Consider the following 60,049-nt stretch of genomic DNA (forward strand, 5'->3'; position numbering starts at 1 on the left):
TCTGAACTCTTTTTTTTTTTTGCCAGTCTTGGGCTTGAGCTCAGGGCCTGAGCACTGTCCTTGGACTTTCTCAAGGCTAGAGCTCTACCACTTGAGCCTCAGCACCACTTCCAGCTTTTTTCTATGTATGTGGTACCAAGGAATCGAACCCGGGTCTTCATGCATGCTAGGCAAGCACTTTAACCACTAGGCCAAACTCCCAGGCCAACAGTCTGAACTCTTATTTCCAATTCTCATATACAAAAATGGGAAGTGGGGCATGGCTTAAGGGTAGATTGAGGGGCTGGGACTTTGGCCTAGTGATAGAGTACTTGCCTAGCATGCACAGAGACCTAGGTTCAATTCCTCAGTCTCACATACATAGAAAAAGTCAGAAGTGGTGCTGTGACTCAAGTGACAGACCATTAGCCTTGAGAAAGCCCAAGGACAGCGCCTAGGCCGAGTTCAAGCCCCATGACCCACCAAAAAAAATAAAATGTGTCCAAGGACAGTGCCCAGGTCTTGAGTTCAAGTCCCAGGACTGTCACAAATAAATAAATTTAAAAAACCCATTTACTATAAGCATCATGTTTCTCAAAGTGTGACTATCTTGGAACAGCAGCAGAATTTAAAGTTTGAGAACCACTAGATTAAAGGACTCAGTGAATATATTCTGTAACATACCACAGAGCCAGTATTTTAGACTATGAAGCCCATGCAATCTCTGTGGCTTTGAAGTGGTAGCAAAGAGTAGCCAGAAACAAATGAATGAGCATATTAGCTTTGGTCTAATGTGGACTTTAGAGAATCAGATAACTGTTTAGAATGTAAGGTAGATGCCAGACAAAATAATTTCCTTATTTTTGAGAAAGAAAATGTCTCGTGTTGGGTACAGTGGCTCACGCCTGTAATCCTACAGATCTCAGGAGGCTGAGATCTGAGGATCAAGGTTTAAAGCCAGCTCCGGCACAAAAGGACCTGAGACTCTTACCTTCAATTAACATCTAGAAAATGGCAAGTGGGGCTTATCTCAAGGGTAGGGTGGTAGCCTTGAGCTGAAGAGCTGAGGGACAGTGCCCAGGCCCCCAGGCGGAGTTCAAGCCCCATGACCCATAAAAAGAAAGGAAGAAAGAAAGACAGAAAGAAAGAGAGAAAGAAAGAAAGAAAGAAAGAGAGAAAGAAAGAAAGAAAGAAAATGTCTCTCCTGTTACCTTTCCTCTCTTATCAGACTTTGTTAAATAAGAATTCCAGGAGGCCATTGTTTTACACAAACCTATTATAGTATATCCCAACAAATCAAGCTAAAGAAACAAACAAACTCAGTCTCAGGAGTCATTCTCTGCACAAGTCAGATTCACTATTCTGAAATCAAATGGCTAATCTAACTGACTTTCCCAGAAATTAGGATTAGGGAGATAACAGATAAGTTTCCCCAAAGTGCCAGCTTCCATTGTTATAATAATGAAGTTCTCTAGTCTTAATCTATAGACAAAAATATACACCTGATGTAGTTAGCTATTAACTAGTCAACTATTTTCCTATTCTGGTGTCCATACCCCTGCCTTAGAAGGAAGAGAACTTTAAAATGACTGATCAGCATTTTTTGTTTCATTTCTACTTTATTCAGTACTTTTCAGTCTGTAACTAACTTCCACTGCCCAGTCCACTGAGAAAGTCTTTCTATTTTATGGAATGAAGTGTCACTCAATTCTTGAAAATAAAACCAGTTAAGATTTAATTTTTTTTTGCCAGTCCTGAGGCTTGAACTCAGGGCCTAAGCTCTGTCCTTAGGCTTTTTCAAGGCTAGCACTCTACCACTTGAGCCACAGCACCACTTCCAGCTTTTTCTATGTATATAGTTCAGAGGAATTGAACCCCGGTCTTCGTTCATGCTAGGCAAGCCCTCTACCACTAGGCCAAACTCCTGGGCCCTCATATAAGATAGTTAAGCAGAGTTGTAATTTGTCTTCTAGCTATCTAAAAAAAAAAGTATTAGAAAGGTGGTCTACAGAGGGGTTACAGTTATGTAAGTCAGTTAGAGTATGTTTCTTTTTGGCAGTGTCACCCCTTCCCTGACTCTCCCAATTTTTCCCTCCAATCCCCCAAAAGCATATTTCTGTTCTTCTTCCTCTTCCTCTTCTTTTTCTGTCTTAGGGCTTGAACTCTGGGCCTTGGACACTGTCTCTGAGCTCTTTAGCTCAAGTCTAGAACTCTACACTTTTGAGCACCGCAACACTTTGGGTTTCTGGTGATTAATTAAAGATAAGAGTCTCATGGACTTTAGTGCTGGCTTTGAACCACGATCCTCAGCTCTCAGACTCCTTAGTAGCTAGGATTACAGGCATGAGCACCAGCACCTAGCCAATGGCAACTTTTTTTTTTTTTTTTTTGTGGTTCATAGTGCTTGAACTCCAGGCCTGGCTACTGTCCCTGAGCTCTTCAGCTCAAGGCCACCACCCTACCCCTGGAGCCACAGCCCACTTCCTGTTTTTTAGTGATTAATTGGAGATAAGCATCTCACCATCTTTAGTGGCCTGGCTGGCTTTGAACTATGATCCTCAGTTCTCAGCCCCCTGAGTGACTAGAATTACAGGTGTGAGCCACAGCCCCTGGCTCTTCCTTATTCTTCTTCTGTTGCCTTTGTAACTTTAAATGTAAGAAACAAATACATAAATTTTTTGGGGGGGAGTGTGGTTTACTGGAGTTTGAACTAATGGTCTTACCCTGTGAGCTACAACTCTAACCTTTTTGCTTTTAGTTATTTTCTAAATAGGATTTTAGCTGGCTCATGCCGGTAATCCTAGATAGTCAGGAGGCTGAGATCTGAGGATCAAGGTTCAAAGTCAGCCCTGACACAAAAGGACCTGAGACTCTTATTTGCAGTTAACCTCTAGAAAATAGAAAGTGGAGCTTGGCTCAAGGATATGGTGGTAGCCTTGAGTTGAAGAGCTCAGGGACAATGCCCAGACCAGGGATAGGGTGATAGCCATGAGGTAAAGAGCTGAGGGACAGCACCCCGGCCAAGTTCAAGCCCTAAAACCCACAAAATAAATAAATAAATAGATAAATAGAATCTTAGACTTCTTAGCTGGCTGGCCTCAGACTGCCATCTTCCTATTTTTAGCTGGACTATGGATATATACAGCTATATACAACTATAACCAGCTTGCAATTTTTAAAAATATAAAGTTTTTGTTTGTTTTTGCTTTTTGTTGTTGTTGTTGTTGTTGTTGTTAGGGCAAGGGTCACTGTAGTAGAAAATATAGACACCGGCCCATAATGTTTTGGGGTTTCTTTACACAGAAGATTGCATTGGGACCTGGAGTTTGACCTAGTGGTAAAGTACTTGCCTAGCATGCACAAAGACCCAGGTTGGATTCCTTGGTACCACATACATAGAAAAAAGCTGGAAGTGGTGCTGAGGCTCAAGTGGTAGAGCTCTAGCCTTGAGAAAGCCCAAGGACAATGCTCAGGCCCAGAGCTCAAGCACAGAACTGAAAAAAAAAGATAGTAAAACCAATTGTCATTAAGGGAAGGCTTTTTGACTGAGTCTAATCAGAAAGATCAAAGAAAAATAACTTTCTCAATTTCGTGTTAATATTTACCACAGTCCAATGAAATATTCCTCAGACAGGCAGAGATGACAAGTAATGATCATGAGTTAACTTGTAGAAACCGTGTAAGAAAATTGAGACATTCGTGTGTGCGTGTGTGTGCGTGTGTGTGTGTGTGTGTGTGTAGTAGTAGTAATTGTAATTCTTTCTCTTTATGACCAATAAGCTAGCCCTTCTTTGCTTTCTTGTCTTTGAAGATAGCTAGACTGAGAGAGCAGGCTCTTGAATCTACCTCTATTACAGTCTTTTTTTTTTTTTTTGCCGTTCCTGGGCTTGAACTCAGGGCCTGAGCACTGTCCTTGGGTTTTCTCAAGGCTAGAGCTCTACCACCTGAGCTACTGCACCACTTCTGGCTTTTTCTGTGTATGTGGTGCTGAGGAATTGAACCTGGGTTCGTGCATGCTAGGCAAGCACTCTACCACTAGGCCAAACTGCCGGCCCCCTCAATTACAGTCTTTAAAGAAAGACAAGATCAAGCCGGCTAGTTGGCTTACATCTGTAATCCTAGCTACTCAGGAAGCTGAGATCTGAGGATCTTGGTTCAAAAGCCTGTCCAGGTACTACAAAGCCCATGAGACGGATATCTCCAATTAACAACCAGAAAACTGAAAGTGGCACTGTGGCTCAAGTGGTAAGGTTAAGTAGCCTTGAGCTGAAGAGCTTAGGGACAGTGCCCAGGCCCAGAGTTCAAGTCCCATGACTGACAAAAAAAAAGGTAAGATCATGAGTCAGGGAGAGGTATGGACACAGGTTCATGAGGGAGGGAGAAATGTTGATCTAGAAGATGAGATCTGGCAGTGTGGGGAGGAGGGTCATGACAAACCAAGACTTAAGTCACATGCCATCATCTGCAGATATAAGTTTATGAATCTGGGTTCACATACACTTTATAAGTATCTTAAGCATATTTAATCGTTCTTCTAAGTGAATCAGTCTCAAGCCACTTGATTACATTTTATAGTTACCCCCCCCCCCCCGGTAATGATGGAGATTTGTTGTTTTATTATGTATCGTCTTAATTTACAGAGTCCAGCCCCATGTCTTAAGAGAGTAAACTAAAGACATTAGGCTTCAGCATCCTTTGGAGAACCAGCATCTAGTTCACAGTCCTTTCCATTGGTTATTAGAAGAACAGATAAGAGAGAGAGAGAGTAGATCTTGAGTTCTTAGCCAGCCTGGGATACATAGTAGGATCTTTAGATCTTTTCTTAAGAAAAGATCGGATGGGGCAAGGAGTTCAGCCTAGTGGTAGAGTGCTTGCCCAGCATGAACGAAGATCCAGGTTCGATTCCTCAGGATCACATACATAGAAAAAAGCTGAAAGTGGTGCTGTGGCTCAAGTGCTAGAGCCCTAGGCTTGAGGAAAGCCCAAGGATAGCATTCAGGTCCTGAGTTCAAGCCCCAGGACTGGCCAAAAAAAGAAAAAAGAAAAGAGAGGATGGAAGGAGATAATTTATTTGCTCACTTCAAGGGTAAAGGGGGAGATATTGCTTCTACAGGGCTGGACCCAGTGCCATGTGGAGGATTCAGTCTTTCTGTATCTCTTGGCTTTGCTTTCCTCTGTTGGTATCTTTCTTAGGTGGCAGAGATGGTTGCCCATTGCTAGACTTGATAATATCCTTTCCCTCCTCTCAGGAGAATGAGTTTCAATCATTGCTAATCCACAGAGCCAGTTCTGTTTGGGTCTCATGTCTGCCCTGGAAGCAATCACAGTGGCCAGGTTGACAGAAGACTCTAATTAGAACCCCAGGAAGGGTGGAGTCAGTCTGTCTAGATCTGCACAGGCTGAGAGTGGGGAAACAGAACTTCCCATGGAAATGAGACTGCAAGTACTGGACCATGATGGAAGGGATCTGGAGAGCAGGTGGAAACACTAGATGTCTTCCTCAGGTAGACTTGAAGCAGGTAGATTCCTCCTTTCTAGTACTGCTTTAGAAGCAAATATATCTTGACAGTGGGAAGGAAACAAGAGACCTTCGTTTCTAAGTTCTTTTTACTCAGTTCTAATAGACAGAGTAAGTCTCAGGAGATGGTGTCCTCAACATAAGATATCCCACCGTGGGACAAAGGGTTTCTGGATCCTGTGAAGCACAGCCTGTGTGTTCTTTGTATCCTAGCATATGCTTATCAAAGAGCTAAAGAGCATCAATCCCACACCATTTAATTTTCTTTCTTTCTCCCTCTCTTCCTTCCTTTTTTTTTTTTTTGCCAGTGTTGGGCTTAAGCTCAGGGCCACATGAGCCACAGCACCACTTCCAGCTTTTTCTATGTATGCAGTACCAAGGAACTGAACCTGGGTCTTTGTGCATGCTAGACAAGCACTCTACCACGAGGCCAAATTCCAGGCCCCACAATTTAATTTCTACTGGTATCTGATCCATCAAGTCCACATGATTTTCCTTTCTGGATTTTTTTTTGGTCAGTCCTGGGTTTGAGCTCCAGGCCTCAACACTGTTCTTGGGTTTTTCCTCAAGGCTAGAGCTCTACCACGTGAGCCACAGTACCACTTCCAGCTTTTTCTATGTATGCAATACTAAGGAACTGAACCTGGGTCTTTGTGCATGCTAGGCAAGCACTCTACCACTAGGCCAAACTCCGGACCCCATTCCTTCTGGATTTTTTTTTTCCCAGTACTGGGTTGAACTCAGGGCCTGAGCACTGTCCTTGGGCTTTTTCAAGGCTAGAGCTCTACCATTTGAGCCACAGCACCACATGGGCCTTTTCTATATAAATGGTACTGAGGAATTGTACCCAGGTCTTCATGATTGCTAGGCAAGCACTCTACCACTAGACCAAACTCCCACTTCTGGATTTAAAAAAAAAACAACACTGTTATCTCCAACACTTTAATTTATTAGTTCTAGAGCTTGAACTCAGGATCCATGTACTGTCCTGAGCTCTATCATTTGAGCCATAGCACCACTTCTGGATTTTTTTTTTAAGTGCTCAGGCTGGCTTTGAACCATGATCCTCAGATCTCATCCCCCCGAGTAGGCATAAGCCACCATACCCAGCTTTCTGTATATGCAGTACTGAAGAATTGAACCCAGGCTTCCTTTGTGCATGCTAGGTAAGCATTCTACCACTAGGCTACACTCCTGGCCCTCATAAACATTTTAGGCAAGTTTGTTACATCCCACAAAACCTGCAGATGAAGACTGAGGTATTGCTCAGTGGTAGAGCAATAATTCATTCCCTAGAATGCATTATTTATTTAATCATTCATTTAGTTATGCAATGCTGAATGAATGAATAAATAAAATTTAAAAGTCTGGGCCAGGAGTGTGGTCTAGTGGTAGAGTGCTTGCCTAGCATACATGAAACCCTGGGTTTGATTCCTTGGTACCACATACACAGAAAAAGTTGGAAATGGTGCTGTCACTCAAGTGGTAGAGTACTAGCCTTGAGAAAGCTCAAAGACAATCAGCGTCCAGCTTGAGTTCAAGCCCCAGGACTTGCAAAAAAAAAATAAAATCTATGGGTTAAGTTGGAAATTTAAAATTTGTGATGCCAGTATGGCCTAGTAGTAATGTGCTTGACTAGCATGCAGAAAGCCCTGGATTCAAGTCCTTGGTGCGTGTGGATGCACAGAAAAAGCCCAAAGAAGCACTGTGGCTCAAGTGGCAGAGTACTACTAGCCTTGAGCAATAGTGTCCAAAGACAGTGTTTAAGCCCTAAGTTTAAGACCCAAGACTGGAAAAAAAATAAAATAAAATTTGTGATTCTGAATCCTCCAAGTTTGTTAGTAGGATAAATTCTTCCATTTAGTATCCTCTTTAATGGCTTCCAATGAAATTTTTTCTAAGTTTATTCACTATGAGCTTGTGTGAATTTTTTTTTTGCCAGTCCTGGTGCTTGAACTCAGGGCCTGGGCACTGTCCTTGGACCCTTTTTGCTCAAGGCTAGTGCTCTGCCACTTGAGCTATAGTGCCAGCTTTTTCTGTATATGTGGTACCAAAGAATCGAACCCAGAGCTTCATGAATGCTACGTGAGCACTCTACCACTAGGCTACGCTCCTGGCCTATTGTGTGATATTTTGAAAATTCATTTTGAGATGCTTTTTATTTTTTGTTGTTATTGCAAGTCATTTTTTCTTTGCTGTTGCTGACATTTAGAAATGCAATTGATACATATAAATTTTCTCTGCAATGACGTCATCATTTCTCTTATTAATTCTAAAAACTTACTCCTAGATTCTTCTGGGTTATTTGTGGAAACAATTGTTTTGCTTACAAATGACAACTTTATCTTTTTCCTTGAGACCCGTGTAATGTAGGTTAACTTAAAAATGATGTAAAAGGCATCCGTTGTTGGTGGCTCATGCCTGTAATCCTAGCTACTCAAGAGGCTTCAATTTGAGGATCATTGTTCAAAGCCAGCTCAGGTATGAACATCTCTGAGACTCTTAGCTCCAAAACCACCCAGAAAATCACTCACAGTTGTGCCTCAAACTGGTAGAGCTCAAGCTTGAGAGAAAGAGCTCAGGGACAGCCCCCCAGCCTGGTGTTCAAGCTCCATGACCATCCAAGAAAAAATTATATTAAAATCTTTGTGCTCTTATTTCTTCCTTTATTCTCTTGGTACTTGTAAGAAAGTTGATCTAATGTTTAGTGGAGTGGTGAGACCTGGCAGGTTTTTTTGTTACTGGGCTCTCCTTCCACAAATGGGTCAGTTTGTAACAACATATATCAAGCCAGGAATGGTGGACCAGTCTGCAATCCAGCATTTGGGATGCTGAAAAAGGACCTCAAGTTCCAGGTAAGTCTGGGCTGCATAAGGAGACACTGTTTCAACAAACAAACAAACAAATAAAACAGAAAGTCAACAACAAAAGAGCACTCTGAAAAAAAAAATAACAAACCTAAATGAATCATGCCACAGAACAGGTTTGTACCTGACTGTTTTCTACTTGATTGTACATTACTGGAGAAATTAAGTCATTTTTGAAGCTGAAGCAGGACTGAGAATTTTGAGATCAGCTTGGAAACCAAGACCAGACTCTCAATAAGCAGAACAAACAAAACTCCCACAAATGACTGCTGCCTCAAACTTGGAGAATTATCAGGGCAGACTTGAAGGTAGAGTGGGCCTATGCAAGAAGGGGAGTCAGAGATAATCTTAGCTGCTCCGAAGATATAAGGAGAGGCAATATGAATGGACAAGGAAGAAGGTCTCGATAACCCTGGAAAAATATTATTGCATCAGTGCTGTTTGATGATAGATTACTTGGGTATCTCAATAGATATTTGAGATAAGGAGCTTCTGAGCACTGGAAGTATTCAAAGGATATATATATATATATATATATATATATATATATATATATATGTCAGTCCTGGGGCTTGAACTCAGGGCCTGGGCACTGTCCTTGGATGCTAGTGCTTTGCCACTTGAACCACAGTGCCACTTCCAGCTTTTTCTGAGTATGTGGTACTGAGGAATGGAACTCAGGGCTTCATGCTAGATAAGCACTCTACCACTAGGCTATGCTCCTGGCCCCTTATATTCTACTTTTAAGGCTGCAGCAAAGGCAAAAGTTGGAGTTTTGCATATGCTAACAATATTCATAAATACCTATCAGGTCTGATTGAAAATAAAAGAGAATGAAAACACACATTAGATGGGAGGGAAAAACTGGGAAAGAGTAAGGAAAGGGGTGATATTGTCCCAAAAGACATGTATTCATTACTTGACTCATGTAACTGTAACCCCTCTGTGCTTTGCCTTTAAAATAGCAATTAAAACAGAAAATATAAAATAAAAAACACATTACAATTCATTTCTTCTGAATAAATACCCAGCAATCATAAAATGAAATGAAATCATCTGCTATTCTCTATTCCCAAAGCCCAAAAGTTTGCATTGATTTTTGAGATTTCTAGGCATATATCCTATACTTTTATAATACTTTCAAATATTTTCAGAAGTAGACCAACTGGTCCAGGCACTCATCAATTTGAAATCCAGTTTTTTAAATATAAAAAAGCAAACTTAATTAATAGAATTAACTGCTTCTTGGATAACCTAAGGAAATTTGAATGAACTTTTGAAGACCCTTTAAGATGGGGGAGTAAGGCTGGGATTGTGGCTTAGGTGCAGAGTGCTGACTTAGCATGCATGAAGCCTGGGTTCGATTCCTCAAGTGATAAGAGTGCTAGCCAGCTTTGAGAAGAAAAAAAAAAAAAAAAAAAAAAAAAGCTCAGGGTCAGTGCCCAAACCCTGAGTTCAAGCCAGCCCCAGGACTGGCAAAAACAACAAACGAACAGATGGGAAATTCATAATTTTACTTTTTTTTCTCTTTCATTCAGCCAGGCTCTTTCTCTCTAGAAAACCTCGTTTATTGGCAGATAAAAATACATCTAGAGGGCCGGGAGTTTGGCCTAGTGATAGAGTACTTGCCTAGCATGCACGAAGACCTGGGTTCAATTCCTCGGTACCACATACATAGAAAAAAGCCAGAAGTGGTGCTGAGGCTCAAGTGGTAGAGATCTAGCCTTGAGAAAGTCCAAGGACAGGGCTCAAGGACAGGGCTCAGGCCCTGAGCTCAAGCCCAGGACTGGCAAAAAAAAAAAAAAAATACATCTAGAGAGTCTCCCAGAAGCTGCGCCACCAGCCTCGTGGCCAAGAATCGCGCCTGGTTTCCTTGTGCAGCAGTAAGACACGTCTCCCTCCACCAGTTCATCGGGGATCAAAGTCCTTTTCCATTCTTACATGGTTTTGTCTCTCCGAGAAAAATCTAGAATTCTGAGTTGACTCCAGACTGAGGTGAATCCTTGAGGGCAGCTCTGGAGCGACGATGAGTCGGTGTCTATTTCACAGCCCCAACGGAGCTGCCTGGCCCCTCTCCTCTCCGTGCGCCTCGAGAATACTCCAGCCGAGCCAAGAAATCCGTTACCAGGCTGCAGTGTCCCCAAGGCGGCAGGGGGAGGTTGGCGAGGGGTGGGGGGAACCTCTCTGTGTTGATTCCAGGGCCTCGTAGACTAGGTGCGCCGCCCCAGGTTGCAGGCAGGTGAGGAGGCCGGTTTTGTGAGCTGCGGATGCCGGGAAACCGCTGGCCGGGCGCGCCCCGGAGCGCCCCGCAGCTGGCACACTTCTGACCACCCTCCTCGCCGGACGGGCGCCCGCGGCCATCCGGCTGTGTGGACTGCCAAGAGCGCACTGCCACAGGGCCCTGGAGGGGCAGTGAGGCCCCCCAACACGAGTACAAGGTGCACTTGGAAACTAGCACCTTTCTTTTTCTTTTCTTTCTTTCATATATATATATTTAAACCAACTTTGTCCCTCATCGTCTCCACACTCCCTTCCAGAATAAAGATAGAGGGAAAAGTAAAACAAAAAAGAAAGGTTTCCATTCATCTCCCCGGTTGAGCCGTGGAGAGGGCGTTACCTACCTTCAATGATTGGCTTTCTGGAAAGAAAGGTATTTCCCAGCCCCATGATTTTGGGGCTGGGATGGCTATCCAGAGACAGCTATAACGGGAAAGGGTGAGGACGGGAGACTTGCTTTGAAGCTCTGTGTGCGTAATCGACACCTGGCTTTCGTTTCCATTGTGTGGTTTATTTGTGGGGGGTGAGGGAGCTGTTGAGGCGCAGGGTCTTGGAGTGGACGGCTGCTTTGGGGGAGCACACCGTTTTTCTGCTCCTGCAGGTGCGGACCTTTACGAAGTATCCTCCTTGTGTTGACTGAGGGGCTTTGTGGCAGACTGCTGGTCCATTTAAAACTCCCAATTTCCCCCTTTACCACGCAGCGTCTCCCTCCGCCTCCCACTCCCGACCATCGAGACTTCAGCAAGCCCTGGATACAATCCACAAAGCCATTTTTGTTTGTTTGTTTGTTTTACATCAAAGACAAATCCACTGGTGTATGTTGGTGGGGGAGAGAGGGAAACAGCTTGTGAGAGACCCTGATTTATGGGAGGGGGTTGGTGCCCGGGAAAGCGGATCTAGAATTTTACTTTAAAAGATATTCGTTTGTTGAAGTGCACGCTGATGGGGAAAGGAGGCAGGGGGGTTGATTTTTTTTTAAGTTCTTCCTTTTTTTTTTTTTTTGAAAAAGAGGAGTGGGGACGAATCAGACGTTAAATTCTTTTGCAAACATTCATGCCTAAGGAAGGGCTGGAACAGGCAGCCCCGGCCGCCGGAACCGGTCGGACAGGTAGCGAGCTTGTTGACACCGTTATGTTGCAGGGCGCATGCTCGCTCCCAAGTTTCCTGGTGCCTTTTCTATTTCACCTTATGAAACTTTTTCCCCGGCGTGGTATCACCCGCGATTTAAGGCATAGGTGTCGCCGAGCCTGGAGGCTGGGAGTCGCCGGGAGTGAGAAAGGTGGGGGAGGAAGGAGGGGGGGAAAGAGAGGCCCGGGCAACACAGCGGCAAGAGGGGTGGAGGAAGAGGGCCGGCGAGGCGGGAAGGTGGGCTCCGGACGCCGGGAGCCGGGGACCCAGCCGCCGCCGCCCCTAGCCGAAAGCCGCCAGAGCCAGGGGAGGGTCCGCCCTCCAGAGAGGGGCTCCTCACCATGCCCAAAGTCTTCCTGGTGAAGAGGAGGAACCCCGGAGGCTCGGTCCGCAGTTGGGATGAGCTCCCGGATGAGAAAAGGGCAGACACCTACATCCCAGGTGAGCGCGGCGCGGGGGCCGGGCCCGGGAACCCGGCGCCCGGGCTGGGGGCCGGGGTGGCCGGGTTTGCTCAGTCTTTGGGCCAGAGTTGGGCTCCCCACCTTCCTCCCTCTTTCGGTTGCGGACTTTAAAAGAGAGAGGGGGGGCTTCCTTCCCCTAAGGAGGAAAGATGATGCAAACGAGCCTGAGAAGCCCGGGCGACGCCGAGATCCCTTCCCCCTAGTCGGAGCCTCTATTTGCCCGGCGGCGCGGGACCGTTGGCTGCAGCGCGGGCCAAGGTGTCCCAGGAAGCGGGTTGAAGGACAATAAGGGTTCACCCAGGGAAGTGCGGAGAGCTCCGCCACCTTCCCGCCCCCCCTCCGCCCCGAGCTAGGTGGGGAGAGGTCAGACCCCCCCCCCGCCAGGGGCGCACAGGGAAACTTGGCACTCGGGGGACCTCCTCCACCCCGCGTGGCCCTCGGTTCCTCGTGGGCATCGGTGTTGGGGAGTGGGTGGGTGAGGATCGGCTCCCCAGCACCCCCAGCTAGGTTGTGGGGGGCGGCGGGGGAGATTTACTCGCCTGCCCCCGCGACGTTGCCCACTTGGCCAGGTGCCCAGGTCCCGGGGTGGGGCGGGGCGGGGGTGGCACCACCCGCTGGTCAAAACTGCCTCCGGCTCCGGGACCTGACATCGCTCGTGTGGGTGTCGGGGTGCGACCTCTTCCTCCCCCCCTCCCCACAGTGGGCTTGGGCTGCCTGCTCCGCGATCCCCCCGAGGACTGTCGTAGCGACGGCGGCAGCAGCGGTGGCGGCGGCGGCGGCGGAGGCAGCGGCGGCAGCAGCTCCGGGGAACCGGGGAGCGGCGAGAGCAGCTTGTCACCGCGCGCCCCGGACTGTGACACCCCCGAACCCCACCAGGCCGAGAGCCCAGATGGACATCTGGCGCCGAAGCAGCAGCGCCCGGTTGCCAGGTCAAAAATCAAGGTAGGGTGTCGACTCTGCCCTCGCCGCCACCTGCGCCACGCCCTGGCGTCGAGCTCCCGGGGGCTCGGCGCCCCTCCCTGCCGCGCCCGCCCGCCCGCGCACCCCGGGCACCCCGCGCCCTAACCCGGCGGGTCGCGGCTCTCGGGCACCGGCACCTGCCCCTACCCCTGTCCCTGCCCCCCTGGGCGGCGGCCAGGGTTCCTGGGTGCGCCCGGTCACGGGTGCCGCGGCTCCAGGAGGCTGGCTCCCGACGCGGATGCCGGACGCCTAGGTGTCTCCGATTGGTGCTGGAAACTGCCGAGGCCTAGCATGGTTACTTCCCTTCTGCCAGTTTTGTGGCTCAAAAACTGGCCGAGGAGGGGCGAGGGGGGGGGGAGAGAGAGATTGAGAGAGAGAGAGAGAGAGAGAGAGAAAGAGAGAGAGAGAGAGAGAGAGAGGCAGTTTACACCCTCCGGAAAAGCCAGTGGGCATCTTGGCACACAGTAGGCCTCTTGTGACCACAGCTATACTCGGTGTCGCGCGCGTGCGCGAGTTAGACACGGACTATTCTTTAGTTGATGAAATGGATGGGGTCGCAATGATTGGTTCACTTTTATATTTAGCACTCGTAACCCTGTTAGGGTTCAGTGTCGCGCCTCTGCCCCCCCCCCCCATTGAGAATAATGGCCCAGCGCCTTAGCTGGATGTCCATCTGTGCTTTCTTAGGTAGAACTTCCAAGATCACCTGTCCAAAGTATCTGCTACCCCCCCCCCCCAATTAAGAAATCTCATTCCACTGACTCAGCCAGATAAGAGGTAGGGATGACATTTTATTAAGAACATAATCTCGGTTCCTCTTGGCTTAGTTATTGTGCCACCTGGTATAAAGTGCTCCCGGCTGCTAGGGACCTCTAGAAAGTCCTAGCGCCCTGGCTGAGGAGGGGCTGGGGTAGGAGAACTTAGGTCTTAGTTTAGTGAGGCGAAAGCCGCCGTTACTTTCCGGTAGGGAGTACACTTGACTGCCTGGAGGTATTGGGAGAGAAGTGGGGGGAAAGTTTGGCTCTACGGGTGGGCTGGGTTGCATTTGGTTTTGAATTGAGATTTAAAACTAGGGCTGGATTCCGTGGAAGAGATTTCTTTAAAGGCTTTGTTAGATGGTGTAAATTCGAAGCCAAGTGGCGCCAGGTAATTCTGGGCTAGGTGGGGTTAAGTGAGAGGGAAGTTTGCCTGAGGCTGGTAGACGGCCCTGGGGAAAATTCTGGGGTAGTGTCCCAATTGCATATTTATCACCAGATTAGAAAGACAATTGTGATGTTGTTTTGGGAGCTGCCAAAGCCCGTTACTCCGTCTGCCTCCCCTCCCCCCCAACTCTCCCCTAGTTTACAACCCCCCATCCCTCTACAGAGAGACCAGAACAATTCCTTCACCAGCATTTTGGGAGATCTTTCTTGTCCCAGGAAACAGCCAACACGATTTGGAACCCTGGATTAAAGGAATAAATTCACCTGTGTGCTGGGGGAGGGGATTTGGTGCCTCTTGCTTGCTTGCGGACCGTTAGCAAGCAGCCTGTTTATTCCTTCCCTCGGAGCATTTATTTACCGACCACATTCAGTTTCCTATTGTCCCCCTCCCCCAAGTGGGGGCATCTTAATACCAATATACTCCAAACGTTAGCTGTGGTGTTGGTGGTTTTCAAATGGCAATTTTCAAATTAATGGATCTTAGGGCATTGATGTGATTTAGCTCCGAAGTTTTCTTTACAAAGAGTGCTTTAGCTTGTTGGTTGGTTTGTTTTGATGCTGGTTGGAATCCAGGCCCCACTTTTTTGGTTGCTAATCAGAGATAAGCATTTTTGTGTGCCCTGCCTGGCTTTAAACCATAATCCTCACATCTCGGCCTCCTGAGTAGCTAGGATTGCAGGCATGAGGCACTGGTGCCCAGCAAGAATTAGTTTCTTAACGATTATGAAGAAAGCCACCAACCCAGAGTTGTAAACATACTAGTTACTAGTTAAGCCCTCTACCACTGAGCTACATATCCATCTAGCCCTAGTCTTTGTTTTAATAACTCAGGAGTTTGGCCTAGTGGTTAAAGTGCTTGCCTAGCATGCACGAAGACCCGGGTTCGATTCCTCGGTACTACATACATAGAAAAAAGCCGGAAGTGGTGCTGAGGCTCAAGTGGTAGAGCTCTAGCCTTGAGAAAGTCCAAGGACAGTGCTCAGGCCCTGAGCTCAAGCCCAGGACTGGCCAAAAAAAAAAAAAAAAAAGAAATAGCTCTTAGAACCAGAGGAAAGACAGATTTGAGACAGTTATATGTACTGTAGAGAGAAATAAACCGTCTATATTATTGGGTGCCTATTGTGTGCAAGGTAGCTGGGTGATTAAAAAAAAAAAAAGAGCCCCCTATTCTGGTGTAAGAAACACTAGGCTCCGCTAACATCTAGTGGTTAAGCAAATTAGCCCTGGGTTTCTCAGTTTTTAGCTATGTGACCTTGAGCAAGTCATTCACCCTCTGGGCCTTTGTTCTTATCTGTAAAATGGAGATAATAATGGTTTTACTTAGTAGATAAGTAGAGGATAAGTGAGTTAGGGGAAAATTTTTTTTTAATTGAAAAAATGAGTTAGAGGTAGGATATGGTATGTGTCCCTTAACTAGATATTATTTATGTAATGGGGAGATACAAATAATGCCAAAACTGTGAAGCTAGCTTGCCTGCCTGCCTGCCTGCCTGCCTTCCTTCCTTCCTTCCTTCCTTCCTTCCTTCCTTCCTTCCTTCCTTCCATCCTTCCTCTGTCCCTCCCTCCTTCCCTCCTTCCCTTCTTCCCTCTCCTCCTCCTCCTCCTTCTTCTCCAGGTCTAGGGCTTGAACTCACACTGTCCCTAAGCTCCTTTTTGGTCAAGGTTGGCATTCTACCATTTGAGCTACAGCCCCACTTCTGGCCTTTTCTGTGGTACTGAGAAATCGAACCCAGGGCTTCATGCCTGGTAGGCAAGCACTCTACCACTAAGTCACATTCCAGCCCCCAGAAGAATTCTTGATATGGATTTGAAAGCTGTGGAAGTGGGATGAGTATGGTTAGGCTTTAGGGTGGTATGAGCTGAGTCCTGCAGCTTGAGAAAGGATCAGGGCCCAAATTGGAGGACAAGGTGGCATGGTCAAGGGACCAAACCAAGAAATTCAAGTGCTCACATAGGCAGAAAAACAGCTCTAGAAGGTTTTTGGAGTAGAAAACCTCTGTGAGGACCATCTTACCAGTCATAATCATAGATAAGTTATCTCCTCAAAGCTCAGTTCACTGACCTGTAATGTAGAGCCATAATTGAATCACTCTGAAGGGAGCTGTATAGGTTAAGCAAGATAATGAATACCACATGTGCACGCAAAAGTTGTCAGGCAGGAAGTCAGCTGACAGTTACTTACAGCAAGTTTTAGTAATGTCCAACATTGGATATTACTACAGTAGGGACCTGGGATTGGCCCAGCTGATTGTGTTGATGTGGGGACTGAATCTGGAAAGAAGTTCTGGCGTTAGGAAATGTCCATCCTAGCCTAGCTGCCTTTTGACTGTGGGCCTGGGGGAAGGTTGTGAAATTCTCTTTAACTCATAGATAATTATCTATGAGGTACCTGCAAGGGCTCTGTAATTTTCTGTAGGGTGACACCCCCACATATACATCTCAGATACATCTGGGTCCCCTCTAGGGATCCATATTGCCAGGTCTCCAGATGTGAAATAGAGAAACCAGGGATATACATACCCACCACTTTTGTCCTTCAGAGTCTTATTATACAAAGTTTGGACTCATTCATTCCTGAATCAGTGTGGCTGGTAGGGCACAGGTACAAGTAGGGATTACCAAGTGAATTTGTCCTCTTTTCTCATCCCATTCTGTCTTTCTTTATCCTATTCCATGATTCCTTCTCAACCTTTTTCCTGGCTCTTTGGTATATATCCTCCAGGGAAGACAGATACATGAAATTTTCTCTCGCAACACTTCACTTCCTCTTCTCTCTCCCACCCCCACCCCCGTCACCCCCATTTAGGACTTTATGTGCTTCCTTAGATTTTCCATGGAAGGCTGGCGCTCTACCACGTGAGCCTCTCCTCCATGACTGATGTTTGTTGGCTAATTGGAGATAAGAGTCTCTTGGATTTTCTGCTTAAGTCTGACTTTAAATCATGATTCTCAGATCTCAGCCTCCTGATTAGCTAAGATTCAGGTTTAAGTTTCTAATGTCACTGGCTTCCTTATCGCTTTTAATTATGGAGAACTTCAAAAGCAGAATAGTATGCTATATGTCTGACACCCATAGCCAGTCCTGCCCACTCCTCCCACAATGTGGCTTCGAAGCTTATCATAGCGTCATACTATAGTCATGTACCTCATAACCACAGACCACTATACATCTGTGGGCCCAGAAGATTACAGTGCCTGCTGACTTCTTAACAATCCATGATGTTTGCATAACCGCCTAATGGGGCATTTCTCAGAATGCATTTGTCATTAAGCAATGGCTGACTGTGTATCAATTACAAGTAGTTCAGAATGTGCCCTTAATGGACAATGACTGTAAGACTCTCTCCCCCTTCCCCACCCCCCACAGTCCTGGGGCTTGAATGCAGCTTGAACACTGTCCTAGGGCTTTCTCAAGGCTAGAGCTCTACCACTTGAACCACAGCACCACTTTCAGCTTTTTCTATGTATGTAGTACCCAGGAATTGAACCCAGGTCTTAGTGCATGCTAGGGCAAGCACTCTACCTCTGGGCCAAACTCCCAGTCCCTCTTTTTTCTTTTTGCTGGAACGTTTTTGGGATTGAACTCTGGCTCTTTTTGCTCCCCAAGCACTTTAACACTTGAGCCCCTCTTCACCCTTCAACTAAGTTATCTGTCCTGAGTCTGAAAGAAACTTTTTGCCAGTTCTAGGGCTTGAACTCAGGGCCTAAACATTATCCCTGAGCTCCATGTTGCTTAAGACTAGGATTCTACAACTGGAGCTATAGCACCACTTCTGTTTATGATACCAGGAATCAAACCCAAGACTTCATACATGCTAGGCAAGCATTCTACCACTAAGCCACATTCCCAGCCTCCTTCCATTTTTATTATGTCCTTATATGCTTATTGTTGAAGAATAGGGTTCAGTTCCTTGTATGCATTTTTTTTTTACTTCATTGTATGAGCATTGTCAGTCTCTGTGTTTGCTCTAAATGGGTCAAGTTGGAACTGCATGATACAGTGGTATCATATAGTATATATATATATATATAATCATATATCCTATAGTTCTAGTCACATGTATGTGTTTGTGTATATCTGTATGTATATTTGTGTGTGTGTGTGTGTGTGCGCACACGCGCGCGCGTGTGCTAGTTCTGGGACACTGTTCTTAAGTTTTTGTTCAATGCTAGCCCTTACAACTTAAGCCACAGCTCTACTTCTGGCTTTTTTGGTACTTAACTTGAGATAAGAGTTTCATAGACTTTCCTGTCAGGCCTGGCTTCCAACTGTGTGATCCTTACATCTCAGCCTCCGAAGTAGCTAAGGATTACAGGTATGAATCACCAGCACCCAGCTGTATGTGGCTTGTGTGTATGTGTGTGTAAGGTATTAGGGTTTAAACTCAGAGCCTAGAACTTTCACTTGAGCCACATCTTCACTTTTGGCTCTTTTCCGGTTAACTGGAAATAGAGACAGCAATTCTTTTGCCCAGGCTGGCTTCAAGCTTCAATCCTTAGATCTGAGCCTCCTGAGTGGTTAGGATTATAGGTATGAGCCACCAGTACCTAGCTGGCTTTGTTTTATTTTATTTTGCCAGTCATGAGGCTTGAATTCAGGGCCTAAGCTCTGTCCCCAAGCCTCTTTGTGCTCAATGCTAGCTCTCTACCACTTGAGCCATAGCACCTCTTCTAGCTTTTTCTGAGTGGTTTATTGGAGATAAGAGTCTCATGAACTTTTCTGCCCATGCTGGTTTAGAACTGCAATCCTCAGAGCTCAGTCTCCTGAGTAACTAGGATTATAGGCGTGAACCACTGTCACCCAGCTTCTAGCTTTCTTTTAGAAGTTTGATAGGTAAGTGATCTAAGCCCGTTTGGGACTTGGTCACAGAGCAGCTGAGCTCCTTGCTGGTCTAGATGCTCCTGGCATTTTCAGCCACCCAGATACAGTGATTAGTTTGTTTTGTTTTGTCTTTCTTTTTGCTTCAGAAGCCTGTGTTTCAGAGAACTTTGGGGGTTGAGGGAAAGAGGACATTGCTTTTAAAAAAATAAAAAATGAAAGCTGAGATCCTACAAAGTCCAGGACAGTAGAAAAACGCCAAGTTGTGGGTCTTGGAGGGTTGTATATCATTCTTTGTCTTTCCTGTCCTGAAGTCATTTCTTGATAGATGTCTTCTACCACCCTTATAGTGGTTACACCATTTCATTAATAAGCCTTTTGCAAAGTGTTAATTTTGAACTAAAGGTAAGCCTATTAAACTTTTTCAGAAAGTGCTATGGTATAAATACTGCCTCTGGCATGTCTGGAGTGGTACCCTATAATTAAATGCACTAATAAGTCCTGCATCAAAATACATGAATGAACATTGGCACCACATGGAATAAAGCCTGAGTATTGTCACATCAGAATAGGTCAGATCTCACTGCTCAGGGCAATAGGCTGGTTGCTAAAAGTTCTGAGTTTTCAGAGTTACAGGTGAAGAACAGGACCTGGTGGCTCACACCAAAGATTCGTTCTCATTTTCTTCCATCAAATTGAGAAACAATGAGATCTTTGCTAATTACCTTGTATTTAGGATCACAGAATTTTGGAGTTGACTTGGCTGTAATAGCATTTGAGTGCCAGGTTTTCTTCTTTAACTCTTTAATTTATATCCAAGAAGCAAATATCATTATCTATATTTTGGAGGTGATGAAATTCAGGCTTAGAGATGGCAAATAACTTGCTGACATCCTCAGATCATAAGTGGTAGAGCAGGATGTACTGAGTTGAGGAAGATGGAACACAGGCTTTGCTCCTTCCTAGCTTCTTATTCTGTGGGAAAGACCATGTAACACTGTTAAATACTTTTACATGTGGGAAATTTGTCACATGAAGATGTATGTTAAATATCACTTCGTATCACACAAATTACCAGGATTACGTTATTATTCAGTTCTTCATCGTTTCTTGTTTCTCCGCAGTCTGGGGTGGGGGGTACTGAATCATTTCTTATTACAGTCTGTGTGTTTGGTACTGGGTCTAAACTCAAATCCTTGCACTTGCTAGGCTGACACTCTATTACAACTCTAGCCCTTTTACCCTGGTTATTTTATTGTATTGCCAGTCCTGAGCCTTGAGCTCAGGGCCTGAGCACTGTCCTTGGGCTTTCTCAAGGCTAGAACTCTAACTCTTGAGCCACAACACCACTTCTGGCTTTTTTCTATGTATGTGGCACTGAGGAATCGAACCCTGGCCTTTATGCATGCTAGGCAAACACTCTACCACTAGGCCAAATTCCCTTCCCCTACTCTGGTTATTATTTATTTATTTATTTATTTATTTTCATTTTTTATTTTTGCCAGTCCTGGGCTTGGGCTCAGGGCCTGAGCACTGTCCCTGGATTTTCTCAAGGCTAGGGCTCTACCACTTGAGCCACAGCACCACTTCTGGCTTTTTGCTACGTATATGGTACCAAGGAAACGAACCTGGGTCTTCATGCATGCTAGGCAAGCACTCTTACCACTAGGCCAAACTCTTGGCCCTAGACCATGATTCTTCTGCTTACATTTTCCACAGTAAATGTAAATTTACTGACATGGACATACCAGCAGGCCAAGCTAGTCCTTCCTTCCTTCCTTCCTTCCTTCCTTCCTTCCTTCCTTTCTTCCTCCTCTCTCCTTCCCTCTCTGTCTGTCTGTCTGTCTCTCTTTCTCCCACCTGCCTCTCCTCTGTCATCTCTGCCTGTCTGTCTCTCTCTGTCTCTTTCTGTCATGTGGCTTGAACTCAGGGCCTTGAACCCTGAGCTTTTTTAAATCTCAAAGCTACCACTCTACCACTTTGAGTCACAGTTCCACTTTTGGTTCTCTGGTGGTTAATTAGAGGTAAGAGTCTCACAGACTTTTAGTGCCTGGGCTGGCTTTGAACTGCAAACCTCAGATCTTAGCCTCCTGAGTAATTGGATTACTGGTGTGAGCCACTATTGCCTGGCTCAAAGTTAGCCTTGTCTCTTGAGATGTGGGTCTGACACACTTTTCTGGACTTGCCTGTGATGTGATTTTTCTGGATTTCAGCCTCTGCCTATGTTGGATGAGAGGCACACATGCCACTTTACCTAGCTAGTGGTTGAGATGGTGAACTTTTTGTCCAGGCCAGCCTCAAACTGCAAGCCTCCCTCACTCCTCAGACCAAGTAGCTAGATTATAGGTGTGAACCACCAGCACCTGGCTCTATGGTCATTTTGTAACTAACAAGACTAAGGTATATCTTTGATCTGAGTTTTAGGCTTAAGATGTGGTTTTGGTCTATTATTGTTGAGCTGAGTGAAAAAGTTATTGGTTAACTGGTTAACTCTTGAACTTATAGAAGTTCAAACATAATAAACCTAATAAAAATGTGTGACATGTGACCTGGAGGGGAGGGGAACTGATTCTCTGGTTCATGGGACATCCTTACAAGAATCAGATATGTTTCCTGTATCACGCAGGCTAGCTGGGAGAGAATGTTTAGAAATATGGCAGATTTGGCCTGTCTCCTCTCCCCCCTCCTTCTGTCTCCTGAGAGTCAACTCTATCCCTCTACCATGGACCCCAGTCACAGCCTAGCATCACTTCTCAATGCAGAGAGCATGGATCTGCTTCAAAATCTGTACTGCAGACATCCCGATCCTCGCTGGCATTCTAACTACCCCTGGGGGTGGCATGGGGACTCTACAGTCAGATGGAAGAGGAGAGCCAATTATCTAGGTGTGAACAGTTACAGGCAGCTTTATTTCGAGACAACTTGGGCCTTAGGGGAAGCAGTGGCCTGTGGGTGGGGGACAGTGGGGGAGGGTATTTGGGTATTTGAAGCTAGGTGAGTGTGCAGCCTGGGAAATATTGATTTTATGCTAATTATGTTTATTTCGAAAGTATGTATTTTAGCTTCCAGCTTTGTTTTCCCTTTTCTTTACTTTCCTTTTTTTTTTTTCTAGTCCTGGGCTTGGTCACTGTCCTTGGGTTTTCTCGAGGCTAGAGCTCTACCATTTGAGCCACAGCACCACTTCTAGCTTTTTTCTATGTATGTGGTACTGAGGAATCAAACCCTGTTCTTCATGCATGCTAGGCAAGCACTCTACCAGTAGGCCAACCTCCCGGCCATCTTCTCTTTTTTTTTAAAGTGAAGAGGAGAGTCTCCTCCTGCCAAGGCTGGCTTTGAAGCTCAATCCTCACATTTCAGCCTCCTGAAGAGAGGATTAGAGGCATGAATCACAGTAGACACCAGGCTAAGATGAGGTCTGGATAATTTGGGTTGGTCTCAAACTGTGAATCCTCTTTCTGTCTCCCTTACCTGTAGGTGATAAGTATAAGCCACTATACCAGGCCACTGCTTTGATTTGTTTTGGGGAGGGAGGGAGGGAGGGAGGGAAGGGTTTTTTTGGGGGGGGGTCATGGGACTTGAACTCTGAGCTAAAGTATTGTACCCCTGAACTACACCCCCAGCCATGAGACTTTCTACAGACAGAATCTTGGCAGAGCGATTGGTTTAGTCATTTTAGTTCTTTGAAATAGTCTGTCTGCCTAGATTGGTCTCAAACTCAGGATCTTCCTGCCTCAGCTGCCTGAGTTCTGGGATTACAGGCATGTACCTCCACAGCTGGCTTGGAACTATCTTCCAAAGAACCTGCTTTGAAATTTAAAAACATTAGATCTCAGATATCTCATTACATGGATAGTAGACTCAGTTTTTGCCTATAGGGCAACAAACATGGTTGAGAGAACACTGATGGGAGACAAGATGGAGAGATGAATTTGGTGGTGGTTTGGCAGATGATAGTTCTGAAATCCTGACACAATGACTTCCCAAATTGCTTATTTTCTCCCACAAGTTGTGCTCAGGACCCGGGACATGGCCCAGCTGGGCAGTTCTGCTCTGAGTGGTATTGGCTGGAGGTACTCACTGTTGTGGCAGCCCTGGGTTGAACTAGAAGGCCCACAGAAGCTTTAGCCACACCTGGCACCCCAGCTCTCCATGTGGCAGCAGGCTATGGAGAGAAAGCAGCAGAAAAGGGGTCTCCCAAGACCTATGGCAGTGCACCCAAGAGGTGCTCTAAGAGGCCTTACGCCTGTCCAGTTTCAGCCTGAGAGGGAACAATCTCCCTCTCTGGATGGAGGAGCGTCCATGGGTGCAGGTGGGGATTGCTTTTGGCTGACTTTGGGAATTGTCTACAATGGAATCCCCTCTCCTCTGACCTCAGCCAATCCAGCTGATTTCATGGTCCAAAATAACTGCTGAGGCTCCAGTCAGCAGGAACCACTCCTCTCCCTCTTAAAGGAAAGTTCTGTTTCATTCGTTATGAAGTAGTCATATGGCTATGTCTTCTTATACCTTTATGTGAGCAGCTGGAAATCAGCAGGAGGTTGATAGCAGAAGCACTTACCCGGTGTTCCCAAGCCTTCCCCAATGCCAATTTGGAGGGCCCAGAAGCCATAACTGGGCCAAAGCTAGAGACACAGGAAAGTGGATCTCCTAAAATCTCACTGGCCACTTTCTGCTCCCAGTTCACTACAGGCACTTGTGGCGACTCCGTGATTCACAGCTGTGACCTGTGCGGCAAGAACTTCCGCCTACAGCGCATGCTCAACCGGCACCTCAAATGCCACAACCAGGTGAAGAGGCACTTGTGCACCTTCTGCGGCAAGGGCTTCAACGACACCTTTGACCTGAAGAGGCATGTCCGCACCCACACAGGTGAGCTCTGTGAGATGTGGGCTTTGCTCCTGGGCATGTGCTTACTGGATGAGAGCTTCTTGCTTCCTCTCCTCCTTGGTGGGATTCCTTTCCTCCCTTGGAGCAAGATCACATTCATTTCTGGAGAGGAAAAAGGTGCCACAGGACTGGGCACCTGGGGCCAGCCCAGCTGAGTTCACCTCTTGAATATGTCACCTGCATCTGTGTTCTTCAGGCCAACAAGCTACCTCTCTTAGCCTGTGTTAGTTTCTTGCAAAATAAGGATAAAAATAAGATACTCCCTCTTCCTCCTCCTCCTGCCCCTCCTCCCTCTCCCCGCCTCCTCCTTTCTTCTTTCTTCTTCTGCCATGATTAGGTGTTATCCCTTAGCTTTTTCACCCAGGGCCACTCTACCCCTTGAGCCACAAATCCACTTACTTCTTTTTTCTGGTTAAGTGCAGTTAAGAGTCTCGTGACTTTCCTGCCTGAGTCCCTCAGATCTCAGTCTCCATAGTAGCTGAGATTACAGGCGTGAGCCATTAGTGCTCAGTTGATAAGAGGTTTCAAAGCTCAACTCAGCAAGCTGGGAACTTTGGGGGAAATCTACCATAAAGCAGCAGCTTGGGCCCAGCTGTCCAGTGTGCTTTGTGGTACATTTTATGGTTCTTATGAAGTCAGCTTGTTTCAGTAGAAACAGGCTCAGAATATTTGTCACCTGATCCTCCTGCTGGAGTGTGTTTCATCCTTTGTGCCATCCTCAGTTTCCCAATTTTGTTGTGCCCCCACACCCCTTTCTATAGAGTCCTGAGATATAACCCAGGTACTTGGGCATGAGGCACCCTTAGCATGTTTCTTGCATGCAGTGTAGATCTCGATCCTCCCCTGAGAGTCTAGAAGATAACCCTTTGTCCTCACTCCCAGCCCAACGGATGGGTCACAAGCCTCATTAGTCTTTCCTTGGGAACTTCTGGCCTCTAGGCATCTCTGGACCTGCGGCCCCAGACCTGGGCCCTGGAGTATTCTACTTTTCTATTAAGAACTAAAATCTCTCACTCTTGGGTAGAATGAGACTTACATTCCCCTTCTTGAGGGTTTTATTTCAGACCCTCCCTTCTATTCCCACCCAGCAGTTCAAGCAGCTGTGCCACTGGAGCTCCTACTGTTCCATGTCATTTAAATACACCCCCTCCTATTCTACTCCCCCCCCACATACCAGCCTCAGATTTATTCTATATGACCCTGGTCCCTCATGACCTTTTGGAATTTAGTTCCCCTCACATTTTGGTGGGATTGGGAAAATGCTTATTCCTCTCTCAAGGTGGGGCTCCTAGCTCCTCACCTCTACACAGTGACTTTCTTAGGTCCTTTGTACTCCATTTTCTTTTTTGCCAGAGCTGGGGCTTGGATTCAGCCTGGGTATTGTCCCTGAGCTCCTTTTGCTTAAGGCTAGCACTCTACTACTGAGCCCTCGTGCCACTTCCAGCTTTTTCTGTGTATGTGGGTCTGAGACTTCAAACCTAGGGCTTTATGCATGCTAGGCAAGTACTCTACCACTAAGCCACATTCCCAGCCCCTGTACTCCATTTTCTTTTTCGAGTTCTTATCATGCTTGGTTGTTCTCCTGGGCTTGGGAAAGGTGTTCCTATTTTAGAAAGTGTTCTAGGATACTGAAGTTCTCTCCTTATTCCTCTCTCATTCCCTCTCTCTTTTCTCTCTCTCCCTTTCTCCCTCCCTCTGCCTCTTCTTCCTCTTTTGCTGGTACTAGGGCTTGGACTTAGGGGGTATTGGGTTTGCCAAGCTGGCTTGCTTGGCTGATTCTATCATGTGAGCCATACCTCCAGCTGGAGATGGAGTCTCAAGGACTTTGCTGGTTAGTGCTGGCTTTAAACTTTGACCTTCAACATAGCCTCCCTGAGTATCTGCGATGACAGGCGTCAACCACCAGTGAGTGCCTGGCTTCATTTTTAAGTATTTTTCAAAAGTGAACTTAAATCCAGGCAGGGGCATGATATCACAAGAGTCTAGATGTATAAGTTTAGCAACTTTTAAAAACGTGGACATATCCATGAAGCTAGCACTCAGGACAAGAACGGGGATTGTAGCAGCTCAGAAGTCACCACCTCCTTCCTCTAAGGAAAGCTACCACCATGCCTTCTAACAGCTTAAATTATTGTCTGTTTTTTTTTTTTTTTTAATAAATGGAATCTGATAGTATGTACCCCTTGGGGTTTGGTTATAAGCTGTTTTTTTTTTTCATCACTTGGAAAACAATTAGTTGAAGTTTGATCTCTGCAAGCTAGGCTGACCATTAGATTGTGGTGGGGAGAGTCTTATAGGGGCATAGAGTGTGTTCTGTAGATGGTGACAGAATGGTTGCAAGCTGGGCCTGTAGGCCACTTGCCCCAGGGACAGGAGGACAGCAGGGACCACTCAGTGAGTTGTCAGCTGCCTGGAGAGTTCTCAGCTCTTTACCTCTGTCTCAAAACATCCCTGGGGTCATGATCTGGTTCTTCAAAGCTTTCCTCATTAGCTCATTAGACTGTGCGGTCAGCAAACCTTGGCTTCTAGGACAAAGTGCTGGGAGTTGGGGGGGTGGAGGGCTCTTGGTACCTTCAGCTGGAGTGCAGAATTAATGGAGTTGCCTTACTTGTGAGTTATAAGAGGAATTTATGTGTTGAGCCAATCAAGAACTCACATCTATCCTTCTGAACATCACATTCATTTGTAACAATAAAATCAAGATTAAAAAATATAACTAAAAAAGCATGAAAAAAAAAACCAACAACACAAAAACCCACAAACCCTGGCATCTAGTCAGACACTGGTGGTTCACACCTGTAATAGTAGCTACTCATCTCAGAAGGTATCAGTCTGAAGCCAGCCCAGGCAGAAAAGTCCATGAGCTTCTTATTTCCAATTAACAAGCAAAAAAAAAAAAAAAAAAAAAAAAAAAAGCCACAGCTGTATCTCGAGTGGTAGAGAGCCAGCCTTGAGCATAAAAGCTAAGAGACAACTCCTAGGCACTGGGAGTTCAAGCCTCTCTACTGGGACAAAACAACAAGAACTCACATCTAGACCAGGCATGACGTCTTGTGCCTGAAATCTTAACTATGCAGGTCTTCTGTAAGCACTTTACCTCTGGGCTCAAGGAGGTCTCAGCTGTCAGGGAAATGTGACTCAGTCATCTGCCTGTCACCAGGGGAAGCAGTAGAGATGCCAGACAGGAGAAAATGTGGTAGACACCAGTGGGTGTCCTGGAGATGGCCTTACAGCTGGGCCTTGATGGTTGAACAATGTTTGTAGGGGGATTGAAGGGGGAGGGCATTGCACACATCTGGACAGCGATGGGGAAGGTGATCCCAGGAGGCATGGATGGAACGAACTGGGTGGGGGCAAGAGGTGAGAAAGGAAAGAAGGTTAGTAAGAGCGTGGTGATAAGAAGCAGGTCATCACTGTGGGTCATCAACGATCCTGCTGGGGACCCTTTGAGCAATGTGCCCCAAGTTGCTTTAGGGGCAAAGAAGTTGGGCTATTGACCCATCAACCTCTATCTCTCTGTTTGGTGGTCCATCCAGAGACTTCAACTAGACAGTCCCGCCACTTCCCCTTTGTAGGGCTATTACATTTTCTGGGGAGCGTCACCAGGAAGAGGGGTGCTAGAACTAACCACGATACTCCGTGGTTGATGCCCAATGGTTGGTGGTGGGAGATGACAGTGTTAGCAGGGTTTATCCCAGAGGGAAGGGGACTTAACCAGTGAGGAGAGTGGCTCATCAGAAACTCTGAGACCTCTCAGAGGGTATCATAGTCCCTGCTTATGGCAGCAGCCATATTCTGCATGCCAAACCCTCAGCCATGATCCTCTCATGGCAAACAACTCCCACGATCCATGGCTATTATTCCTCCCATTTTATGGATGAGGAACACAACCATGGCAGGTTGGTCCTGAAGTTAGTTTAAGGTCTCTTAGGTTCTACAGGGTTCCAGTCTCTGCTTTCTTTACCATCTAGAGCGTCTGGCATTCTCTCTCTGAAGCAGAGGCCTCACCAGCTATCCCCATGAAAAGTTTCTAGACTCCTGCTTGCTTCTGGAGGAAGATGAATGAGCAGGAAATCCCAATCTAGCCTAAAATGGCACACACCAGTCTGGGGTTTAACAGGTTACAGAAGAGCCTGTGAGAATTGTGTACTGAGTGTGTGTGTGTGTGTGTGTGTGTGTGTGTGTGTGTGTGTGTGTGTGTGTTTGCTACTGTTATGTCCCTGAGCTTTTTTTGCTCAAAGCTGGTACTCTATACTTTGAACCATACTTGCACTTATAGTTTTGTTTTTATCTTTGTACTGGTCCTGGAGTTTGAACTCACTGCTTGGGCACTGTTCCTGAGATTCTTTTGCTCAAAGCTAGTGCTCTATCACTTGAGCCACACCTCTACTTTCAGCTTTTTGTGGTTAATTGGAGATAAGAGTCTCTGGGACTTTTCCTACTCAGACCTGCTTTGAACCTCAATCCTCAGCTTTCAGCCTCCTGTTTACAGGACTACAGGTGTGAGACTGACTACTTCTAGCTGTTTTACTGGTTAACGGCGATAGAGTCCCATGGACTTTCCTGCCCTGGCTGGCTTTGAACTGTAATATTCAGATTTAGCTCAGGAGAGATTGGAGGCATAAGTCATTGGGGCCCGATTAACCATAGCACTTGTAAGGAGTCTCTGTGCTGGGACTATTTAAGCTGATGAATAAATATGCAGCCTGAAGGATGCTTCCACTACTGGCCTTGAACTCTGTGCTTGGTGATTACTAGAGAGGCACAGTACAACTGAGTGTGTCTCCAGGCCTGTTTTTCACTGGTTACTTTTAGAATTGGATCTTACTTCCCCCAGGGCATAAGCCTGACCCTCCATTCCCCTACCTGTTGGCTTCCCATTGCTGCTTGGATGACATGTGTGTGCCATCAGGTTCAGTTTTCCTCTGTGGCAATGGAGTCTTGTGGACTTTTATGCCCTGGCTGGACTGGTACTATAGTTCATGATAGGCATGAACTCCTGAACTGTGCTATGAGTTGAGAAGGGGGTCTTGAGAAATTTTTGCCCAAGCTACACAGGTACCATGGTCCTCCTGTTCTCACCCAGCTTGATGCTTTTTGCAAAGGCCCTCCTATAGTTATACTGGGGGAAAGGCAAATATGGAGGCTTCTCCAAGTGGAAGACCCAGAGCAGCACCAGCCAGGACAGCAGTCATTGGCTGTGTGTGGCTACCAAGCAGCAAAAATGGGGCTGGTTAGGGCCAGGAATTTGGCCTAGTGGTAGAGTGCTTGCCTAGCATGCATGAAGACCTGGGCTTGATTCCTTGGTACCACATACATAGAAAAAGCCAGAAGTAGAGCTGGGGCTCAAGTGGTAGAGCTCTAGTCTTGAGGAAAGCCCAAGGATAGTGCTCGGGCCCCCAGCTCAAGCCCAGCACTATTAAAAGGGCGAGGGGTGGGGAGCCTGGTTGGAACTGAGGCCATAGTTAAGACTAGAGTTTGAAAACTTAATGACAACAAAAAGAAAAGAAAAGGGGAAAACATCCCAATTTTTAACATACCTGGAATGTGTTAGCTGTATTAAGTTAAAGGATATCATTTAAAAAAAAAAAGCCATCATTGTCAGGTGCTGGTGATTCACACCTGTAATCCTCACTACTCAGGAGACTGAGACCTGAAGATCAAGGTTCAAAGCCAGCCAGCCATGAAACTCTTATCTTTAATTAACCATTAGAAAATACGAAGTGGTACTGTGGTTCATGGTAGAACCCTAGCCTTGACCTGAATAGCTCAGTGACAGTGTGCCCAGGCCCAGAGTTCAAGCCCCATGACAGACAAAAACAAAATAAGAACAACAAAAAGCTAGCATTAAAACTAGCTTTACCTATTTCTATGGGATTTAATGAGACTACTAGAAAAGTTGGTTGTTTCATGTTTTAAGACTGTGTAGGCAAGACTGGACTTGCACTCTAGATTGTCTTGTCTTAACTGCCCAATCCGAGTACTGGGATTAGAGTGGTACACCACTGCACTGGTCTGCTACTAGAACTTTTTTTAAAATTTATTTATTTTTGTGGGTCCTGGGGCTTGAACTCAGCCTGGGCACTGTCCCTGAGCTGTTTAGCTCAAGGCTATCACCCTACCCCTGGGCCTGGGCTTTGTCCCTGAGCTCTTCAGCTCAAGACTACCACCCTACCCTTGAGCCAAGCCCCACTTCCTGTTTTCTGGAGGTTAATTGGAGATAAGAGTCTCAGGTCCTTTTGTACCTGGGCTGACTTTGAACCTTGATCCTCAGATCTCAGCCTTCTGAGTAGCTAGGACTATAGATATGAGTCACCTTGCCTGGCAAAATTTTAAATATTTAAATTATAAATGTCTTATATTTTAATTTCTAATAGATAGCAGTAACATAATCAACATCTATAGGTAGCTACTTAAATATTTGTTTTTATTTGTTCTGGTACTGGGACTTGAACTCTAAGCCTTAAGTTTTCTTTTTCTTTCTTTCTTTTCTTCCTTCCTTCCTCTTCTTTTTTTTTTTTTTTTTTTTTGCCAGTCCTGGGGCTTGAACTTGGGTCTTCTGTGCATGCTAGCTAAGCATTCTACCACTAGGCCAAAGTCCTGGCCCTCTTTTTTTTTTTTTTCCTCTTTAAATTAAATTTTATTTTCAGGGTGATGAACAGAGGGTTACAGTTGCATGCATAAAGTAGTGAGTACATTTCTCCTCGACTATTGTTACCCCCTGCCCACATTTTTCTCCTACTTTCTCTCTCCCCTTGAGTTTTCACTTGAGTTTTTTCTACTCTTACCATTTGAGCCACACCTTTTCTTCCAGATTAAAAAATATATATATTGTTATTATAAAAGTGATGTACTGAGGGTTTGTAGTTACATTAGTCAGATAAAGAGTACATTTCTTTTGGGGCAATGGCACCCCTTCTCTCATTTTCTCCAACTTTTTCTCGCTTCCAGCTTTTTGCTAGTAGTTAATTGAGGTAAGAGTCTCTGGATTTGTCTGCCTGGGCTGGCTTTAAACCATGATTCTCAGATCTCAGTCTGAGTAACTAGGGTTACAGGCAAAAGCCATCAATATCTGGCTGTATTTAAAAATGTTTATCATAACTCTTGCTGTTAAAGTGATTAGCAAATCACATTATGGAAATGACATGCTTATTTTCCCTGCTTTGACTTACTTTCTGGTAGAGACATGCTTGTAAGGAATACTGGATCAGAAAGAGGATACTGGGGCCTCCATACAGGTTAGCAGGTAGCTAAAAGGAAGTGTCTAGTTCTAGGTATGCCGGGTTAGGGACTGGAGGAAGAGGTCATCTCCAGCATGCAGTACAGAGAAAAAACGTTTGGGGTTCAGCCTCACTGGTTCTGAAAAGTCTCACCAAATTAAATGGAATTTGCTCTGGCCTTTGGCCAAGTTGAATGTTACAGTTTTGCTACTCCCCTTAGTGTTACATTTAGGCCAGTAACAAAGATAGAGGTACTTAACACAAATGCAGCAGACAGGCAGCTGAGTATGGCATGTGTTTGCTTGCAGCTCAAGTAGATCAGGCTATGACAGGACTTTCCACTGGAGAATGGTGGCCACAAGGTTGATGAGGTAGGCAAAGATGGGGTTGAAGAATCAGCGTTAATCCATCTCCCCCCACCCCATGCTATCCCTCATTTGTGGTCTTCCTTTGCCTTGAATTCCCCAGAGGACAAGGCCTAGCTAAGGAAACACTCCAAATACAAAAGAAACTGCTTGAAAAGAAAAAACAAAGCAGAGACGGAAAATGTCTTACACCAATATCCAAACAGATGAAAGAAGAGGTTAGGACTCCTTTTTAGGATATGACTTTATCAGGAGAAAAGTAAACCAGAAGTGTGGGGGGGAGGGGAGAAGTGTGAGTCAAATGATCTGATTGAAGAGATTGGAAGGAAAAAATCTAAGTAGTGCAGAAAAAGCTCTGTAACCTTTTTGTGACAATATTTTAGAAGCCTGGCATGCTGACATATGCCTTAAATCCCAGCAGGAGGATCATCAGCTATGAGCGCCAGGCCAGCCTGGCATACATACAGAGTGAAACAACTTGCTGTATGTTAAAAAAAAAAAAATCCAGCCCTGGCTCATGCCTGTAAACCAAGTTACTCAGGAGGCTGAGAGAGCTGAGTATCAAGGTTCAAAGGCAGTCCTGGCAGGAAGCTCTTTTCTCCAATTAGCTAGCAAAAAGCTGGAAGTAGAGTTGTAGTTTAAGTGGTAGAATGCTAGCCTTGAGCAATAAAATCTAAGGAAATACAGAAGGCTCGGGGTCAGTGGCACGTGCGTGTGCGTGTGTGTGTGTGTGTGTGTGTGTGTGTGTACACATACATTCACATTTATTTAAGTGGCTGTTTTCAATCTACATCATCCTAGATTCAGTTCCCTGTAAGCATAACTTACTTTCTTTCTTTCTTTCTTTCTTTCTTCCTTCCTTCCTTCCTTCCTACCTTTTTTTTGGGGGGGGGGTCATGGGGCTTAAACTCCAGGCCTGGATGCTGTCCCTGAGCTCTTCAGCTCAAGGCTACCACCCCTTGAGCCACAGCCCCACTTCCCATTTTCTAGTGGTTAATTGGAGGTGAAAGAGTCTCATGATCTTTAATGCCCGGACTGGCTCTGAACCACGGATCCTCAGATCTCAGCCTCCTGAGTAGCTGGGGTTACAGGTGTGAGCCACTGTGCCTGGCTTAGAAACAGTTTCTTATCAAAGGATTTGTGGCAAGAGGCTCTTAACAGGAGCCTGGAAAGAAGTGAGGAAAGTAAATTGGAGGGTCTAGGCAGGAGTAGAGTTTCAAGCCCATTTCTGAGGGACTCTGGATTGTGAATGACACTTGAAGAGCAGAGAGATTTGAGTCATCTACAGGCTAGTAAGGGAACTTTTGGGTTCATTTCAGTCAGAAATGGCTGACAATTATATGCTCACTGAGCATCTGGGAAGTCGGCTGCCTCTGCCCAGTCCTTGGAGAGTGGGCCAGCCAGGAGCTATCTTAGCTGCCAATACACAGTCAAGGATGTCTGACCCAGGAAAGTGGTCTCAACATCCACTACACACATTGCAGATGGAATTGCTGTAATCCAGTGCAGTGAAAGAGATCACTGAGGCCAAAAATTATGCTTTTTGACCCACCTCAGAAAAGAGAAGGAATGAGCTGAAAAAATAAAATACACCCACCCCCCCCCACACACAAATCAACAGTTCTCACCCTGTGAAAAGCATCATAGACCTGTTGGTTTTATATGGAATATTATTTTGGATTGATTTACTTGTTTGGGGTTGAACTAGATTGGATGCTTCTAAAGAATAACTGTACTGTGTGGTAGTTTCAGAACTTGGGGGGCTGAGGCAGGAGGATGATGAGTTGAGGGCTATAAGGGAGGGAGGGGGGAAGAAGAAAGGAGTGAAGAAAAAGAGAGGAAGGGAGGGAGGGAAGTGGGGGGAAAGGAAGGAAGCAAAGAATAAATGGCAGGCAGGCAGGCTGGCTGGCTGGTTGTTGATACAGATGATTTGCTTTTGGTAGAAGGAAGGTGTGTGTTTCAGATCTTTGTGCCAAATGTACACATCCTCACTAGTCAAAATATGGTCTAGTAATCTTGGGATATTGGAAGTGGAGATTCCTGAATGCTCTGGGTTATTAGTCTAATTGAAATATGACATCTATTGTCAGTATTTCCTTTTTCTTATTTGTAAAATGGACACTTATTCTGTGAAAAGGACTTCAAATACCAGAACAAGCTATAGAGAAAGTATAAGCCACCAGAAGGGTTGAAAAGGGCATGCACATGGGGGTGGGGAAAATCCAGGCTCTGTTTTGGGGGAGGCAAGATTTCCAATGAAATAATAGATTAACAGCTAAAAGAGGGGAGTACATAAAAGGAACCTGCCATTCCTATGCAAGCCACTGAGTTCTGTGGAGAAGCTGAGGAGTTCAGATTGGAGGTCAGAGGTAAAGAGGAGAGAGGGTATTGGGCAAAATTGCAATGTGGGCTCCAGCCATAGGACAAGACCCCTCTTGCCTTATCTGCCATCAGGGGCTACATTGAGAGGGACCAGAAGGCAAACAAATCCCATCTTGATTAAAGTAGAGGAAGGAGACAATGGTGACTTTGTTTGAAGCCTAAAGAGAAGGTTTGACTGGACTGGGAAAAAAATGCAGATCTGGAGATGTTGGGAGCAGGGCCAGGGTCCACATGGGAAAAAGGATCAAGCCTTCCCTGCCCCCAGCACTGTCTCCTGAAGTTCCATTGCTCAAAGATGATGCTATCTAGCAAGTATACTTTTTATTTTTATCTTGCTCCCCCACCCCCCCAAGTAATATATTTATATGGAGAAAATTGAAAAAACAAACAAATCCTTCAAAACCAAACCTCATTTTCCTGCTGAGCCTCCCTCTCCCTGTTCCATTTCAGAAAGGTCACCACCATTTTTGTTTGCTCAGTTCTTAATAATTTCTTCACGTAAGGCATATTTTATCATAGTCATTGTTTGTCTGCATGGGAGACACACCTAACTCTTGGAGAATTGTCATCATAGATTTGTCTTTTTCTTTTCTTTTCTTTTTTTTTTTTTTTGCCAGTCCTGGGGCTTAAACTCAGGGCCTGGGCACTGTCCTTGGACATGGTTTGAGCCACTTCCGGCCTTTTCTGTTTATGCGGTACTGAGGAATTGAATCCAGGACTTCATGCATGCTAGGCAAGCATTCTACTACTAAGCCACATTTTGAGCCCTGAATTTTCTTATGTATGTGTGTGTGACTTCCTATAGCAGGATTACAGTATTATGTTTTGTTTTTTGTTTCTTGTTTTTATTGGGCATTGCTAAATTGCCTTCTGTGGAGGCTGTTCCGAATGTCCACTCCCACAAGAAGCCTGTAAAAGTTTCTCATCAAAGTTCATATTGGGATCAAGTCCAAGAAGGAAGCACTTGAGTTATAGCAAGGAAAACTGGCAGAAAGTTCCAGTAATGAAGAATTTCCTAGGAGATGTAGGATATGAAGCCTAATTTGGTTTGCTTTTTGTTTTTTTGCTTTGGGGCTTGAACTCAGGTCCTGGGTGCTGGCCCTGAGCTCTTTTTTTTGGGGGGGGGAGTCATAGGGCATGGACTCTGGGCCCTGAGCTCTTCAGCTCAAGGCTACCACCCTACCACTTGAGCCACAGTGCCACTTCTGGTTTTCTGGTGATTAATTGGAGATAAGAGTCTCATGGACTTTTTAGTGCCTGCACTGGCTTTGAACCTCCATCTTTAGATCTCAGCTTCCTAAGTAGCTTAGAATACAGGTATGAGCCACTGCACCAGTTATGTCCCTGAGCTCTTTTGCTCAAGGCTAGCTCTCTACCACTTGAGCCACAACACCACGTCCCATTTTGGGTGGTTAATTGGAGATAAGAGTCTCATGGACTTTCCTGCCTGGTCTAGCTTTGAACTGTGAGCCTCAGATCTCAGCCTCCTGAGTAGTTAGTATTATAGGCATGAGCCACCAGTGTTTGATAGTAAAGGATATTTAAAAGCAAATACCAAATACTTACAGGTGCACTGAACAGTTTGTGAATGGAGAAGTTTCTATTATGTTAAACTGGAATTGAAAGCACTGAAGTTGGGCCCTAATGAATTTTTAGGATTTTCTGGGTCTCAGTTAATTCTCAGAGCAGCAATGAGTTGCTTTAAGTATTTTCCCCCAAGTTCTGGGTGAGGAAGCTGAGCTGGGAAGGGCTTAAGTGGGCTGACTATGTGGGCTTAGTTAATGAGTGGCAGATATGTGACGCCCGTCCTTGGACTTTGGTCCTGACATAGGTGTCTGAGATTAATGCTGTCTGACTTACAGATGGCAGGTTTCAGTTTACAAAATCTGATTTAGATGAGAACAAAAAGGACCCCCAGCTAGAATGGGTGAGGTGTCAGTGTTTGAGAGTCATGGCATCAATCTTCTTTTCCCAAAGCTCCTGTCTGTCCATCTCCCTGAGTGCCTGGAGGGTAGTAGTACTCCAGGTGGGAGGGGCGGGTTCCCAGGGCCAAACAGGGACACCCTGAAGCTTTGGTGTGGCAGTGTTGACCCACACCAAGGCGTTTACAGAGGAGTAAGGAGAAAGACAGGAGCACTGGGACGAGGAGCAAGCTTACAAGTCAGAAGTGCCCCAAACTAGAGAGAGTTTGCTTGCTTGCTTGCTTGCCTCCTTTCTTTCTTTTTTCTTTGACCCTGAGCTCTTCAGCTCAAGGATAGCACTTTACCCCTGGATTCGCAGCACCACTTCTGGTTTCCTAGTGTTTATTTGGAGATAAGAGTCTCATGGACTTTAGTGTCCTGGCTGAGGATTGAACCACAATCCTCAGATCTCAGTCCCCTAAGTAGCTAGGATTACAAGTGTGAGCCACCACACTCAGTTTATCTTCCTGTTTTTTTGCTATTTTTTTGTTTCCTAGTGTGGCCTAGAACCATTTTCTTTTTTGCTCTCTACCTTCCCCAGTAGCTGGGATTGTAGGTATGAACCACTCTATCTGGCTAATAACCTGCTCTTCCTGGGTCCTGTGGCACATATGTATAATTCTAGCACCTGGGAGGCTGAGACAGGAGAATCACGAGTTTAAGACCAGTGTGAACTACATAGTAAGTTTGGAGCCAACCTGTACTACATAGAGAGACCTTATCTCACTATACTAAATATCAATAACCTCAAAAAACCAACCTACTCCTGAGATACCCAATTCACTACTTGGAAAGCTGTATGCATCCCTTCAAGGGGGAGGAGATCCATAAATTCATAATATTGACTACCCTCCACCAAGCCTAACCACTACTTTTCAACCATTCAGTACTGCCATCATGGGACCAGCTTCTAGCACAGGCACCATAGGAGTTCCTGGGTTTTGCATCTTATATGCTCCTGGTTTGTGTGGGTACTGTTAGCACATGAGTCACATGAGGTAGGTACCGGGTACCAGGATTTGGGTATAACCAACCACACCAGAAAACACCATGGCATTGAAGGCATTGAAGCCATAACACCAAGGTGGGAAAAATCTCTAGGAATATTGTTCTTCCCTTCCACCCCCCAGTTCTGGGTCTTGAATTCAGGGCCTGGACACTGTCCTTGGACACTTTTTGCTCAAGGCTAGTGCTCTGCCACGTAAGCCATGGTACCACTTCTGGATTTTTTCTATATATGTGGTACTGAGGAATCGAACCCAGGGCTTCACATATGCTAGGCAAGCACTTTACCACTAAGCCACACTCCTGGCCCTCTAGGAATATTGATTGTTAAGGGATAAAGCCAATCTGTAAAATGAAAGCCAGGATAGTAAAACCATAATAAATCCTATGTTGCGTGTAAGTAAATTAGAAAAATCTATGAATAACTCGGTGATGAGGCTCATGCCTGTAATCCTAGCTATTCAGGATAGAGGTTGAGATCTGAGGATTGTGGTTCAAAGCCAGCCCTGACACAAAAGTCCATGAGACTCTTATTTCCAATTAACCACCAGAAAACCGGAAATGGTGCTATGGCTCAAGAGGTAGGCCTGAAGAACTCAGGGACAGCACCCAGGCCCAGAGTTGAGCCCCACAACTGACAAAAAAAAAAAAAAAAAGAAAGAAAGAAAAAAGAAAAAGAAAATGAAAAAAAAAATATATGTCAAAAGGTGAGGCCAATATTCCCACGTGTGTGTGTGTGTGTGTGTGTGTGTGTGTGTGTGTGTGTGTGTCTTTGTGTGTCTTTGCCAGTCCTAGGCCTTGAACTCAGGGTCTGAGCAACTGTCCTTGAGTTTTCTCAAGGCTAGAGCTCTACCACTTGAGCCTCAGCACCACTTCCAGCTTTTTTCTAAGTATGTGGTACCAAAGAATCGAACCTGGGTCTTTGTGCATACTAGGCAAGCACTCTACTACTAGGCCAAACTCCAGGCCCCATGTGTGTGGTTTTGGGGAATAGAACCCAGGGCCTCACTCATGCTATGTAAGTGCTATACCACTGAGCTATAGCCCAGTTTCTAATATGCACATTTTAACTGATACTTAAGAATATAGCCTTTGTACGGGGTAGAGGAGGGAGATGGGGACAAAAACATGAGAAAGGGTAGCAATATTTGTGAAGTAATGCACCATCTATCTGGTGAATATAATATAATCTTTCTATTAATTACAATAAAAATATTTTTTAAAAAAGAATGTAGCCTTTGTACATAATTATGGTATAGCATATGATATTTTGTTGTGTGCAAACCATTGTCGCTTTTTTGGTATTAATTTTATATTTACAACATTCCATATCTCAGTTTGTTGGGCCTTGAGTATATCACTCATTTCAGCCTAACTCCAGCCCTAGGAGGGTCTTAAGAGAAAAGGTAGGTTTATAATCCCATTTTCCAAAGAGTTGTACTTCCCATAAAAAAAAAAAAGACAGTATTGAAAGGGATTTGAGATGGATAATACAGATGGCTGCAATCGCATAGTGTCCTACACACTCTAGACCTCTGAGACCCATGTTTAGCTTCAGAAAGATGCATATGTGAATGTCAGCGCACACGTAGACCTTTTTTTTGTTGTTGTTGTTGGTTGTGGGGCTTGGACTCTGGGCCTGAGCTGTCCCTGAGCAATTCAGCTCTAGGCTACCACCCTACCCCTTGAGCCACAACCTCACTTCGAGTTTTCTAGTGGTTAATTGGAGATAAGAGTCTCTCAGTCTTTAGTGTCTGGGCTGGCTTTGAACCATGATCCTCAGATCTCAGCCTCCTGAGTAGCTAAAATTGCAGGCGCCTATACCACTTCAGAATTTGTGTTTTCCTGTGTGGCAGCAAAGAAGTCTTCTCCTAAGGAAGCTTGTTAAAATTCTCCTGCTCAGGCCATATCTGGAGCAGTTAATTATATCTTTATCTTAATATATGCATTTACACACATAAACATACAATTTGTCAAAAATGTAAAAAACACATAGAAATATAACAGGTCTAAGAGAAGAGAGATGTGTGGAATAAAAGAAGGATCTTTTCTTATTTAATTGAAATTGAATGCTATATTTCACTTAAACTTGGCAGTATATTACTTTTAAAAAAACTACTTTTGTTTTAGAAGTATAAATTAAAGTACAGCCTCCTAACCCCAGATCTCTGTCCCTAGGATCTGTGGTGCCCAGAAGTTTTCTCAGGGTTTGGGGTGTCCAACAGCGACCAGCCCTTCTCTCTCATCTCCTTAATACTGAGATAGTTTTAGGTGCTGGGATTATACTGGTGGTTGTGTCTTGTTCTGTGGTCACCATAGTCACCGCTTCAGGCTGCCATGCTTATATGACATGTTCCTCCTTCATAGCCCTGACCATCATCATCATCATCTCCTCCTCCTCCTCCTCCTACTTTTCCTTCTTCATTTCTCCCAGTCATAGGACTTAAACTCAGGGCCTGGGCACTGACCCTAAGCTTCTTTTTAATCAAAGCTAGCACTCTACCACTTAAGCCACAGTGCCATTTCCAGCTTTTTCTGTTTATGAGGTACTGAGGAATTTAACCCAGGGCTTCATACATGCTAGGCAAGCCACATTCCCAGCTCTCATGACCCTCTTTTTTATAGCCTAAATCAGATTTGACTGGTTTGGTTGTTTGCGGTGCTAGGATGGATCCTGGGCCTTTTATATGCCAGGGAAGCCCCCTACAGCTGAGCCACCCCACCTCCCCTGCTCTAGTTATCATCATCATCATCTTGGTCATTATCATCATCATTGTTTTAATTTTACCTATTTCTTTCTTTCTTTTTGGTCGGTTGTGGGGCTTGAACTCTGGGCCTGGGTGCTGTTCCTGAGTGCCTCAGCTCAAGGCTAACGGTCTACCACTTGAGTCACAGCATCACTTCCTATTACTACAACTACTACTATAGATCCTGGGCTTAAATGCTGGACCTGGGCATTGCCTCTGAACCTTTGTGCTGAAGGCTAGCATTTTACCATTTGAGCCACAGCTCCACTTCTGCCTTTTTGTGGCTCATTTGAAGATAAGAATCTTTGGACTTTTCCTGCCTGGGCTGACTTGGAACTGTGATCTTCAGATCTCAGCCTCCTGAGTAATTAGGATTACAAACATAAGCCCCAGGTGCCTAGGCTTTTTTTTTTTTTTGAGAGTGGGGGGGAGGCGTTGCTCTTTAAGTGGCGACATGAGATAAGCCTGCTGTGGAGTCGCTGTGGACAGTTTCCTGCCCTGCTTGAATTACTTCCCTCAGTTTGTCATGCATCTTGGTCACATTCTTTAGTGGCTTCCTAAGTGGGAGACTGTGGCGTGGCCAGGACCAACTGATGATGTGTCTTGCAGGTATTCGTCCCTATAAATGTGACGTCTGCAACAAGGCCTTCACGCAGCGCTGCTCGCTGGAGTCTCACCTGAAGAAGATCCACGGGGTGCAGCAGCAGTATGCCTACAAGCAGCGCCGGGACAAGCTCTATGTCTGTGAAGAGTGTGGCTACACGGGCCCCACCCAGGAGGACCTGTACCTACACGTGAACAGTGCCCACCCGGGCAGCACGTTTCTCAAAAAGACATCCAAAAAACTGGCGGCCCTGTTGCAGAGCAAGCTGACGTCCACACACCAGGAGAGAATCACTCCGAGCAAGGAGGAGGAGAGGAAGTGAGGAGGAGTTGAGGAGTGGAGGAGGAGAGACACCAGCCTCATCACGTTTACATGGATTTGGGTGGTCAGGGTGTTCCTCTGCCTCACTGGCTGGATTTTAATGTCAAGTGTTCAGTTCACCTGTGTCCTTTCTGGACCAAAGCAGTAGGATCCCTTCGTCGGCCTTTAGTTCTCCTGCCACATCTGGCCCTGTACTGCGTGTCATGTGGAACTTGGTTGCATTGACCAAAGTCTGTTTTCTACACTCCTGATCTGAGATCTCCATGTTTCATGGTTGTTGTTGTTGTTTTATTTTTTAAATAGAATTTTCATATGTGGACAGAAGGGTACTCTTGAAGAGACCATCATTTTATGGTGCCTTGAAATGCTACTCAAGCCAGGAAAATGAATATAATGTTGACAGAGTTTACAGAATTATTTTAATAAATGAAATGTTCAAGTGAGTGAAGCTTCCCTTTACAAACCCTGTTTAGGGTTTAGTGTGTGACTTTGGATTCCAGGTAACTTGGAGAAAGTTTGAATTGTGTTGGTGAGGAAGCAAATCTTGCTTGATGGGTAACACAAATGGTTGGTGGGGAAATCTAGCCACCTCTTACTCCCACTCTTGAGTCCCATCCCTTCCAGGTAGGGGATGTTAGCAGTTCAGACCACCTTGAGACAGGGTTGGAAAAGGGAAGAAGCCTGTCTGGGAGATGATAAGGCATGCCCAAGGCAAGGGCAAAACATGGGTCCAGACCCTCCCTCTGCCTTGGTCAGGAAGGCTCAGATTCATAAGCTGCTGTGTGAGTTGAGTGGAACAGGCTGGTCAGCCATGGCACATCCTTTAAACCCTCTGTACCCATCTCCTGTGGGTCTAGGTCATTCCTGGGTGCTGATCTGGTTTGAACTTGGGACCTACGTGCTGTCCTTGAGCTTTTCTAGCACTCTACCACTTGAGCTCCACTTCCTGTTTTCTTGGTTTTTTTGTTGTTGTTGCTATTTGGTAGTTGATTAGAGGTGATAATAATTAAGTCTCATGGCCAGGAACTGGTGGCTCTTGCCTGCAAGCCATCTTTACCTACTCAGGAGGCTGAGATCTGAGGATTGAGATTTGAAGCCAGCCTGGGCAAGAAAGTTTGATACTCTTATCTCCAATTAACCACCAGAAAACCAGAAGGATGGAATGGCTCAAAGTGGTAGAGAGTCTTAGCCTTGAGTGATACCTCAGGGTCAGTGCCCAGGCCTAGAGTTCAAGGCCCACTACACACACACACACACACACACACACACACACACACACACACACGGGGAGGGGGGTGGAGGGGGGAAATCTCATGGTCTTTCCTACTTGAGATTGGCTTGATTTTTTTTTTTTTTTGGTCAGTCCTGGGCTTGAGCTCAGGGCCTGAGCACTGTCCTTGGACTTTCCCAAGGCTAGAGCTCTACTACTTGGGCCTCAGCACCACTTCCAGCTTTTTTCTATGTATGTGGTACTGAGGGATTCGTGCATGCTAGGCAAGCACTCTACCACTAGGCCAAACTCCCGGCCCCTGATTTTTGTTTTTTAAGACTATATAGCCCAGACTGGTGTGAAACTTACGAACATCGTGCCTCAGCTTCTCAAGGGTTAAGGATTGCAGATATATGTCATCACACCCAACATTACTTTTCTTTTAGAAGGAAGAAAGGAAGCAAATGCTTTCTTGGAGCCTCTGTGAGATGACACACTGAAAGCCTGGCATCCCTCACTGCACAGGGCTCAGCAGCCCTAGCCCCATGAACAGATGAGGCCACCACAGAGGTTCTCAAATCCATTGTATTGTCCTCTCTCCTTACCCTTCCTCCAAAGTGGAAAAGACCTTCATGTTCAACAGGGACCATGCAGAAGCAGGTATGAGAGGCATGCCTTTGGGAATCTATCCATCCAGCTCCCCAGACTGTCAGGCCGTCAATAACCTGCAGGGCAAATATGAGTCTGCTCTGCCTCACCTGTGGCTCTAGGTATGTGGACTAAGGCTGAAGTAGACATCAGTAGTCACAGGTGTTGGTTAGGACTCCAGTGACTCAGAGTGCAGACTCCTAGACAACTAGTTGAGTTCTGAGTCTGACTCCAGAGGACAAATTACCATGATTCTTCTATTAGCTATTGCCTAAGAGTGAGTATGAGGTGTCTAACTTGTCTTCTCCTAAGCAATGCAGACGTAGAGAACCTTCCTGACGTGGAGACTAGCTGAAGGGGATATGAACCAGCTAATATTCTCATTAGAGATTGTGTGTGTGTGTGTGTGTGTGTGTGTGTGTGTGTGTGTGTGTGTAAGCGCGCCGCGCCGCACGCGTGCAGTGGCCCTGGGGCTTGAACTCAGTCAGGACCTGGGCTCTGTCCCTGAGTTTTTATATTCAGGCTATAGCTCTACTAATTGAGCCACAGCTCCATTTCCAGCTTTTTTTTTTTCTTGTTCCTTTTTTTTTTTATTGTAATTAATAAAAGGGTTACATGATATTTGCCATATAGAGGGTGCATTAATTCACATACATTGACACCCTTTCACATGTCTTGGTCTCCATTACCCTCCCCCCCACCCACCCACCCCCAATTTCCAGCTTTTTAGTGGTTAATTGAAGGAAAAAAAAATCTTATGGACTTTCCTGCCTAGGCTGGCTTTGAACTGCAGTTCTCAGATCTCAGCCACCTGAGTAGCTAGGATTACAGGTATGAGCCACCAGTTCCTGGCTGGACAAATTTTTATTAAATAGAGAACTCTTTTGGTGCCACATGACAGAAACTCAGGTTGAAAGGATTAAGCAGAAAAAGTAATGTATTCCCTGGGGTAGCCAGTGCTTAAATAATGACATTCTCTTTCATCTTTCACTGTGTCTCTTAACTCTATTTTCCCCATGGTGGTCTCTTTCTTGGGCAGGCTCTTGTAGATTCTCATCCACAGTCGGGGCTTCTATCCCAAAGTACCGAAACTGGGGATGGTTTCTCTTTCAGCCTGAGCTCTTGGGTTTGGCTTTGGGACTCACTTGAACCATCACTGTGTCCTGGGATGCATGGTGTCCTTTTGGCCCAGGTCTGAGCCACATGCTTTTGACTCCATCAAATCAGGTACAGCAAACAAGTCAGTCCTGCCCCTGGGAAGGTGATGTCCCAGAAGAAAGCCAGGATGCCAAGACCTGAAGAGGAAATGGATATTGGACTGGCACGGTGGTTAGGGAAAGGCACAGCTGTTGTGCAGAGGTGCCTGGCAAATTCTGTGGTATAAAGGAAAGAAGGCTGTTTCTCACGTGGCAATTTCTAGGTTGGATGTTTCTCCTCCTTGTCCATCACTCAAGGACCTACGGTCTGTCATGCGCTGCCATTCGACACGCGTCCTTATCTCAGAATGTTGTCAGCTGATGGATGATTGAAGCTGGGGCTCAGTGGATCCCTATTGGTTTTAATTCCCTAACAAGTAGATTCTGGGGCAAAGGTTCAAATTCTAGTATCCTGCTTAGGAGCTGATCCCAGGAAGCATCTGCAGAAGCGTGGACCCCTGGGATGACAAGAAGGAAAAGTCAGTTAAGGGACTAGAACCAAGAATCATTGCTAGGGCTAGGAATGTGGCTTGGTGGTAGAGTGCTTGCCTAGCATGCATGAAGCTCTGAGTTTGATTCCTCAGTACCACATAAACAGAAAAAAGCTGGAAGTGGTGCTGCTACTGAAGTGTTCATTTCTGGGCCTTCCAAGTTGCACATGCTGGCACTGGCCAGGCATGTATTCTGGGCCTGGGAAATTCCTAGACAGAGTTTCAGAGTTAGTTAGGATCGATTTCACACAGATCTGAAAGCTAACAAAATACAGGCTGGGTGACAGCCATGTTTGTTACAGGTGCAGAAGGATTATACCTTACCTCCTGAAGGTCCCACTCACAGGAACAGTAGCCATAGGGAGGAGTTAGCTACAGCAACTGGAGAGCAGTTAATCTAGGGGAGATGCAGTCCTCCCAACCACACTTGTATAACACGTGGGCCAATGGATTATGGTGGCTGACTCACGTTCTCTGCCATAGCAGGCAAGAACAACTGATACCCATCTCAGCCTTCTAATCCCCTCCCTGTCCCAACCTTGCTGTCCTGTCCTGTCCAGTCTAGTTATTTGCCAGGATATCTGGCCAGTATGGCCAGGATTAGATTTAGGGCACTGGTTGTCAGTTAGTAGTCCTGGAAACTGGGGTCTGTTAGTGGCTGAGATCAGAACTATGAGCTACTGAGTCTAGACACAACATCTGCTTTGTTGGCACTAAGTTATTACAGTTCAGGAATGCCCATGTTGAGCTGGGCACAGGAGGCTCACATTTGAAATCCTAGGTCCTCAGAAGGCTGAACTCTTAGAAGTTCAAAGTGAGCCCAGCTAGAAAAGTCCATGGGATTCTTCTCTCCAACTAATTAGTAAAAAATTGAGGAGTGGAAGTATGGCTCAAGTGGTAAAGCACCAAGCTTAGCAAAAAAGCCAAGTGAGAATCTGAGGCCCTGAGTGAGTGAGTTCAAGCCTTTGTACCAGGACCAACACACACACACAAACACACACACACACACACACACACACACACACAGCCTATTGGGTGCTTATTTTGAGAAAAAAATATTTATTTTTGTGGATGTCTTAGAGTAGAGGATGAGAAGGATGCTGGGATACTTTTTTTTTTACAGTATATTATTTATTGAAATGAATTTCAGGAAATGGAAACAAGAGGCTTTTTTCTTTGCTATTGTGGGGTTTTGTCATCTAGTTTGTTCATTTATCTGTCTTTGGGCACAGAAATGGAGGGACAAAAGGTAAACAAATGCAGCAGTGGTAACTCACAAGACACTAAGATAAAAATAAAATATACAACTTTTGGGCGTGAGGGGGAGAACTGAAAGAGAGTGAGAAAGGGATGACATTGTTTACAAAAACTTTTCATTACCTGACTCATATAACTGAAACCCTCTGTATATCAACCTTCATAATAATTTAAAGAAGAAAACAGATGAGGGAAGAGTTTCTATTAAAAGACTACAGTGTGAACCGGTTTTTTTGTTTGTTTTTGTTTTTGTTTTTGCCAATCCTGGGACTTGAACTCAGGGCCTGAGCACTGTTCTTGGGCTTTTTCCTCAAGGCTGGCGCTCTGCCACTTAAGCCACAGCACCACTTCCGGCTTTTCTATGTATGTGGTACTGAGGAATCGAACTTAGGTCTTTGTGCATGCTAGGGAAGCACTCTACCACTAGGCCAAACTCCTGCCCCCCCCTCCTTTTTTTTCTGGTCATCTGTGACAAGAAACTCTGGACCTGGGCACTGTCCCTGAACTCTTCAGCTCAAGGCTAGCACTCTACCATTTGGGCCACAGTGCCACTTCTGGTTTTCTGATGGTTAATTGGAGATAAGAGTCTCATGGACTCTTTGTGCCCAGGCTGGCTTTGAACTGAGATCCTCAGATCTCAGCCTCCCCAGAAGATAGGATTACAAGTGTAAGCCATTGGCGATGGGCCTGGGATAAGTTTTATTGAGGCAAAGTTTCAGGAGAAAACAAGAGGGAAGTGAGGAAATCAAAGCCTGCTGAGCCACGCACAGTGGCTTACACCTGTAATCCTAGCTACAGGAGTCTGAGATTTGAGGACAGAGATTCAAAGCCAGTCTGAGCACTAAAAAGTCCGTGAGTCTCTTATCTCCAATTTATCACCAGAAAACCAGAAGTGACACCGAGGCTCAAGGGGCAGGGTGGTAGCATTGAGATGAAGAACTCAGGGACAATGCCCAAGGCCCAGAGTTCAATTCCTACAACCGACAAAAAAAAAAAAAAAAGCTGTTGAAATCTAAACATGGCCTGGTCCTGGGTACTGGGGGGGATACCACAGAAGCTCCATCTTGAGAAAAGGGGCCAGTTAAGCCAGGCACCAGTGGCTCATACTTGTAATCCTAGCTACTCAGGAGGCTGAGATCTGAGAATCAGGGTTTAAAGCCAGCCCGGGCACAAAAGGGCCTGAGACTCTTATCTCCAATTAACCTCTAGAAAACATGGGAACTGGGGCTTGGCTTAAGGGTAGGGTGATAGCCATGAGCTGAAGAGCTCAGGGACAGCATTCAGGCCAAGTTCAAGCTCCACGACCCACAAAAAAAAAAAAAAAGAAAGAAAGAAAGAAAAGAAGAGGGGCCAGTTAGCCCACCCACCTGATTGACTGACTGTGTGTGTGTGTGTGTGTGTGTGTGTGTGTGTGTGTGTGTGTGTGTGTAAAAGAGAGAGAGAGAGCGAGAGAGAGAGAGAGAGAGAGGGGAAAGCCAGTGGGCATTTTCAGTAACACTTATGAGTCCTTTAATAAGTAGCCAATGTTCAACCAGCTGGGGGCTAGTTCACCTGGAAATCTCTAGTGTGAGGAGAGAAAAATCACAGGAATGGATTCCTAAGAGGCAAATAAAGATAGCGGTCGACAGGCCCTGCGGAGGCTCTGAGTCCTCCTTGGAATATTGATATTTTGATAAAGGACCTGCTTTTGGAACTAAAGGAGTGAACTGGTTATTGCAAATTATGCGGTATCTTTAGAAGTTTTTCAAATGTTTATATTATAATGTATGCAGAGAAATGTTATCCCTCCAAATTGGTCCCTTATCTGCCAAATCTCTCCTCTGCCAACATACTTAGCCACAGTTATTAGCTTCTTGTATAACTTTCTTGAGTTTCTTTGCCCATATGTAAGCAAATATGAATATGCATATTCTTGCTTTCCATTGTCTTTCCTTTGCTGTTTTAATGAGCAGATAACATACTATGCGCACTGTTTGGTAATTTGAATTTTTCTTTTAATACTATGCCCAGGGCTGAGGACTGACAAAGCGCTTGTCTGGCATACAAAAGGCCCAATATAGTTCTTTCTAGAATAGTTTTGTTCTTCTTGACAGGTATCTAATATCGTGTTTATGGACAGACCATACCTTAGCTCACTAGTCTTCTATTGATGGACATTTATGTAGTTTCTAATGTCTTGTTGCTGTAGTTAGTACTACAATGAGTAACTATGTCATTACACTCCCATACAATCATGTATGTGGGATAAAGTCCCAGAAATGCAATCGTCAGTGTTTAGAATGCCATACGATTATGGGTCATTTGTAAATTGTACTTCCTTTTCTTGTGAACTGCCTGAATGACTATATTTCTACTGGGTTGTAAGTGGTTTTTTCCTACATAATTTTTTAAATTTTCAGTGCTGGGGTAGGAACTCAGGGCCTTTAAACATTCTACACAAGTGCTCTACCACTGACTCAACTTCCCTCTCTGTCTAATTTGGAGGAGCTGTGAGTTAAAAGCAAAACAAAACAAAACAAAAACAAAAATAGGGGCTGGCAGTTTGGCATAGTGGTAGAGTGCTTGCCTAGCATGCACGAACACCCAGTTATTTCCGTGGTACCACATACATAGAAAAGGCCAGATATGGTGCTGTGGCGGAAGTGGTAGAGCTCTGGCCTTGAATTCAAGCTCCAGGACTGGCAAAAAAAAACAAAAATAAACAAACAAAAAAAATAAGCAGGAAGTATGGTCTTTTGTGATACATATTTGCTAATTTCTCTTCTTTTTTTCTTCAGAGTTGAGGACCGAATTCAAAGCTTTGTACTTGATAGGCAAGTGCTTTTCCTCTGAGCTAAATCCCTAGGCCCTTTTTTTTTTTTTTGCCAGTCCTGGGCTTGAGCTCAGGGCCTGAGCACTGTCCTTGGACTTTCTCAAGGCTAGAGCTCTACCACTTGAGCCTCAGCACCACTTCCGGCTTTTTTCTATGTATGTGGTACCATGGAATGGAACCTGGGCCTTCATGCAGGCTAGGCAAACAGTCTACCACTAAACTCCCAGCCCCCTCCTCCTCCTCCTCCTTCTTCCCTGTGATGGCATTGGGGCTTAAATTCAGGGCTTCTCACTCTTGGTTAGTTTTTTTTTTTTCTAGTCAAATCTGGTGCTTTACCACAAGCCACACCTGCATTTCCAGCTTCTTACTAGTTAATTGGAGTCTCGGATTTATAAGACCTTAGATTTGTCTTTCCTGAGCTAGCTTTGAGCCAAGATCATCAGATTTTAGCCTCCTGAGTAGCTAGGGTCACAGTCATCAGTACTGCTGGTTTTCTTAACGTTTGGTAGATAGAGCTCAATCACCCATACAGAAAATGGTGCCAATTTTGTAACCTGTGTTGTGCCAACATTGTATTACTATGCTTTTGGAGTTCTGCCCATCTGATTATTTTGTTTTACATTTGTGTTACTACAAGTGAGAGAAAGAGATTCAATATTTTCTTATGATTATGGGCCATTTGTAGTCCTCTTTCTGTGAACTGCCGAAATAACCACTTTCCCATTGTGTTTCTGCCTTTCTTTTTCATCATTTCTTCTATTTGTTATCTTGAAGGGTTTTTTTTTTGTTTTATTTCTTTCTTTAGTATAACAAAAAATTTAGTCTTTTGTGATTTAAGTTGTTGGTTTTATTTCTACACTGCAATTTAGCTTTTTTTTTTTGCCAAATAGAAGTTTTGATTTTTTTTCAGAAGTATTAGGATTTGAACCCAAGGCCTTGCCCTTTTGGTATGCTACTATTTGAGTCACACCTCCAGCCCTGTTTTTTCCTGCTTATTTATTGACATTTATTTCACTGGTACTGGGGATTTCTACTCTTAACGAAGCATTTTTGCTCATAGCTGGCATTCTAGCACTTTGAGCTACATCTCCACTTCCAGCTTTTTGCTTACTATTTGGAGGTAAGAGTTTCTCAGATTTCTTTTCTCTGCCTAGCTCCAAATTGTAATTCTCAGATCTCAGCCTCTTGAGTAGCTAAGATTATAGGCTAAGCCAGAAGTACCCTGGCTGCTGTTTTTTTTTGTTTTTTGTTTTGCTGGTTGTGGGGCTTGAACTTTGGGCCTGGGCACTGTCTGAACTCTTCAGCTCAAGGTTACCACCCTACCCCTTGAGCCACAGCGCCACTTCTGATTTTCTAGTGGTTAATTGGAGATAAGAGTCTCAGGGTCTTTAGTGTCCAGGCAGGCTTTGAACCAATCCTTAGATCTCAGCCTCCTGTGTAGTTAGGATTACAGGAATGAGCCATCCTGCTCAGCTGCTGGTTACTTTTGAGATAAGATCTCTGGGGACTGGGACTGTGGCCTAATGATAGAGTGCTTGCCCAGCATACATAAAGCCCTGGGTTCAATTCTTCGACACCACATACACAGAAAAAGCTGAAAGTAGTGTTATGGCTCAAGTGGTAGAAGGCTAGCCTTGAGAAAAGCCCAAGAACAGTGCTCAAGCCCTGAGTTTAAGCCCCAGGACTGTCACAAATGAACAAATAAATAAACAAAAAACCCAAGTCTCTAGAACTTTTCTGCCTGGGCTGGCCTCAAACTTTGATCCTACTGGTCTTGGCAGGGTTACAGGTGTGAGAAACTGATGCTCAGCTAGATTTAGGGGGTAGTTTGAATTGGCTGATTTTTTTCTTTTAAGGGTTCTACAGATAGACTCATAGGTATAGACTTTCCCACTCCAAGGTTATATCAGAGTTCTGTCTTGCTTTTTTTTCTAGGACTTTAATGGCTTCATTTTTATCATGTATAAATCTTTGATCTGTTTGGACTATTTCCTGGTATATGGTGGGAGGTATGCCTCCAACTTTATCATTTTCCAGATGGCTGAAGAGAGATATTTTTTAACAGGGAGCTGGTCCAAAACATACCAGAGAACACTTTCTTCAGGAAAAGGTCACCCGCCTCAGCAGAAGGTGTGCGAATTATAGTAAGGAGCAGTTTTCTTTAATTAGCAAAGATTCATTTGTTCAACAAATATTTCTCCAGTGCCCACAGTATGCTGGGTACTTTTCTAGATACTGAAGCCAGAATGGGGGAAAACGATGACAGTCTCTGAATTTAAGGAGAGCGCATTGTCTGGGGGAAGAGAGACAATAAATAAACAAGAAAATAAATATATACCACAGATACTGTAGATAAAAATTAAATAAGGTATCCCAATTACTATGGTGTGTATCTCACTGAGCCAAAACTACAGATTCTGTCTGACTGTGGTTTGAACAGAGTCCAGCACAGCACAGGGACATGGGAAACAGTTTTATTCTGCTTTCCCATCTAGAAGACTTGAAGGTTGGTACTTCAAATCACCCGAAGGCTTTGTCACTGTGCACCTGATGGTCAAAGCTGCCTGTTAGTAGAAGACTTTCATTCCATTCTTCATGGATGTTTCTTGTGGTCTCTCCTTGGGAATTAGCTTGGGCTGTAATGACATGATAAGCTCTAAGACTTAGGTAGAAGGTCTCACACTGGCTAAGCAGCGACTCTTCCACTTGAGCCACACTCCAGCCGTTCTCCCTCTTCCTGTTTCGGGATGGAAGCTCTTATGAACTGGTTCCTATCCTGATGTGACACAGCAGGGAAGAGAGGATCTTTATGAGATCCGAGCAGATGCCAGCACCATATCTCTAAATAAATCTCCTCTTCATGAGTAACCTATGTTAGATGTATATCTATATCTATATCTACATATGTGGTGGGCCTTGAACTCTGTGCCTGGGCACTGTCCTTGAGCTCTTTAGCACAAGGCTAGCACTCTACCACATGAGCCACAGCACCACTTCTGGTTTTCTGGTAATTAAAGAGTCTCAAGGACTTTCGTGCCCAGGTTGGCTTTGAACTGTGATTCTCAGATCTCAGCCTCCTGAATAGCTAGGATTACAGCCACTGATGCCTGGCATATATATATAATATATATGTATTATATATAATATATATACATATACATATATATATATATATAATTGTGATAGAAGCTGACTAATATACTTTGCTTTATTGGTTTCCCCTAACTCTGTAGCCTCTGTACTGCTATGTCTGGGGACTCTACCTCACTGGAATATGAGGGTATCATGGCTTTGTGTTCCTGGTATGTTAGCACCACTCAAATCTCTCCTCCATAACTCCAGCCACTTACTCCACATGATCTTGTGTTTAAGAGTTACTTGGATGTTTCATTAGCAACTTCCTAAGATTCTAACCTGAACTGATTCCCACCCTCTGGGAACACAGCTCAAAGCAAAACCACTGGAGTCCTCTGGATCACAATGACCGTATAATTTATTACACAAGGAATGCTCCCAGACTGTACACTGTATATACAGTGTAGCCATTAACTCACATCCAACCCCTTAGCAAACCTGATTAGTTCTACTTAAAACAAGAAACAAAGCAAAACAAAGAAACAATACCTAACATCTGACAGTTTCTCATTACCTCCTACACTATTTACCTTGTCTAAGCATTTATTGTGTCTTGTAGTTTTTTGTTTTTGTGATAGTATCTTAATTGGTCTCTTAACTTCCAGCCTTGACTTATATTCTCAAATCTGTTTTCACAACAACCATAGCAATCCCATTAAGACACAAATGAGAGCACGCTATTCCTCTGCTCAAATCTTTTATAGTTCCTGTTCCATTTTGAGTAAACTTGCTCCAAAGGCTTATATATTAATTCTTGATCCTTAAGGTGGTGACACTGCAAGGTACTATTGCCCTTTAAGAGGTAGGGAGTGCTTCTGGGAGAACTTCAGACCATGCTATTACCTCTTCTTTTTTTCTCCCAGTTCTGGGTTTTGAACTCAGAGTCTTGGCACTGTCCTTGAGCTTTCTCAAGGCTAGCACTCTACCACTTGAGCCTCAGCACCACTTCTGGCTTTTTCTGTGTATATGGTACCAAGCAAACTAACCCAGGGTTTCGTGCATGCTAGGCAAGCACTCTGCCACTAGGATACTCTCCTGGCTCTACTTCTTTTGTGTGTGTGTGTGTGTGTGTGTGTGTGTGTGTTGGGGGGTGGGTCATGGGGTTTGAACTTGGCCTGGGCACTGTCCCTGAGCTCTTCAGCTCAAGGCTACCATCCTACTCTTGAGCCAAACCCTACTTCCCATTTTCTAGGGGTTAATTGGAGATAAGAATCTCAGGTTCTTTTATGCCCAGGCTGGCATTCAACCTTGATCCTCAGATCTCAGCCTCCAGAGTAGCTAGAATTACAGACATGAGCTACCACACCCGGCTTACCTTTTCATTTTTATTTTATCTATTTTTTGGTGCTGGTCCTGGGACTTGAACTCAGGATTTTGCCCAAGGTTAGCACTCTATCACTTGAGCCACAGCTCCACTTTTGGTGGTTAATTGGAGGTGCAAGTATGGACTTTCCTGCCCTGACTGGCTTCAAACTACAGTCGTCAGATCTCAGCCTCCTGAGTAGCTAGAATTACATGTGTGAGCTACCTCACAGCTTCACTTCTTCATCTTAAACAGGCAGTGAGCATCACTTGCTATTTTAAAAAGTGATGTGGAGTCAATATAGATATTGTCTGTTGTTACACCACTTGTAGGCACGTGAGAGTTGCAAGACCCGAGAGTTGCTGAGGTCCCAGGTTTCCTTGTTTCTGTGTAACCCTAGGTTACACAGCTTAGAAATACCTTCCCCTATTTGTATTTTGAGTTTTCTGCCCTTCTCTTGATGACATCTGTTGTTTTCCTTCTTGTCCTGGGTCCCTCGTCCATAACCCAAGGCATTCCAGGCTACAATGGCTCCATAACTAGCTTAAGTGCACCGGAATTACAGGTGAATGAAGGGCTGTTCTATGACCTTCAGTCACTGGACTGCTTTCAAGGCCTGCTTTTCTTTTTTCATTTTTCCTGCATTGTTTCCTGGAAGGTAACCTCAGCAAGCTGAGTGGAACTGTAAACATTATTTTGTTGCTGAGTTAACTGAGCCATATGGACTTAAACTTGCATGCATTAAACTTTGTGTTAGACCACACTGGATTGACTGGTTAGTTCATTCACAGAGGTAACAGTCACGGACCTGAAGCCAAAATAGATGAAGATCCTTGTCTGTTTTGCTGTTATTTTGTTTGTTGTTTATTGTTTTTGGTGCCAGTTCTGGGGCTAGAACTCAGGGCCTGGGCTCTGTGCCTGAGCTTCTTTTGCTCAAGGCTATAACACTCTACCACTTGAGCCACATCCCCAGCCCAAATTCATTCATTCTTTTTTTTTTTCTGTCAGTTAAGGGGCTTGAACTCAGGGCCTCAGCACTGGTCAGTCATGGGGCTTGAACTGTGGGCCTGGGTGTTGCCCCTGAAGTCTTCAGCTCTACCCTACTCTAGCCCTACCACTTGAGCCATAGTCCCATTTCCTCCCTGAGCTTTTTTGCTCAAGGCTAATGCTCTACCACTTTGAGCTACTTCTCCTTGCCTGTTTTGAGTTCGTATTCTAGAAGAAGGTGGACAACAACAGGTGAGTACAATACTGAATGTGTGGTGTATTGTGTACTATAAAGAAACCCTCAAGCAGAGAAAGCCAAGAGAAGGCTGTGTGGTGGTCCTGAGAAACTTCCATGAGAAGATGAAAATAACTCTTCCCCACCCTTACCCCAGACAGTGGCAGTATCCAAGTCAGGGAATGATACAGATCAAGGAAGGCTCACCCAGTGCTTCCTGACACACTAAGTCTAATGCCTGAATTCCTTTACAGCATATGCTGCTGTTGCCTGATCTTATCATCAGCCTCCATACCCTTTGCTTACTCAACTCCCACTGCGGTATGGCCTTTCCTCACATACCCCAAGCACATTCCTGTCTCAGGGCTCTTGCACACTCCCTTACTGCCTCTTCATTTTATTCTGGTCTTTGCTCATGTAATTAGTGAGGCCTTCTTGTGGGACTAGCCCATGCAAGTGTGATCTTTTCTCAAATGGAATCGAAGGTGGCCCAGTGACTTGGTATAACTAAGCAGGGGATAGCAAAAGTCATGCTGTGTCTAAGCCACAAGACACTCTGGTAGTTTTGGGCTTTTTAAATGTTATTATTATTATTATTATTATTATTATTATTATTATTATTTTGGTCAGTCCTGGGCCTTGAACTCAGGGCCTGGGGCACTGTCCTTGGGCTTTTTATTTTTGTGGGTCATGGGGCTTGAACTCGGCCTGGGTGCTATCTCTGAGCTCTTCAGCTCAGGGCTACCACCCTACCCTGGAACCAAGCCCCACTTCCCATTTTCTAGAGGTTAATTGGAGATAAGATTTTCAGTTCCTTTTGTGCCTGGGTTGGCTTTGAACCTTGATCCTCAGATCTTAGCCTCCCTGAGATTAGGATTACAGTTGTGAGCCACCAGGCCAGGCTGAGAACTGCTGTTTTCAGCCACTCCTTTTTGGTCTTGTCATGTAGTAACAGATAACTATTCCCCTTCCTGCCCATTCTAGCTCAGTTACTCTCCATTTCCTTTCTCTTCTTTGCTTTTTTTTTTTTTAACCATACTTAAAAAGATCCTCCCATGGGGCCAGGAGTTTGACCTAGTGGTAGAGTGCTTGCCTAGCATGCATAAAGACCCAGGTTTGATTCCTTGGTACCACATTCTTAGAAAAAGCTGGTGCTGAGGCTCAAGTGGTAGAGCTCTAGCTTTGAGAAAAATCCAAGGACAGTGCTCAGGCCCTGAGCTTAAGCCCAGGACTGGCAAAAAAAAAAAAAAGAAAAGATCCTCCCATGAAGTCAGGCATAGTGGTACAAGCCTATAAATCCCAGCTTATATGGGAGGCACAGGTAGCAATATCACGGACAACCCGTAGGGAAAAGTGAAAAACCCTATAGGAAAAATAATGTAAGCAAAATGGGATTATGTCTTGGCTTAAGTGGTAGAGTACCTGCCTATCAAGTTTGAGGCCTAAATTCAAATCCCATTTCACAATCCTGGAGTTCAGGACTGTGTCTTGCTTAAAATAGGCTTGGCTCCCAGTAAATATTTGTCAGATAAATGAATATTTAAGTATCTCACCTTCTAAATCTAAATAGCCTTTTGTATAGATGACCCTTTTTCTCTGAGGAAGAAACACAGACCCTCAGCTCACAGGGCACACTTGGTGCACGGCTTGTAACTGATCTCAGGCATGAGAATCCACACATTTTGGCTGAATTGCTTACATGGAAGACAAATCTGAAAAGCAACAGATGCAAATGCTGGCTCCAGGAAAGGGCCAAACCAGCCCAGATATGAGGAAGACATGATTGGAGAACCTTGACCCAGCTTGTAGGTTCTTAGTGCCCAGTCCTGAGCACTTTTAACACAACCACTGCTCCCCAGGAGTCCTCCTGAGCCCCTCTCACAAGGGGCTGACCTGAGCCTCTACCACTGTCCACACAGTTGCTATTTCAGGTCTCTGCCGCATTCCTTGGCCTGACATTTCCTCAGCAGATTCTAGGCCCAGTGTACCATTTTAGCTGACGTGGGTGAGTGTTTCACAGGGACAGCAGATGGATGGAATGACAAATAGCAGAATGGCGGGACAGCTGAGAAGTACTATTTCCTGTGTTGGAACTGTTGGCTGTGCACGTGCTCTGACATAGTCTAGACACTGTGGAATCATCAGAGTGTGCTAGAGAACAGCTGGCAGGCCAGCTTCCATTTCTTTTCTTTTCTTTTTTTTGGGGGAGGGGATGTTGGTCATGGAGTTTGAAGTCAGGATCTGGGCACTGTCTCTGAGCTCTTTTGTGTTCAAGGCTAGCGTTCTATCACTTCCAGCCACAGCTCCACTTCTGGTTTTTTGGTGGTTAATTGGAGATAGAAGTCTCACAAGCTTTCCAGCTCCAGCTGGCTTTGAATTACAATCCTCAGATCTCAGCCTCCTGAGTAGCTAAGATTACAAGCATGAGTCACCAGTGCCCAGCTTTCCACTTCATTTCCAAGAATACTCATCCACACATTGGCCCAGCAAACCACTCTCTTGGATTGGGTTTCTCCAGAAGCTGAGACAGTCAACTGACCCCAGGCAGGGTGATAAGACAGTGGGGCAGCAAAACAGGAAGAGAAGGCCAATACAGGTAGATAGTGAGCACGTAGGTCACACAGTGCCAGGGATCAAACACCCCAGCGTATTCTAGGCAAGCACTTTATCACAGAGCTCTACCCATGGCCCCTGTTCTTGTTTTACTGTATTTATTTTAGGGTACCTAAATAGCAAGTGATAGCCACTTTCCATTGTAGTAGTAAGATACTACTTTTTTTCTTCTCTCTCTCCTCTCTCTCTCTCTCTCTCTCTCTCTCTCTCTCTCTCTCTCTCTCTCTCTCTCTCTCTCTCTCTCTCTCTCTCTCTCCCTCCCCTTCTCCCCCCCCTCTCTTTCTCTCTCCCCCTCTCTTTCTCCACCCACTTCTTTCTTTTTTGCCAGTCCTGGGGCCCAAACTCAGGACCTGGGTACTGTTGTTGGGATTTTTCAAGGCTTGTGCTCTACCACTTGAGCCACAGCACCACTTTTGGCTTTGTGTGTGTGTGTGTCTGGGGGGAGGTTATGGGGCTTGATCGCGGCCTGGGCACTGTCCCAGCGCTCTTCAGCTCAAGGCTACCACACCTCCCCTGGGCCTGGGCATTGTCCCTCAACTCTTCAGCTCAAGGCTACCACCCTACCCTTGAGCCAAGCCCCACTTCCTGTTTTCTAGAAATGGAGATTAAGAGTCTCAAGTCCTTTGAACCTTGATCCTCAGATCTCAGCCTCCAGGGTAGCTAGGATTACAGGCATGAGCCACAGCACCTGGCCCACTTCTGGCTTTTTGTGTGTTTGTGGTACTGAAGAATCGAACCTAGGGCTTCAAGCATGCTAGGCAAGCACTCTACCACTAAGTCACGCTCCTGGCTGCCCCCCTCCTTTTTTTTTTACAAGTTTTTTTTGACATAAATTTATGTAAATATAAAGCCAGCTTAATGAAAAATATTATGTTAACAATAGTCTAAATGGTCTTCAGATGGAGCACAAACATAGATTAAGACCCAGTACACAAGCACATGGTAAGCCAAGGTATAGACCACATTTAATCCTCCTGCTAAAGCACATCATGTGGCTACCTCTCACAATGCAAAAAAGTATGGAATTAGAAAAAATAATTGGAATCTCTTCCTTCCTTCTCTTCCTCTCCCTCCCTCTCTCAATCTGAATCAATCTCTCTCTCTCTCTCTCTCTCTCTCTCTCTCTCTCTCTCTCTCTCTCTCTCTCTCTCTCTCTCCTCCCTCCCTCCCTCCCTCCCTCCCTCCCTCCCTCCCTCCTCTCTTTTAGTATGGCAGCTCAGGGCCAGGGTACTGTCCCTGGACTTTTGTTTTTTTTTGGAGGGGATGGTGGTGGTCAGTCATGGGGCTTGAACTCAAGGCATGGATACTATTCTTGAGGTCTTTTTGCCTCGTTTTGCATAAGGCTAGTGTTTTATCACTTTGTTTTGTGGTGGTTAATTGGAGATAAGTTTCACAGAGACTTTCCTGCCCAGGCTGGCTTTGAACTGTGACGCTCAGATCTATGTCTTAAGTAGCTAGGATTACAGGCATTATAGGAATAAGCCATGAGTGCCCAGCCCCCCCCTTTTTTTTCTCAAGGCTGTAGCACTCTACCATCTGACCCATAACTTTACTTACAGTGGCTTTGTGTTTGTTTTTTGTTTTGGTTTTTTGGTGGTTAATTGAAGAGTCTCATGATGGACTTTCCTGCTTGGGCTGGCTTCAGACTATGATCCTCAGATCTCAGCCTCTTGAGTTGCTTTACAGGCATGAGCCACTAGCACCTGGTTTGGAGCCATTTATTTTTATTTATTTATTTGCCAGTCCAGGAGACTGAACTCAGAGCTTGTCCTTGGGCTTTCCTTCAGGTCAGTGCTCTATCACTTGAGCCACAGCACCATTTCCAGCTTTTCTATGTATGAGGTACCAAGGAATCGAACCTGGATCTTTGTGCATGCTAGGCAAAAACTCTACCAGTAGGCCAAACTCCTGGCCCTATGTTTTTATTCTTTTAATTTAAAAACATTTTAATTTTTTTTTATTACCATTTTTTGGCTTGAACCAAGGCCTGGGCACTATCCCTGGGCTTTCTCAAGATTAGAGCTCTACCACTTGAACCACAGCACCACTTCTGGCTTTTTCTATGTATGTGGTACCGAGGAATAGAACTTGGGTCTTCATCCATTCTAGGTAAGTACACTACCACTAGGCCAAACCCCAGCCCCTGGGCCATTTTTATTACTTACTGTTTGTGTCTGTGTGTCATGCATTGAACTCAGGACCTGTGCTTTCCCTTTAACTTTCTTGGCTCACAAGGGTCACCTTACTGCTAGAGTCTTTCCTTCAGTCAGCTTCTTGAGGACTTTTCTGTGTGGACTTTGAACTGAGATATTCTAGGTCTCCACCCCTGAGTGGCTAGGATTACAGGCTTGAGCCACTGATACCTGGCTAATCTACCTTTTTTTTTTGCTTGTCTTGGGGCCTCTTTGTGCTAAAGGCTAGCCCTCTACCACTTAAGCCACAGTGCCACTTCTGGCCTTTCCTAAGTAACTTATTCGAGCTAAGAGTCTCACAGACTTTTGTCCAGGGGATGGCTGTGAACCATGATCCTCAGATCTCAGCCTCCTGAGTAGCCAGGATTACAAACTGGCCACCAGCACCCAGCTTTAATCTGCTATTTTAATGATGTGACCCACAGAACTTAGCAAAAGCTTCTGAGCCCTAGTTTCCTCATTTGTCGAGTGAGAAAATGAGTTACAGTCTTTGAGGGTGTATTTTAGGTGTCAGTTTGGTGGAATTAAGGAATTCCCCGGCAGTAGATAAATCATTTCAGGGTGTGTCTGTGGTGGTGCTTCTGGAGGAAAAACTTGGCATTTGAATCAGGGGACCAAGGAAGATCACTTCATCCTTTATCCTGTGTGTGTGTGTGTGTGTGTGTGTGTGTGTGTGTGTGTGTGTGTGTGTGTGTGTGCTGGGAGAGGAGAGACTATCCACTTGGCTGAAGGACTGAGAAAAACAAAGCAAACCAAAATGGCAAAGGAAAAGCATGGTTGACCTAGGACACCTTTTGCTGCTTTTGGACATCAAAACTCTAGGTTCTCTGGCTCTGAACTCTTTAAGATTTGTACCAGTGTCTTTCAGCTTGAGACTGTGTAGAGCCATGCTTTCAGGCTCCTGAGCTCCGCAGCCTCTATAAAGCATACTGTGGGTTTTCTTAACCTCCATGCTCATGCAAACTAACTCCCTAATAAACTCATATCATATCCACATCTGTATGTCCTATTGATTCTCTCTCTAGAGAATCCTTCCTAAGACCCACAGTGTAACTCATAATCCCACGATTGTTCAGAATCATGTCCCTTCTATTCTTCACAAGTCCTAGTTCCATAGTTTCGTTCCACTGGCAGCTCTAGTTCTATACATACCTTATAAGTCTTTTGGTTCACAAGTGAGCTCATAGCCTTTTAGCCAAGAGCTGACAAATACAAACCACTATGTCTCTAGAGAGCCATTTTGACTTCCAGGTCTTTTTGCTGAGGA

General features: G+C 45.1%; 1 protein-coding gene across 1 annotated transcript; it reads left to right on the forward strand.

Annotated features, from left to right (window-relative positions):
* The first annotated feature begins 11,931 nt into the window (after positions 1-11,931).
* Ovol2 (ovo like zinc finger 2) lies at positions 11,932-41,107 on the forward strand. Its single transcript, XM_090352776.1, has 4 exons — positions 11,932-12,210; positions 12,931-13,172; positions 23,891-24,080; positions 40,388-41,107. The coding sequence occupies exons 1-4, from the start codon at positions 12,111-12,113 to the stop codon at positions 40,702-40,704; spliced, it is 849 nt and encodes a 282-aa protein (XP_090208902.1). The 5' UTR covers positions 11,932-12,110; the 3' UTR covers positions 40,705-41,107.
* Positions 41,108-60,049: the final 18,942 nt, after the last annotated feature.

Source organism: Megascapheus bottae, chromosome 18 (assembly GCF_031878675.1).
Source record: "Megascapheus bottae isolate mThoBot1 chromosome 18, mThoBot2.hap1, whole genome shotgun sequence".
NCBI classification, from domain to species: Eukaryota; Metazoa; Chordata; class Mammalia; order Rodentia; family Geomyidae; genus Megascapheus; species Megascapheus bottae.

Bases quoted from the DNA above. Each gene is read 5' to 3' on its own strand.
- Ovol2 (XM_090352776.1), top strand. From the start codon at position 12,111: ATGCCCAAAGTCTTCCTGGTGAAGAGGAGGAACCCCGGAGGCTCGGTC. The intron at 12,211-12,930 runs GTGAGCGCGGCG...CCCTCCCCACAG, and splicing joins GGCAGACACCTACATCCCAG to TGGGCTTGGGCTGCCTGCTC. The intron at 13,173-23,890 runs GTAGGGTGTCGA...TTCTGCTCCCAG, and splicing joins TTGCCAGGTCAAAAATCAAG to TTCACTACAGGCACTTGTGG.